The sequence below is a fragment of the Amblyomma mixtum genome, chromosome 5 (genome assembly GCF_055824585.1).
Source record: "Amblyomma mixtum isolate Tamu chromosome 5, ASM5582458v1, whole genome shotgun sequence".
Lineage (NCBI taxonomy): Eukaryota > Metazoa > Arthropoda > Arachnida > Ixodida > Ixodidae > Amblyomma > Amblyomma mixtum.
Genome location: NC_143016.1, coordinates 41,002,812 through 41,062,988, shown reverse-complemented (window position 1 = coordinate 41,062,988; position 60,177 = coordinate 41,002,812). Strand labels below are relative to the sequence as shown.

The following is a 60,177-nucleotide window of genomic DNA, read 5'->3' as shown; positions in this document are numbered from 1 at the left end:
CGGCTGCCAAAGCTTCTGCTTTCGTGGGTATTTATGTTTACAAATAATCTGACCTTGAGAGTAATCATCAGCGCCACCCACGTTCTTAATCGGCGGACGTAGCACGCCCTGAGTTACCGCTGATGTGACGTAGAACGTCGTCGAACGGCGAAGGTGGAAGCTGTGTGAGAACCCTCTTATATATATATATATATATATATTCGTCCGAAGTATACGCTTTGTATACGCTTTGTTAAAGGAAACATATTTATTCGACTGGAGTGAGTGAGTGAGTGAGTGAAAAACTTTATGAAGCTCTAGATTTGCTTTTCTTCTGCGGCTGTCAGATGGCTTCGTCCATCTGCTGGTACAAAGGTCGGCTGCCCTTAGTCCAGGGCTCCGCTGGAAGCTGCTGCCAGTTGTGCTCGCCGAATCAGACCTTGGTCGACTCGGCGATCGCTGGAGAGCACTCCCTCCCATTGCTCCGCACTCGGGTTTGTTATAACTGGTACCACGCTTATCCTCTGGCATGCCCAGGTTATATGGTACAGTGCGGGTGGTTCTTGGCACCAAGGCCATTTGTCAGTGTATTGTGTGGGATACATTTTGTTGAGTACGTGTAGGCTCGGGTACGAGCCCGTTTGTAGCTGCCTCCACGCGACAGAGTCTTCTCTGCTAAGGGAGTTGTGTGGTGATGGATACCGCTTTCTGCAGCCCTTGTAATAGTTTAGTATCGCCGAATAATCTTGGGGTACGGGTTCGTTCCCCTCGAGGTCGGCTACTTTGGATGCTCGGTAATAAGTGTACCCTCGAGCTATCCTGTCCGCCTCTTGGTTCCCTGTTACTCCCGCGTGTCCCGGCGTCCATACTATCGTATGCCTGATTGCTTCTTCGTTTTGTTGTTATTGTGTTATGTGGCCCCCAGAGCGGAGTATGCGGAGCGCTCTGTGCCCTATTCTGCCGCGTAGGTAGTTGCGCCATGCTGTTTGTGAATCTGTAAGGATTGTTAGAGACCGTTTAGATCGGTAGCCCTCCGCTGCCGCCAGAGCGACGGCCGCTTCTTCAGCCTCGACTATCGTACAGTGTTCTAGTGATGCGCTGGTGATCTCGCGTAGGGTCGAGTCAATCACTGTTGTTACCGCATTTCTGTTGCGCTGCCCCGCTGTTCTGGTGTATGTGGCTGCGTCCACGTATACCGTCGTTTCTTGGGATGCTAATGTATTTTGTAGGTATTCAGCCCTTGCCTCTCTGCGTGCTTTGTGCAGGTTAGGATTCATGTTCCTCGACGTTTCGATCGGAAGACCGATCGAAACGTCGAGTCGAATAAATATGTGTCCTTTAACGAAGCGTATACTGTAACGAAGCGTTTCCTGTAACGAAGCGTATATATATATATAGCACAATAAGGTAAACGTACTTGGTTGCTAGTTTAAAATAAGATGCGAAATTGAGAAACGCTTCGTTTGTTGGGAGTCGACGTTTCGGACAGAGCCTGTCCTTTTTCAAGACTGAAGTTACATGGTTCTTGCTTCTCTTCTTAAAGGGTCTTCATCTGTACAGGTGTTCGACACCTGAGCCAAAACAAGCCGACGCTGCAGAAGGAAGAACGGCTCAGGGAAGAGAAAAAAAGAAAAATTAACAAAAAATACACAAACGGGACAGGGAGTGGGGAGGGTAAATGTCGTCGCCCGCCACCCACGTATGCGGTCGCGGTTGAAAAAGACCAGTCCCTGGTCGAAACGTTGAATAAATCTGTTAAGTTTTTCAATGTGACTTCCCCAACTTATTATATATATATATATATATATATATATATATATATATATATATATATAAGCACACAAGGGAAGGGGAATGAGGTGCTCGTTAAAAACATGAGAGAAGCTAACAGTCACAGAAACCGAGGTACACAGGCGATTTCTTTTTAATTAATTTATTTTGTGTTGTAGATCAATTTAGAATATTACTGAATATATCATCGCTTAAAGCTAATTGATTAGAAAAGCAGAAGAAAAAACAACCGCATGCCGCCGATGGAAACCGAACCCACGACTTGATCCTGATTTCCCGCTTCAACATTCTTTATGTTCCTAGTGCCGATTTGGTTTGGTTTGGTTTGGGTTTAACGTCCCAAAGCGACTAAGGCTATGAGAGACGCCGTAGTGAAGGGCTCCGGAAATTTCGACCACCTGGGGTTCTTTAACGTGCACTGACATCGCACAGTACACGGGCCTCTAGAATTTCTCCTCCAAAGAAATTCTAGCCGCCGCGGCCGGGATCGAACCCGCGTCTTTTGGGTCAGCAGCCGAGCACCATAGCCACTGAGCCACCGCGGCGGCTTAGTGCCGATTTCATCTGCATCCTTGTTTTCCACAGAGCCCTTAGCGCGGGTTTCGTGCGGCTTTCGCGCGGCTTTCATTTGGACTTCGAAATGGAAGCCGCGCCAAACCAGAGTTGAAGGCAACATTTGCTCTTAACGTTGTTTTCTGATATACCACTGCTTCTGTTGCCCCTGGTTACCCCTTTTTGTCATTATCGTGTTTCATTCCCTTTTTTATTTTCTACTTCCATATTTAATGTTATTTTAACTGTTTTGTATCAACTTTCTGTTCCTTTCGTGTATTTGCCTTGTACCACGTCCTTTGTACCGTTATATTTCCGCAGATTCCTTTTTTGATATGCCCCCTCACCCAATTCTCTTCGGGGACTGTGCGGTACAAAAAATAAATAAATAAATAATTTTCTTTGCCAAATAACTCGTGTTTGTGCTAGGCAGTCTCTATAGGTCTTCGATCTGAATATGCGTGACTGTGAGCAAATTTGCTACTCTGCAACTTTATTTTTGTCTTGTTATTTCTGTGTGGAGGTCAGCGCTGGCAAGTCGGAGATCAGACACCAACAAGAATGTGGAAAGACATAATGCACCGTGAATTATTTATTCTCGCACTGTTCGCTGAGGGATTTCGTGCTTCGTATTCCGTCCTTGTCGCACGTACGCTGCATTTCGCTGGAGGAATGATGACTGGCTTGTTTGATCACAGACAAGGCCACAAATATTTCAGCTGCTTATTTCGGCTTGGTCAAAACTTTCTGCAAGCTAGAACGCATATTCCGCACCTTTGAATGAGGAGCTAACATAAACAAATACAACAGCGTCTCAGAAAAGGACATTCTGCACAAGACAGCAAGAACTATAATGCCCATAATAGGTGTATAACATGCTTCCTAGGACAGTACTGAAGAAACTTCAAAATCGCCAATTATGTCTCTTGAATTAGTGATTAATACGGCGAAAGGGCGAGTCGACAATTATCTTCACATCAATGGCATTGCAGGGCACTTAATCGGAAGCTGCGGTACGCGATTCAGAGGTTTCCATATCGAAAAATTGTACGCTTCAGGAATAGGGCGTTATAGAAATCGTTTTAGAGCGCAGCTCTTTGGCGTTCGTTCCTGGGTTTCGCGTCGGCGTCGGCGTCGGCGTCGGCGTCGGCGTTGTCGTCGGCCTCGTAACCAGCTCCGCCCCCCTTTCATCCCCCCAGCGCTATCGGCGTCAGCGGCATCAGTCAGTCGCTGCTATCTCTTCCCTCCTCCCTTTATCGTGTTGTCCGCTTGCTGCGCGCGCTTCTGCCCCCATCGTTTGCCGCTGGGTGTACACGCCGCCCCCCTCCCCCCTCTTCCTGCGAGTCTCCGGTTGTCAAAGCGCCGGCTCGAACTTAATTCCTTTCTTCGCTCCTCCTCCAATGCAACCCCTGTGCGGTGGCAATCAGAGAGCCAGATCGGTGGCGGCGGATCTGTATATGTGCACCGCCCGAGCCGAAATTGCGAATACGTGTGAAAAATAAAAAAAAAATTCTGTGATAGCGCATACATGTGTTGCTCGATTTCTTTGCCTCAATCTATCGAAAAGGTGAAACAGCTTATTTGCTGCGCTCAAATTTCGCATTAGGAAGTAACGTAATCGTCGGTAATTTTTTTTTTAGACGTCGTGCGCGTAGATAGCGTACTTGTGATTTCTGCGGAGGACTGGAATTCTGCGGAGCAAATTTTGTCGCCCGTTACTTTTGATGGGTAAAAATTTTTACGCCATGTTTATTCTTTCATTTCTTGGAAGAGTAAACTTTCTCGACGCTTCTGGTCTGCCTTTAGTGCTGGTAACGCATTGTACATTCATCAAAGGCAACCGAATCCAGCTTTCTTGGACATCGCTTTTAACTATGAGGCCGTTGTGAGATATTGCAATACATTGTTATGAACACATCGATGGGACCGGCCTAACCTTCCGGTACGTAGCAATAACTTGCTTTTGAACTTTGTCCTGTTGTAGTTAGAACTGCCACAGAAAACCAGTGCTGTGCGTTTTTGGCAATAATTGGGAAGCCACTGTGGGATATATGAACTTACTGGTGGGAATGATTCAATCTTACGATGCGTCGCAAAACCTTGCTTTTAAAGTTTGTCCTCCGCTCACACGGAGCAGTTATGACTGCCACAGAAAACCAATGGGGTGCGTTTCTGGCAATAAATATCAAAACTACAACGTCCCAAGAAGGGATCTGTGGGTGTATTGATTGTTATGCTGAATTTTTACGATATGCGAAAAAATTGCGTTCATATACGACGTTGGGCCCATATGCTATCCATCACATAGTACTGCGATCAACTTAACAGAGAATTTTGTGCCTGAGATGAAACAATTTTTCAGATAATTCTACTCTTAATACCTTCTTCGATAATTCACTCTCATCAGCAGAATAGGGAAGCAAATGTGCAAGTGTACACTGGCCGTCAGCGTTTATAAGGACGTCGATATCAACAGATATGCGCTTCACTTAAGTGCACTACAGCAATCTCTAGCTGTGACGTAGCCATTTCTCTGCACTAAACTTCATTTTTGCCATGCGTTTCACGAATCGTTGCTTCCTAAACAGGGCCGGCTAGACGAATCGTATAAGCTGATGACAATGACTTATCAAACAGTCTCTTACTGCTGTTTTTACGAGCCCTGTCAAGCTGCCTGGAACAGCTTTTTGCCTGTAAGCCTACCGGAACCTTTCTGGGAAAAATTTAAAAATGAAATGAACGTCACCCTTAAGCTTGACAGGCTTCACTTTGTTTGCCTACACTCAGGTTCTTGGCACTCAGGTGCTCTGAAAGTACGTTTCGGAGCAGATCACCTGGAAAGCAGGAGAACACCAGAGGTCTGTTAAGCCGTTCGCCGGCAGTCACCGCGTGATGGATTAAGCTCTCGTCGGCACCATAACGCATCTTCTGACACGCGCGAAAAATTGCGCGGCAACCGTGATAGCTTGCCATGCTCAATTAAGACCTCATAAAGCGAAAAAAACACTGCGAGAGCTCCCCCCCTTTTTTAATATAGTACAGGGTAGCTAACAAGAAATAGTTATGTTAGCTTCCCTGGCTTGTCCTAGCTTCCGCTATTCATGTCTCTATTCCTCGACCTTCTGTACTGTATAATATGAATACATCAACCTACTGCACGTAAGCTTAAACATACACAAGAAGGCGCTCCTGTAAGATCGATGCGTAACAAAAAATATATATCCTTCGTTACGATATAAGCGGGCCGCCAGCGGGCCGAGCCAAGCATGGCAAATCTTGATACAATGACAAGAACTGGTAAGGGACACCTCAATGCTTGGCAAATCGCCCAGAACATGCAGGAAAATCCGGAATAAGGTCCTCCTAGCATGCGACATCCCTGCTCGAAAGCTCAGTTGTTCAAGTCGCACGGGCACTCCTGTGGCCGGTCATGGTTCTAGAGGGTCCTGGTTCTAGAGCCTCAGTTCTATATCGTATACACAAGAACCGCACTGTCTCGCAGCAGTGGTTAACATTAACCACCTGCACGGGGAGTCTTCTCACTGCACTTGAAGTTGGCAAGTCTGACTTAGAAACAATCGTGGCACTCCTCGGTGCCGCCAGAGGAGTCGTCAGCGCACCTCGCAGCAGCGGGCCGTCCACTCCGGCCGAGGCCTCGTCTCGGGCCACTTCTTCGCTAACGGACGCGGTCGTCGCGTGTTGCGGAGAGCTTTGGGTCACGACATAAACCATCGCACTGTAGTGTTTTTCCTGAGAGGCATTAGGATCTGCTTCAAGTCCATGACCTGCGAGTAGGAAAAGGTGGTAGAGAAAATTTTTTATTTATTTATTTATTTACATGATACTGCAGACCTTTTTGGTCCAAGCAGGAAGGGCAAAAGCAAATTGTACAAGAAATGGTTACAGAGCATTGAACAAATAGCAGCTTACGTACGTACATATGTTTAAAATTCATGCATGCAGATATAAAAGCACTCCGAGATACATCTTCGTCAGATCTAAAATAGTCACAAATGCAAGTTTCAGAAGGGCATTTTCAGTGGTTAAAAGACATTGGTAATGGCCTATTTGAAGTAAGCAAGAGCAGCGAGCTCGGCGATCGTCCTCACAAGTCACGGGGCTGGTTCTTTTATCGGTGCTTATGAAAGAAACATGCGACGAAGGAGGAACGGGGCCAACCGGGTTGTTCGAGCCAACTGAAGCAGTTTCTTTTTTTTTTTTTGGCGCAGGGAGAGAACAACTTCTTTTCTTTAATACGCATTCACGGAAATAAGCTCTATTATGTTCTGTACCTTGTTGTTGTGGTGCCAGCGGTACTGCCTGCGTGAGAGGTGGTAGTAGCCGTCCAGCTCGACGCGGGCGGGCCTCCGGCGGATGCCCAGCACTCGCACGGACATGATGGCCAGCTCGTCGAAGGTCGAGTTGAACAGCTTCTTGTACTGGTAGCTGCAGATCTCCAGAGTGTTCTGCGAGGGCACCAGAAGCACATGCGAAGAGGAGAAACATCAGGTTGCATTGCTATGGGCATTAGTGCCGAGGACGGACTCACGTTGGCCGCACGGAACTTCAAGTAAACGTATTCACCCAGGAGCTGCGCGTCTGTAGAAACGAGCAGCAGAAAAGAAAACGAAATAAGAATGATTAGCTCGAGCGAGCATTGTGCGGTGTGCTCCACATGCTGGTAGATGCACGCAACAACGGCTCACCCTGAGTTTCGCCGTCATCCCAGTAGAGGTCACCCACAGCTTCGCCGGAGCCATTGAGAGCCACGAGGAGCTTCATTGGATTCCTGCGGCTAAAAAATTACAAGAGTGATTTTACGCTAAATAAAATCGAACGTTCCCGCAGTCAAAACATGACGAGCTATCCCGCAGATTCTTTCTACCTGCTCATAAATGAAAATGACTGAATCAACGCGAGAAAAATGGTTTCTTTAGAACTTGCCACACAGTTTCTCGGTTTTTTGTTTAACTCGTTTTGCATAGAGGTTGTTCCTTGATATATCGGAGATCTTTTATCTGTATCAAAGTAAATTGAACCCACTGTTATCGGATTTGCTTTCAGGTTGCGCTCAAGCTGTCATGGGCAGGGTTTGTGAGGAAAAGGTCAGCGTCAGGTGTTACGAAAGACATATAAAACACGAATTTAGAACAAAGAAATTACTGTGTAAACTCTGCAACCTCTCAGTATGCAGCATTAATTGCTTCTATAAACTTAATTCTATATTTCAAAACAAAAACACGCCATTCTGTTTGCAACAAAAAATAGTAAGTTGAAAGGGTATAGAAGTCAACGTTCGGTATCGATCATTTCGCAATTCTTGTACGTGCCAGTGTCCAAAGATGAGACAAAACAGAAGAAACGATATGCCCAGCAAGAACGCAACAAAAAGCTCCAAAGCAAGACACCTCAGCTTGCAAACCACATTAAAGCATACAGGCAACAACTTTGTCGACAAAGTTGGCAGCAGATATGCGAGGGCCTCAGAGGCAATCTGAGTACCGCCCGAGCATGGAATCTTTTAAAACATCTAATCGATCTTATTAAAAGTAAGCATCATACTATGAATCTCGTATGATGCTTACTATGAATGACTAACACACAACCATAAATACCACTCCCACACGAACTTAAGAATCTACATACCTCGCCAGGCACTCCTACTCTACCGGATTCGCCAAGCCCCCAAATATTGAGCTGAACAGGGACATAGCAATAGAAGAAATCCGAGCAGCACTTCATAAACTTCGGCACACAACGCCAGGCGAAGATCGGATAACAAATTCCACCCTCAGGAACCTAGATGGCCATTCCCTACAAGAACTCCCAACGATATCTTCAAAAACCAGGGAAGAAGACAAGGCTGGAGAATCTCAGACCTATCTCGCTCACTTTGTTCGTGGGGAAACTCATGGAGCACGTCGTGCAGACCCGCTTAAACAAATATATGGAAGATCATGATCTCTATCCCGATGCGATTATTGGTTTTCGCGCGCACCTATCTGCGTGCGACATAATGCTGCAGCTAAAGGATAAAAGTTCTGGACAAACAGACGAGGGATACCAGAGAGATAGCCGGACTCGACGTGGTGAAAGCCTTCTACAACGTCAGGCATGTGGCCATCCTGGAAAATCTGCAAGAATTGAATGTGGGAAGAAGAATGTACAGTTACATCCGTAATTTCCTCAGCGGGAGAAAGGCACACATCACGCTGAGAGAAAGCGCCTTAAAGGATATCGTGCTTGGCAGCAAGGGCACCCCGCAAGGGTCGGTGTTGTCTCCGATCCTTTTCAACATCGCCATGATAGGTCTCCCGAAGAGACTCGGGAAGATAGAAAACCTGTGCCGCAGCCTGTGCAATAGCCCGAAGAAAGCACTGGGACTGCCGACCTGCGCGTCCACAGAAAAAGTGATGAAGCTTGGAATCTCAAACACACTCGACGAACTCATTGAGGCGGCCTCCACGGCGCACCATCAAAGACACCTGACAACAAAAACGAGAAGGGGTATACTTGACAAGGTAGGCCTCACAAGCGAATTCGAACAAGTCCAAGATTCCGCCACTTCCCAAGAACATGAATCTGGTCCTCCGTGAAGGGAGAAGGGATCGAGTGGAAACTCTTCCAAAGAAGTACAGCGCACGGGCGGACGTGGTGTATACGGACGCAGCCGAGTACCGACATCGGAAGGCCATCACGGCGGTGGTGGCCGTTGAAGACAAGAGCCTAAAAGCGTGCTGTACCGTCAGGGGCGGTTCTATTGTCGCGGCAGAGGAGGTTGCGATAGCTAATGCGGCAGTTAAGAAAGCGATTGAAGTGATTATTAGTGACTCGAAGAGCGCTGTACACAACTTCAACAGAGGCAGAGTCTCTGCATAAGCGGTTAGGATTCTGAAGGCGAGAAAAGGGGTAGATCAGCCGATTTTGTTGGTCTGGACACCCGCACATCAAGCCCTATGAGGGAATGAAGGAGCACACGAGCTTGTCCAGACTCATTCGCTGGGCGAGCGCAAGCTCTCTTCCGAACGAACTGACAGCCCCAGAAAAGGATAGGATGCTCACCTACCATGAAATCGCGCAGTACTGCAGATTAACTACAACGGAATATCCGCAAGCGGATAGCAAACTTTGTAAAAAAGGAGGAGACAGCTTGGAGGAAACTCCAGGTCATTGTATTTTCAGACCCATGGATCTATAGCAAAATATATCCAGGGCCATTCAATGCTAGATGTAAGTACTGTGACGGATGTGCGACCATGATACACATGATCTGGACATGCCCACGTTTTAAAGACAACACACGCACACCAGATTCATGGGAGGCTGTGATGCACAACCCAGACCAAGAAGTCCAAGAAGACCCAGAAGTCTCCCAGCATCCCTACGGGGAGGCATATAATCTCTAAACCCCAAATTCGCATCCCCGCCAATCCTAACTCCCTAAAAGCTCTACCCAAAGAAATTCGTCGACGCATTCGACCACTCCCTCGTAACATGCACCCCGACCGAAACCGCGAGTGACGGGAAGCCAGGGCAGCGGCCCTTCATGAACGATACGGCGATGAAAGGAACGCCGTAAGGATAGATGCTGCATGCGACCAGCACGGAGCCACAGCGGTTGCGTACACCCCGCATATCCCTTCAATTATAAAAGAATTGCCCCATGGAACTAACCCAGAGGAAGCAGAAAAAATAGCTATAGCGCTTGCGCTCGGCAGCTCCATCATTGCTACCGATATACGCAGTGATTCAAAAACAGCACTCCTAAATTATACTAGGGGCAGATTCCATCCTGCCACCTACCAAATACCGATCCAGAACCTGCCCTCCTCCTGCAGCACTGAGCTCAGCTATGTGCCCGCGTACTCTGGAAACCCTGGCATTATTTAGTTCGAGGGTCTAGAAACCGCGCACAGGCGGACCTCATGGGATGTTTCTCAAAGGAGCGTACGTGTAGCTTCGCTTCGCTGAACTCATTGCGAATGCTCAGCGCCAAACGGCAAATATACCCCCCCCCCCCTCTCTACTCTCCCACTACCGACCCATCCCACCTTCCTGCCCTCTGTGCAATGCACAGAAGGCAAACCTGACCCATATCCTCCTGGCCGGTCCGGCTTCGCCTCCACCCGGCGGGCCGGTGCCACTCCAAACATGGGAGAACTGGGAGACATCACTAGGCTCCACGGATCAGGCAAGGCAGAAGATCGTCGCCAGACGCGCTGCCAGCGTCATAGACCTTTTAGGCATGAATGTTTGGGTATGTTGGGGTCGTGGGGACCCAGGGGTACTAGGAGGTCCGAATTCCTTTCCAAAATAAAGTTTTTTCTCTCTCTCTTTCTCTTTGAATTTACGAGCATCTCTAGTTTCCCTCCAGTGTAGCGCCTACTTAATTACCGTTACAGCTTTAACAGTAATTAAATAGGCACCACACTGGAGGGGGACAATAAAACAACAAGCAAAAGGTTACTGTACACTACTGGATTACACTCCGAGAACTCCACCAGAGTTTCGTTTAGGCAAAAAAAAAAATAATCTGTCGCTGAAGCTACAGGAAATTAAATGCCAGATGTCTTCTCCCGCTTACACCGTAACGCAACGAGGGGAATGTTACGTCATTTTTACGACGTACAATATATCGATAAGGGAAGCGCCGATGGCGGCATAGAGTGTTGTCAGTGCAGTGTGTACCTGACGGCGGTGGAGTTGGCCCAGGCCTGCGTGGGGATAATGAAGCCGCCGCGGACGTGCAGGTTGCATGGCCGGTCTGGGTCGAACATCGGTGAATAAACCGGAAGCCAGCGGCCGCTGTCGTAGTTAGAGAACTCTCGGCCCTAGGCGCAGCCATCGCAGGCGAAAAAAAAAAAATAAAATTGAAAGCAATATATTCAGAGAAAACATCGCAAGTTGTCGTTTCCACAAATTAAACTGCTGAGAATGAAGCGCGAGCGAAGCTCCTTACCGTGTGGTAGTCGTACCATACTCCTGCAGGGAAGTAGCCCTCCACGGACATAACTCCCTGGAAGAGAAAGATATTTATTCCAAAAATGGGAGAATGAAAGTACTGTGACGAATGTACGGGCTGCCGGCCCATTCGCAGCAAAAAATTCCAGTGGAACGCAACTGACTGTTCGATCGGGTTTACGGTGATCTCTTAAGAATGCTTTGATTTATGCAGTTGCATTTCTTGAATGTTCCTCGCTTGAAACGCGGGGGCCTGTGCGTTTTCCTCCAGAAAATTCTCAGTTCTAGGGGTGGCAGCTGCTGGCAGCGCGCAGATCTGCGAACGTGGGCGATGCGCCCACGCACCACGCGCACCAGCTGCTCTTCTTTGAATTCTAACGGCTGCCAGAGGACTGCGCAAGAATCTTGCGCTAAGCACCTGAGTGCCACAGTCCCGTTAGGCGCGCTATTCTTTTGTGGGCGCTTATTGGTGAGCATATTAGCGTCAGGGCAATACGTGGGCAGAAACTGAACATGTCGCAGTTACCGGTTCGAGAACGGGAGTCATCAAAAGAGCTTCGCCCCACATGAACTGCTGGTCAATATCATAGGCCTCCGTATCATTGGGAAACCTGCAGGAGAGACAGAGATAAAAAATAAAAACAGGTAAAAATAACATTTGCAGAAATAACATTTGCAGAAAGCCTTCTTGTTCCAACTTCCGAACCTGGGTTTGGAACAGGTTCGGAAGCTGGAACAAGCAGGCTTGCTTTCCAACGTCGATTGTAAGCAAAGTAGCAGAAGCTTTGTTGAGAAAACTGAAGAAAGAATGTAGTAAAGAAGGCAAGGAGATGAGGTCACCAAAGCCAAAAGTAGACCGGTTCTCATCCCGTGCACCTATAAGGTGGCGCACAATTTGAAGCATGTGGCAACAAAATACAAGGTACCTGTGGTTTTTACCGCCCCCAAGAAACTGGCTGCCGTGCGCGTTAAAACTGATCCCAACAAGGCAAAGAAAACTGAATGTAAGAAGAGACATGAAGCTCCGTTTGTTAAATGTGCCGTGGGAGTCGTCTACAAGATTCCTCTCACGTGCGGAAAGAAGTACATCGGCCAAACCGGCCGGTTTATTAACGACCGATTAGCAGAACACAATCGGGATTTTAAAAATGGCACAGGTTCACATCTTCCCCATCACTGTAAATCCTGCGATGAAGAAAGATTAAGTGTACAGCAAGGCTGAAAGAAACGAAGGTTTTAAGCAGAAGTAAGGACCATACAGCCCGTGAACTGTTAAAGGCTTTCTATATCAAAAGCAACTGTAGCGATTGTGTTAGTACCCCATTAATTGCCATATATAAGAATTAAACTGCTTTTTTGGATACACGGGGGTGAGACACTTGTGTGACTCGCCTAATCCTTTTTTTCAATTTTTGTACAATCCTCCCGCGCATCTGTGGTTCTTGCTATCCCTCTTGATTGTTTGCCTTATATTCATTCGCATTCGTGGTGAATAAATCAGTTGGAAGTTTCGCCTGTCCCGTCTAGCTTTCTGTGTTTTGTCTGTTTCGGCGCTGTAACCCTTTTCTGGAAACATGGCATGGCTATACAACGCGCAAAACACGATACAAATCACAGTGCTGCACATCAAAGATTTTGACGGGGAGCGTTTTAGAGGAGACTTAAAAAGCACAGTGGACGCCGAAAAGGTGGCTAAAAAAAATAATGAAAGGCCAATTCACACGACCAGCAATAATAGTAAGACAGGCAGTAGTAGACATAATCGTAATAAGACTGTGTCAAACAAAAAACTGTAAGCATGTGCAGTATCATGCTGCAAACACATATATGGAACGCAAAGAGTAAGGAGGCTGTACTACTGTAGACAGATTACGTTTTTATTTACCCTAAAGTAATGCAGTGACCCTACTGGCAGATTCATTACGTTATTGTTCTCGAGAAGTGCTTTGAGGGGAACATGCAAGCGTTTTTGTTGCTGGTGTCTGCTACGGCATTTCAGCTCCTTTCGAAGGCGACGTACTCGCGGTCAACTTTCTGTGGCTCTGGAGCCACGGCTAGGTAGGAGACAGGCTTTTGTCACCGTGCTGTGCCACTGCGCCAAATAATCCGGCCAGGAAACGAAGAGAGGGAGGACAATATTTTGTGTGCAAAAACACTCTTCGCCATGCCATGACCGCCCCTTTCTTTCCGGCCGCCCAATACCAAATTGCGACAGGCAACTGGCGAGGAGGAGTCTATCCTTTTCTGTTAACTTGTTGCCCTCGTCCCCATCATCTTCGAGACTTTATTCTCCCACGGGATTACACTTGCGCTTCGGTCCCCTAGCCTTCAGGAGACAAAGGCCCACTCCCGTTTACTGCCTAGCCTTGGCTTGAAAGACTAGCTAGTTGACCGCAAACTTCCTAGGGGTAGCGTATGAGAAGCGCCCTCACACGTGAAAGAGGGGCCTGGCCACCGTGGTGCCCTTGGTGTGGGCGTGGTGGAACAGGGTGTACAGGAAAGGCAGCAGCTCATAGCGGAGCTTCAGCGCATTGCGCACCACGGCTTGAAACTCCTCGCTGAATGCCGACGGGTCTTGAGCCTGCGTTTAACAAATGATGAAATAAGTCTGCGCCTCAGCGTCCGCAGTGAAGGGTCAGGCAGAGAGGAATGCATAGTATTTTTACTTAGAAAGCGCGAGCCTTACGACTGTACTGCAGTAGCTCCCAAACGTGTAGCTGAAAGAATCCTTCTATATAGCTCTAAAAAAATAGCAAATGGTGTCTTGCTTTCTCTCCCCAACTGCAACGAACGGTGTCAGGTGTTACATAAAGGTATATGGGGCTGAGAAGGCATAAAAAAAAATTGCCGACGATTACGTTACTTCCTAATGCGAAATTTGAGCGCAGCCCATGAGCTGTTTTAGCTTTTCGATAAATTGAGGCAAAGAATTCGAGCAAGACATGTATGTAGAATTATAGACAACGTGTTAATTTTCACACATATTCCTTCATCAAGAAACACTCCACTAACAATTCTTGATTGTCATGAAGGAAGCTTTGTAGTGGGAGAAATAGGTGGATATATGCTCGACTTGGTGCACCAATGCCTGGTTCTCAAAGGCGAGGTCTGCGAAAGTGTTTCGCGAGGCTGTCACAGCTGTGGAAGGCGTTACGAGCGAGAGGAACGGGATTTTCTCCCGAATAAGTGGTAACAAATTCCTGTATGTCTTTATATCTACATTAAAGTCCCCATTCACCCTAACACCCTGGCAGGTGGCAGTTAATGGATGGTTGATCGCGAGAGTTCGCTCACTGTTGTCAGCAACGTTACTAGAACAAACTCTTCTAGTAACGTTGGTTGTCAGGTTGTCAGCGCTGACGCATGCAGCCCACATTTCTCTATCACCCAACGTACCTGTGAGCGCGATTAAGACGTCCATTGACCCAGGGAGCCAGTTATGCGCACTTCCTTTCCTTAAAATGATCAGAGGGTAAAACGTTCTCGACGCCAATGCCAATGAACACAATGAACGCCGACGGCCTATGGCTTCAGCGCCGCGTTTTTGGCACAACGTTATCAATGCCTGCGCAGCCCACATCTCTCTCTCATTACCCCACGTACCTATAAGCGCCATTCAGGCGTCCGCTGACCCAGAGAGCCAGTTATGCGCACTTCCTTTCCTTAAAATGATCGGAGTGTAAAACGTCAACGCCAACGCGAATGAACACAACGAACGCCGACGGCCTATGGCTTCAGCGCCGCGTTTCTGGCACAACGTTGTCAATGCCAACGCATGTAGCGCACCTCTGTCACTACCGCCACATAGCTTAAAGCACGATTGAGGTGTCCACTGTTTCAAGAGGGCAGTTATGCGCCTGTTATGCGCCTTCCCTCTGGTTCAGGTGTCCACCGAGATGTGTGAGACAGATATGCCCATTTCCTTTCCTCAAAAACCAATTTACCAATTTTACCCTCTGCTTTCCAAGCTCCATTGGTTTCGCAGTGTCCACTGCTGGTTACAACGGACAACGGCGACGGCGCGAAACGGGTGCCAATGAGCTGCGCTCTAAAACGCACGGATGTCAGTATAAGGGGAATGAGGGCTTTGCTGAGAATAGTGGCTTCGGCCGCTTATCTGTTTTTTCAGCAGCGTCCGCTTCGGCGGATGCGGTTGTTGCTCCGACGCGCGTCTTTTCTTTTCTTTCGCTCTTTACTTTTGTCTTTTAACTCTCCTCTATCTGCACGTGGCAGCGGTGGTGGCTCGGCTGGAGACAGTTGGCAGGCCCGTGCAATTTCCTTTTCATCCTTCTCTCAGTCACAACAACAACAGAATAGTGCGGACTGACAGGGGTGTCAGACCTGAAGCCAGTCGCAAATGTGCAGAGCGGAGCAAGCTTTTCTTTTCACAGTTTCTCACAGTTTAAATATTTAGAAACCCATTCTAGTGTGTCCTAAGAAAAGATACAATAAAATAATGCAAATTTCTGAGAAAGACCTACACTGCTTTCAATGGCGTTGTAGTTTCGGACTAGAGGATAGAAGACACCCAGCTGCATCCAGCGCAAGCAGAGCTCTTCTTGGGCATCGTCGTAGAACCCACAGATGTCGGCGCCTACCTGTTGGAAAAGGCGGTTCGGCTTATTACGTAATCGTGACGGTGCAAGAAGCTCGAGATCGCATTTAATTAGTCCTGAGGGAGAGAACAGTCGGTAGGTTTATAAATGCACTGCGTTACTCATTGATCCCCCCATCATCGTCTTCACTGTGCATACAGAGAGGTATGTCGATGGCTGTAATTGCGGCAAACGAATGCATTTGATTCCACTTAACCTCGCAGCACGCGCTTGTTCGCGGGGATCAAGTATGATAACTCCGTTTCGCAGATATAGTATTCTTTTTCTGGACGTATGCGTAAACAAACGGATATGTACAGATAGGATTTCTGCCTCGGCCTATCTGCTGGAGCGATTTCACCCTCAATAAGCAGGATCTTGAAATCCCTATCAGAACATCCCGTTGATCTCGAAGTATTTTCGTGGCTACCGTACCACAGATGTCATATAAGCTTCGCATCGCGTGAAATCAAGATGCAGTCTTTTAAACAAGTGTAGTTTGTTGCCGAAACTTAGTGGTATGGTCTAAATGAGACTGAAGTGAAAGCATGATTCTTCATTTTTTTTTTAAGCACAAAACAAAGCAACCGAAGCAGGCCGAATCCGTCGTAAAGCGTGTAGCTTTCACTTCTACGTGCGCCGCCATGTTTTCCCCAACCCAAATGTGCAGCCAGGAAAGGGCGAGACTTATGGCCTATGAGACTGACGGTACTTTGTTTTAACTTCACTCGCGGAATAAACTTTACCTCAGGGTAAAGTTGTTAAAGAGGGACACTTCGGTTACGATGCGTATTAGCTAGAACTGAGCAGATGATATGGGACCACGAACAGTAGTATATAGTGGTACATGGAGCAAGCGTCGACTCACAGCGCAGGAGTTTACTCAAGGGCCCAGGGTAGTGGGTATATATGATATGGGGCGTGGCCCCCGCCCCGAGGGAGAAATTTTACATTGAAAAACCGTGCTGAACGGCATTTGTTCGACGAAAAAAGTCGAAGAAATACATGGTTCAATTGAGCCCTCCCCAACCGCGCCCTCTAAAAGTAATCCATAAATCCGGCCCTGCAAGGGCCGCACCGTATGCGAACTAGTAGTCGCGCACACTAATGCAATGAAGAAATCCACTGAACAACATTTATGCGCACGATGCAAAAAGTGCTGCACATCAGCGTCAAACGCAAATTGTACCTGCAAAAGAACCCTGGAGCCCGTATAAAGCGTAATAAACCATTAGGCCTCTGAGAACGTTAATAATAAGAAGGTGACCCTGTCGGCCCCTCACCAGCGGTATGCCGAATAGGCCGAACTCGAGCATGGCGACGACGGAGTGGGCCATGTCCGGCCAGCGGCTGGCGTTGTCGCCCAGCCAGTGGCCCACGAAGCGGCCGCTGCCCACGAACGTCGAGCGAGACATGACTAGGCTGCGCCGGCCACCGGACAGCGCTTTCAGGGCACTGCACGTCACAAGGAGAAAGGAAAACATTCGTGCATCATAATCATCATCATCAGCCTGACTACACACACTTCAGGGCAAAGGCCTCTCCCATGTCTCTCCAATTAACCCTGTCCTTTGTCAGTTGCCGCCACTCTATCCCTGCAAACTTCTTAATCTCATCCGCCCACCTAACTTTCTGCCGTCCCCTCCTACGTTTACTTTTTTTTGGAATCCACTCCGTTACCCTTAAGGACCAGCGGTTATCTTGCCTTCGCATTACATGCCCTGCCCAAGCCCACTTCTTCCTCTTGATTTCAACTAAGATATCATTAACCCGCGTTTGTTCCTCATCCACTCCGCCCTCTTCCGATCTCTTAACGTCACACCTATCATTTTCCTTTCCATAGCTCGCTGCGTTGTCCTTAACTTAAGTTGAACCCTCTTTGTTAGCCTCCACGTTTCTACCCCATAGGTGAGTACCGCTAGGATACAGCTGTTGTATACTTTTCTCTTCAGGGATATTGGTAAACTGCCATTCATGATCTGAGAGAACCTGCCATATGCGCTCCACCCCATTCCACCCCACGCAGGAAGACACGATCTCGCCAATGCTCTTCACTGCCTGCTTACAGGAGGTATCCCGGGGACTGGAATGGGAACAGTTGGGGATAAGAGTTAATGGAGAACACCTGAGTAATTTGCGATTCGCTGATGACATTGCCTTGCTAAGCCACTCAGGACAAGAACTCCAAAGCATGATCATTCAGTTAGACAGGCAGAGCAGAACGGTGGGGCTAAGAATTAACATGCAGAAAACCAAAGTAATGTTCAACAGCCTAGCAAGGGAACAGCAGTTCGCAATTGGTAGCGAGGTGCTGGAAGTAGTAAGAGAATATGTCAACTTAGGGCTGGTAGTGACCGCAGATCCGGATCATGAGAGGGAAATAACTAGAAGAATAAGACTGGGGTGGAGCGCATTCGTGCATCAGTTAACTTCTAATTTCTGTATCTTCCCTTGCTCTCTGTTTAGCGGCCATATTTTCTAACGATCCATTTCGTTTTCATTTCATTTAGTTCTCTGCCATTGGTCGCTGCTTTCTTTGACGTAGACACTGGGTGTTCACGTCAAGTTGAGGCAGGAACGCGCCCATGTCGCAAACTGTTACCATTAAGCTGCTTAATTCCTGACAGGCGTATAGCCCACAGTAAGTAATATCCGTATCAGTTTTTAAAATTTTGAAAACGCGATTAACCTCGGCACTGTGGCTCAAGAAATTTTGGCGATTTCGACTAGTTGCATGCACTGCAGAGGTTGCTTTGCGTCAAGCTTCTCGAAGGCGCATGTATTTTGCCGCGATGTAGTGCCTACAGCTAGTCTTGTATGTTTGTTTTCCTGTTCTGATCGCCAGGTGGTATAAAAACTCTACTGGTCTTGAATAAAACTTAGTTGACAGTCAGCGCTGTTGTGTCCCCTTCTTGTTCTGTGCCGTCTTTGCGCTGTAATAATGAATGTAGGTAACCAACTCGCCCAAAGTGTTGTACTATGGATGTAGTCAATATTTGTTGGGCTACATCACCGAGAGTAATCACGTTTTCGAAACTCTAAAAACTGATATTGATATTTCTTTCGGTGGGATACTCGCCTCTCAATAATTGAAGAGCCTACCAGTAATAGAAAGTTCACTATTCAGTATCAGTTAACCAGCCTGCTGCTAGCACATCTTCGCTGTATTCTATGTACTACACCACTGGCAATGTTGTGCCGAAAAAGGCGCTCTTCTAACTCAAAAAGCCTATTTTTAAAAAATTGTTTACAGTCATGGGTAGTATATGCATACGTAGAGATCAATGCGAAGAATGCAGTGAAAAAAATGTTTTTTTATTTCAGCCAAAATTGAGCTCTCCGAACTATACACTAGGGTGGGGACTGTATACTGGAGATTTCGAAAAGTTCAATTCCTAATCATAACGGAAGGAAAAATATTCTTTACAGGTGTGGCCACAGTGACCCGTGGTCTTGTTAATGAAATGAACACTCTGACACTGCAGCTGCCAAGTGACATTATTTCGAGTTGGGATCGAAATCGCTGCTATACTCCTGCTCTCATTTGAAGCAAACGTGGCTGCTTACCACCACGTCTGATGAAGACAGGGCGAAATAATCGAATAATAAAGGCTCACAACAACCGTACATGTGCACGAACCGCATAAGTACTCGCGCATGCTTAGCTACTATAGTCCGATAAAACTTAAGAACGAAACGGCAGATGACCCTTAAACGAACTAATTGCGTCGATCGATTTTCTCCCTTGATCAATTCTCCCCCTCTACCCATTGACCGATCCCCTTGGAACTGCTAGCGTGAAATCGCAGCGGGCGGCAGATGAATGGGGAATAACCACTGCTTAATCGATTAACTGCGGCGTCATGAATATATGGTCGACGCCATGGGCTGGAGGGCCTACTTTCAGAGGCATCTGCCGCTTCTTTCTCGAGTTGCATCCAATAATACTACTGACAATCCAAATAAGCGAGAAACCGACCATAACACGCAAAGTGGGTGTTTTGCGTAAAGTACGACCCCATTGGCCGCAGCCGTGGCCTCGTGTTTGAGCGCTCGCCTAGGCTTCGGGAGGTCAGGGGCTTGATTCCTGCGGCTTCCGGTCTACCCAGCCGGTCAGACGAATGGGAACAGGCGGTCGCCCGGTCATAGTACTCGTTTCTCCGGGGGTGCATCGCATGAGAAGGTAGCCTGTGCCTCAAAAGACCCGTCGAATGTGGGTAAGAAATGACTGGGAAGCAGTGGAACCCGCAGTCGAACTCAACTCAGCTTGCTTCGTGCAGACAGAAACCCAAGGAAGGCGAATGAGAAAAAAGGACCACAAGTAAACTTTTACCGCACGAGACGGAACGAATCACTGACTCGTCAACGCAACGGTTTGGTCCAAGATCCTTTTTCCAAGCATCTCTCCCCAGAAGAGCTGAGCACCAGGCCGGGGGAAATCTTGTACCCAGTGAAACCGGTGGGTACCCGGCGGCACTGGGTATCGAACCCAGTACCTCCCGAATGCGAGGCAGATGCTGTACCGAAGGTCACGCTTGGGTTGGCGTAGTGGTAAGGGCATCCGCTTCGCATGCGGCAGGTGCTGGGTTCCATCCCCAGTGCCGCCGGGTACCCACCGGTTTTCACTGGGTACAAGATTTCCCCCGGCCTGGTGCTCGGCTCTTCTGGGGTGAGGCGCCTGGGATAGGGGTATTGGACCAAAGCTCGTGGTTTGGACCCACACACACCAACGAGGAGTAGTTGACCAGTCCGCCACGCTCGCTCAGAACGCTTTCGAGCTCGAGGATGACTAAACCTAAATTGGTACAAGAGCAGTCTCTGGTGTAGGGGTCCAGCAGTTATAGGGACTTGCACTTGGGAAGTGGTCTGGCCCTCGCCTACTCCGTGTATGGCCGGGAGGGGGAAACTTTTTTGGCAGACCAAAAACTTCTTTAAGATGCAGAGATGGCGTAGAGGTAGAACATCCGCCTCGCATGGAAGAGGACCAGGGTTCGAATCTCGGTGCTGCGCAATTCTCCACCGGGTCTAAAAAAAAAAGCTCCGCATGTCGATGGAATTGCATAACCAGGCCTAGGGTGTTATGCAAATCGCCGTTTTACTGAATCTCAGTACACTCTACTAATGGGCGACTTCAATGCGAAGGCAGGCAAGAAGCAGACCGGAGAACAGGCGGTAGGCGACTATGGCATAGGCTCCAGGAATAGCAGGGGGGAGTTATTAGTAGAGTTCGCAGGGAGAAATTATTTACGGATCACGAATACCTTCTTCCGGAAACGAAAGAGCAGGAAGTGGACGTGGAAGAGCCTCAATGGTGAGACTAAACCTCGAGAATTTCTCGTTCTGTTTAAGCTACTTTCTACTGTCACAATAAAAAACGAAACTGAAGATGCGTAACTTTGCTTCCACCGTAATTTCAGGTACGCAATCCACACCCGGTGCATAGTAAGCTAAAACGTTTTTGCGAAAACAATTTTGCTAAAAAAAATTTTTCCACTATAGTTTCCGGACCCTTTAAACTATATACCGCACCCGGTGTACAGCGCGCACCCGGTACATAGATTCAAATTGAGCTATAGGCTATTATTTAGTGCAATTAAAATAAAATGCAGTACAGTCCGTAAAGCCCGAATATTTAGCTTTTAAATTTTTATACCCTGCGGACTGTACGGTAGAATTTACAGCACTCCTATATTCTCTCTTCGGTTCAAGTACGCTTGCAATGCACATTTTTTTTTGTCTTCGCCATGCGTTTTGTACCTTTGGAATGAAATCAACAAAGGTGACTGCCTCTCTCTTGGGCTAAAAACGACAAGTGAACAAAAATAAGGAGCGGGGGGAGGGGGGGGGGGGGTGGCTGGTCAGTTGGCAGCATACTTTACTGTGGCTTGGCTCATGGCTTTGCCATAGAGGTTGTGCACGTTGTAGTGGCGGTACTTGGTGCCCTTGAACCAATGTAGAGCGTCCATGCACAGTGTCCGCTCGAACAGACGCTGCCCTTTCGTCTCTGCGCACATATATAAGATGCATCGGGTAAAGAAGAAAACATAAAATGCAGATACGAAAACAAATTCTTGGGGGATCAATGCAATTGATGTGGAGAATAATGCATTAGCATATGGGCTCCGATTTCGTGCGCGCACTGACTCGTGGCACCCTCTTTGCCCAATGACGCAAATTAGCGCATGTGCCATGGATTTGTGCCGTCAGGAGAGGTTTTTATCACTTGATGTCACCCCGCTGCTCTCTGCGCATGCGCATCGCCTGCTGCCCATGGCGCCGCGTTGGGCTGGCCGCGGCCCCAAAGCCCAACGCGGTGCTAGCGTGCGTTACAAGTTCAAGTCACGGGCTTGAGCAACCTACTTGAGATGGTGGTGGTGGTGAGAAACTACTCAAAGAGGGTTTGGGGGTCAGAATACCCCTCCATATAGTTGGTATCCTTAGTCCGGCACACCGCATGACGAGGCCCCATCTCACCCCCGCTTTACTAGAGCCCCTTGGAACTCCAGTGTACAGCAGGTAGGAGGGCAGTTTCCCATGATTCTCGGGTGGGATGGGGGAAGGTGAGAATTCTGAATACGTGCCCATACCATGTGAAAGATATCGCAGATATCTCCACAGTGCGGGCAGCGCCCATCTATGTTCGGATCAAAGTGTTTGGCGATGGCAGGACAGAGGAGAGTTCCTGTCTGCAGGCGCCGCAGAGTTGGCTCCTCTGCCTTACTCACCCCCTTGGCAGGTGCCGGGTAGAGGCGGTGGCTGTCGCAGTAATGAATTAAGATTTCGCGGAACCGCAGAAGCGGTTTATGAGCTTCTGAGCCAGGGGAGCTAGGATGAGGATCCCGGTATGTGAGCGCTCGGGCGGCCGCATCAGCGGCCTCATTGCCTTGTAGACCCTGGTGGACAGGAGCCCAGATTACGTTTCTGCGAGTTGAATCGGTGGGAGCCAGTGTTAGAATTTGGAAGGCAAGAGGTGACATTTCTCCTGAAAGATAATGTTCACAGGCCCGGCGAGAGTCTGTGATAACCGTTTTCGATTTTGGTTCGGCGGCAGCGAGAGCTATTGCAACTTCCTCTGCCTGCGTTGAATTTGGGGCCCGAAAAGATAGCCCATCAACATTCATTTCCCGGTGGACTACGGCAGCCGTGTAGTATCCCGCGGGCCAACGGACCTGTGATGTCCACGTAGAAGACGCCCTGTTTAGATCCATATTTCCTCCCAAGCGTGCGAACCCGCGCTTGTCGTCTGCCGTCATGTGAAGCCATGTCCATGTTACACGGGAGAGGAGCGACCCAGAGCATATGGCGCCACAGCACCGGGATATTCTCAGTCCCCTCTGGTATGCATGTGTGTTGGATGTGTAAGCGGTTTAGCAGGCGGCGCCCAGGAACCGTCTTCGATAGCCGCGTCTATTGGTTCACGAGGTGGGCCTCCCGCCACTCCTGATAGGAGTTTACCACTCCCAACGCCTTCAGTTTGGCGTTGGAGGTAACCACCGGGAGGTCCAGTGCTTGCTTTGTTGCCTTCCTGATGATGGCGTCACTGCGCTCGTCTTGTTTGGTGGTGCGTAGGTACGGCACGGCGTAGAGGATCCGGCTGGTCACGAAGGCATGGGCGAGCCGCAGCGCGTCCCTGCCCCGCAGACCACCCCCCTTGTTGGAAACGCGGTGGATCATGCGCCCTACCTGTTCGTCTATGCGCTTGAGTTTCGCTATAGTAGAGTCCGGCCTAAGCTTGTTATTGATGAGCAGACCCAGGATCCGAAGCTCTTCCACATCTCTGATGGGGCCGCCCGACAGAGATATGTGTAGAGACGTGTTGTCCTTGTGATTTGTCCTGACGTGTAGAAGCTCTGAATTGGCGGGAACACATTGGAGACCACAGTCGGCAGCATTTGCATCGACTATGGAGGCGGCCTGCTGAAGGCGGTCCTCCATCTCCCCAAGGCTCCCCTCGGTGGTCCAGATTGTAATATCGTCTGCGTAGAGTGCGCGTTTTATGCCCTCCACCTGAGCCAGTCGGCCGGGCAGGTGCATCATGGCGATGTTGAAAAGGAGCGGTGATAACAACGCCCCCTGAGGTGTACCTCGTGTACCCATAGAGTACGGGCCGTATTCCTCGTCCTCGATCCGGAGGTGCTGGTGGTGAAAACTTTTATTTCATGAAATAGAGTTTGGGAGCCACACAGTGGCCCCGCTGCATGGTCGGCGTCCCTAGTTCGGGACACCGCATGACGAGGCCCCGTCTCTCACCCGTTTCACCAGAGCCCTTTGGGACTCAAGCGAGGAGCAGTTGAGGAGGGCAGTCTCCCATGCCTCTCGGGAAGGGGTAGGGGAAGGGGGGAGGTGGGGATTTTGAGTACATGCCCATGCCATCGGCCATACCATGCTGAATACGCCGGTTCTCGTCCGATCCGGAGGAGTGCCTGACGCGCAGAGAGGAAATCTCTGACATAGGCGAAGACCTTCGCCCCGCAGTTAGTGGTGTTTAAGTTAGTATGGTACCATGTTTAACATTGTCAAACGCCCCCTTATGATCGAGGGCGAGAATGGCCTTGTCGTTTTGTTGCATGGCTGTGGGTCGTATTATGTCCTTGTTTGGTTGGAGTAGGACATCCTGGGCAGACATGTGGGGGCGGAACCCGAACATAGTGTCTGCAAAGAGGCCTTTACCCTCCATCTATAGAGAGAGGCGGAGCTCCGTTTCTGTTTTTAGCTTTCTACTTTCACGAGGTGCACTCGCGGTGAACAAGCGTAAATAAAGGTAAACTTAGCGTAGGCATTGTGCGATATATGCTTTTTCATTTAAACTCTCGTAATAAGGACGTTAAGTGCCGTTATTTTAGTTTTCTTTTTTGAAGCGATAGCTTCACTACGCCAGCCACTTCGCCTCGTCGAGCGTGGTCGCACGTCGGCCATATGCCCGTGGCTGTAGCTGTGCGCCGGAGCCGCAGCAAGAGCCGTTGCCTAGCAACCGCCGCGTTGGACACCCGAACCGCACCGTACAGGAAGGGAGGAAGTGGGAGTGAAGGAAGAAAGAGAAAGAGGGGCCGTAGTGAAGAAAATGAAAATTGTATTTGAGGAAAGGAAATTAAGAAGTAACTGTCTCGCATATCTCGTGGACACCCGTCATCCATTTGTAGAGGAAGGGAGGAAGTGGGAGTGAAAGAAAAAAAAACAGAAAGAGGGGCAGTAATGAAGAAAATGAATTTGAGGAAAGGAAATTAATCAGTAACTGTCTCACATATTTCGGTGGACACCCGTCATCCTTTGATGACGTCAAAAATTACCCAAGTAAATCATCAGTAGCATTACATCGCTTAACCACAGCGCAGCTTAAGCGTAGTCATGGCCTGTAGCTCGCTAATTAATGACGCAGTAATTCTCTGCCATCTCGGTGGACACTCGACCCGCACCGTACAGGAAGGGAGGAAGTGGGAGTTAAAAAAGGAAGAGGGGCTGTAATGAAGAAAATGAAAATTGTATTTGAGGAAAGGAAATTATGCAGTAACTGTCTCGCGTATATCGATAAACACCTGTCATTCGTTAGCAGAGGAAGGGAGGAAGTGGGAGTGAAAGAAGCAACAGAAAGAGGGGCAGTAATTGAGAAAAATTCAGCGGGCACTTTGGCTCTCTAAAGTGCTGCAAGGCGAAAGCGTTTCCTGGCCACTGTTTGTTTTCATTTGCGTTTTTATTTTTTATTTTTCATATTTTGTTTTTATTTATTTATTTGCTCCTTTTCTTATTTATTGTTTTTATTTTATTTTCACATCTTATTTTTATTTCGTTTTTGTTTATTATATTATTTCATTTTTATTTTCATGACTTTACTCCTTTTATTTTATTTATGAAGCCCATGCATTCACTAGATGCGCCTTTATTCATGCTGGAACCTTGAGCCTTTTAAGCAGTGACGCCGAAAGGCGGACGAATCTGCCGACGCGTCTGTCGACACGGCTGCCGGCGTCTGTCGACACTTCTGCCGACGCGTCTGTCGACACTCCTGCCGGCGCGTCTGTCGACACGGCTGCCGACGCGTCTGCTAACGACAGTATGAGGCATTAAAGGCTTTCGCCTTAAAATGAATTTGAGGAAAGGAAATTACACAATAACTGTGAATACGCGTCCAGGTACGATGACAATGAAGGAACGCCCAGCGAAACGCAACGTACACTGACATCGCACAGCACACGGGCGCCTTTTGCGTTTCGCCTCCATCGAAACGCGGCCGCCGCGGTCGGGTTCGAACGCGGGTACTCCGGCTCGGTAGACGGGCGCCTTACCGGAAACTCAGCCACCGCGGCGGGTATAGAAGTAAAACTTTTTGTTGCTACGTGTTTTTGAGGCGAAAGCCTTTAATGCCTCATACTGTCGTTAGCAGACGCGTCGGCAGCTGTGTCGACAGACGCGTCGGCGGGAATGTCGACAGACGCGTCGGCAGCCGTGTCGGCAGGAATGTCGACAGACGCGTCGGTAGGAGTGTCGACAGACGCGTCGGCAGGAATGTCGACAGACGCGTCGGCAGGAATGTCGACAGACGCGTCGGCAGGAGTTTCGACAGACGCGTTGGCAGCCGTGTCGACAGACGCGTCGGCAGGAATGTCGACAGACGGATCGGCAGGAGTTTCGACAGACGCATCGGCAGCCGTGTCGACAGACGCGTCGGCAGATTTGTCCGCCTTTCGGTTTGGTTTGGTTTGGTTTATGGGGTTTAACGTCCCAAAGCAACTAAGGCTATGAGAGACGCCGTAGTGGAGGGCTCCGGAAATTTCGACCGCCTGGGGTTCTTTAACGTGCACTGCACATCGCACAGTACACGGGCCTCTAGAATTTCTCCAAAGAAATTCCAGCCGCCGCGGCCGCGATCGAACCCGGGTCTTTTGGGTCAGCAGCCGAGCACCATAACCACTGAGCCACCGCGGCGATTGAACCCGTGTCATTTGGGTCAGCAGCGGAGCACCATAACCACTGAGCCACCGCGGCGGCAGACTTTCGGCGTCACTGCTTAAAAAGAAACTGCGCCGAGGGTGGGAATCGAACCAGGGCCTTTGGCATTTGAAGAGGAGACGCTACCACTCCGCCACGCCACGAAGGCTCAAGGTTCCAGCATGAATAAAGGCGCATCTAGTGAATGCATAGGTTTCATAAATAAAATAAAAGGAATAAAGTCAGGAAAGGAAAATAAAAAGAAGAAAATAAGCAAAAATGAAAAGAAAATAATATAGGATATGAAAATAAAAGTAAAAAACAATAAAAACAAGAAAAGGAGCAAAAATAAAAAATAAGAAAAATAAAAAGCAAATAAAAACAAACAGTGCTCCAGGAAACGCTTTCGCCTTGCAGCACTTTAGAGAGCCAAAGTGCCCCCTGAATTTTTCGCCTCTTTGGATGCGGCATTTATCGTACACAATTAAATGACAGGTTTCTTGCTTCAGCTAACTGAATAATAGAACGGATCTCCGCTTGGGTTCCCGGTTAAAACAATAACGAAATAATAAAAAAGCATCGCTAAACTTATTCATCGCAGCACATTCCCTGACCTGCTTGCTGCTTTTTAACTGCTACCGACGGCCTATACGTTAGCAAGATGTTACGTAGTGTGTGCATGCACCTACTTGGTTTGTAAGGCGGCTGGTTGAGATTATCCTGGAGGCACCCGTTAACTGAACCGTTGGCGTAGTTGGACGGCTCATTGGCAGTCTGTGGGAAAAAGTGAGAACATCCTCTGGCGTCACTGCTCCGTCGACCACAGGTTCATAAATGTACCGCCTCAACTCGAATGAGTAAAACTAAAAAATCGTTTTCTCCTGCCATCTAGCACACCAAGGAAAGTTTATTATTACTTAATCAACTGTTTAGTTAAGGCTTATCGGTAACTTCTCAAGTATTCGAAACAGGCAGGCGCTGTAGATTGCGCTGGTACCGTCCGTGGCTGTACCAGCATCACTAATCAAGCGCCGCCAAGAGCAGGATTTCTGTGGTTAACATGCCGCAGGAATTTTGACTTTGGCACCCTTTGTTCACGACACCACAGAATTAAGAATAAATCTGCCGCTACGTAAATGACGCTGTTAGTGGACTGCTTACCGATCTCAGCGAGTTTCTTACTGAAACTTTCAACTTGCCCACGGCAGACAAAAAAGGACCGACGCTTCCAATTAAACCAGTTAAAGAATGCTTTTAAGTGCGCTAGAAAACGGTTAAAAGTAATGCTGCATTTCAAATGCTTCTAAAATGTAGCACTCTTCGTGTACATCCACTTTTGGAAATGCACGCGTACTACTTAAGTACATATCGGTTTCTGTATGTTTTTTACATATATGGCGCAAGAAAGGATAGAGCATAAGATATTCATTCCCACTGAACACCGTGGCTCACGTCAATGAGCACACGTGCCCGAGAGACACTGCATGTACTTACAATCCACAAGCCATCGAAAGGCACGATTCTGTGGAACTCCTTTAGCTGCTCCGCCCACCAGGCTTGAGTCACGGTGTTTCCGAAATCGGGAAACACGATGGTTCCAGGCCAACCCTGCCACAGTAACACGGAAGAAAAAAGGCTAACGCTATAGAAATAGATCGAAAGCAAAAGCGAAAATAAAATGCACAATAAGTTCGTCAGAAGACCGAATGAATCAATGTAGTTCACACTGACGTCGAAGCGAAGCCCGACATATGCGCGAGGAGACGTGTGACAGTGAACCGTCAATCAGAATACTAAACGCCGCACATACACTCACATGCTCCGCAGGCTCACAGAAGCATGACGTAGCTCGATGTGCTCTGGCATCCTCTCCTTGCATTTACCTTTCTTGTTCTCTTTTGCTGCCTCTCACTCTCTGTCTTAACCCGCAGTACGCGGGCGAAATACTGGAGCTCTCGGCTACTGAGCCAGAGGACCCCGGTTCGAACCCGACCGCGGCGGCCGCGTTTCGGTGGAGGCGAAACGCAGAAGGCCCCAGTGTGGTGTGTGATGTCAGTGCAAGTTAAAGATCCCCGGGTGGTCGTATTTTTTACAGAGCCCTCCAATACGGCACCTCTTCCTCTCTTTCTTCTTTCACTCCCACTTTCCTCCCTTCCCTCACGGCGGGGTTAAGTCTGCTGTTCTTGGTGCGAAAATTTTGTACATTTGCAAATGCTTCCCCAACTTGCACTCTACATGGTAAAGAATTATGCGGAAGAGAACTTTCTCGGCCCATTGTGGTCCCGTACGTCGTTAAACAGAACTAAACGAGAAAAATCATTTTATTTAAACACTCGTTCCGGCTCCTACGTAGCGTCTACCTCTTCCCGGACATCAAGGGTGTGCTGAGCCAGGAGTGGCCCCAAGAGTGGGCGCACATACCTACGCATGACTTCGAGACCAGAGTTGAAGACTATTTGCCTGCTTCTGATCGCGAAGTAAGATCTAGTTAGTGAGCAGGGTGCGTTGCTGGGCAAGTTGGTTTGACATCCTAAACATGCAGCGCTGACAGACGAGGGATGAAGGAGAGACGAGACACACAGGGCTCTTTAAGTCTCGTCTAGCTCTCCTTCGTCCCTCGTCTGTCAGCGCTGCATGCTCAGCCTGTTATGGATGTCGCCGTATCTCACCAGGCCTTGGATGGGCTGCGTGCCCCAGGTATCGTTGACGAACACTCCGAGCCGCTCGCCGCTCTCCAGTGGCTCGTACGAACCGGGTTCTCCTCGTGGCACCGCCACGCCTGGTTCCATGACGAGCACGACGCGCTGGCCGCGCCCGCGCAGATCTCGAGCCAAGTCCGGGAGCTTGGCGAAGTTGTTCTTGTCCAGGGTGAATAGCCGGTGCTTGAACAGAATGTCCCTGTCAACGTGAGCAGCATCCTGGAAATTGGGAGCGAGAAGACGTCGCATTGGCAACGGTACCGGCTCCTTACACATGGGCAGTGACATGAAACATGCTTCTTTATTTTATTTTTTGTTAAACAGTATGTTAAATAGTACAAGAAAGTATGAAACAACGACTGTCGGTGAAACAATGACAGTGTGGCCTAAAACCCTGTGGCAACTTTGAGAAGAGTTTCACTCCCGAGGAAGCCGAGCACACGCATGGGGATGTGATTGGGAGATCGGGGGCCTCCGCCGGGATTGGGATTCGAACACAGTATCTCCCAGGTACAAGGCAGCTGCTTACCACTGCATCATTCAGTCTGTCGCGTTGTTGAAATACAACGAGCTAAAATTCGCTTCGTGACGACGTCGTGCTTACACGATAGGTTACGAGTCTTCTGCACGTAAATCATTCATTAGCGTCTTTATTCGCTATTTCATCCCTGTCTTTTTTTTTGCAATACCCTTTTTTTGTCCAGTGTAGGGAGCGGAACTGCTTCTGATTAACCTCCTGGCCTGGCCCTAGACCCAAAACACACATTCTGTTTAAAGAAGAACCGCAACCAACTGAAATAGCGTCAACTAAGGAAAATCTATAGGTGTCTTGCAGTCACAATGAAATCACTTTAGATCGTTCCTCGGAAGAAAATCTAGAAGGCGCACGTGCAGATAAGTGCAGGTGCTAAAGAGCTGTGCCCACCTGCGGTATGTTCATGTCACGCATCTTCTTCTGCGTGTCGCGCACGTAGTCGGTCGTCCTGTAGCCCCAGCGGCCCAGGTGGAAGCCAAGTGCCCAGTACGGAGGCATCATCGGACGGCCCACCGCCTGCGAACAGTGCGCGCATATATTCCCCGCTCTTGTCTCGTGCCGTCCTCTCTCTGTCACCCCCGTTCCATATCTTTGTACAAACTGAAGCTAAACCATGTCATTCATAATGCTGCTTCGAAACGAAGAACTTTCAAAACACACATTCTGTTCCAAAACATTCAGTGGAGAAAATGAGACTAATTGTCAGTTACAAAGTGCAAGCTACTTGGTACGTGTGCAGAAGTAGATTTGTTGCTTTCAGGAGAACAAAAACGAATGCGAAAAAAGAACGCAAGACATGGAGAAGAAAAATACACTGCAGGCTGAAAGGCTAAGCAAATATAATTGGGATGAGCAAGCAGAGTGTCTGTCGCTAGACACCTGTTCGGCTGGACAACATGTGCAGACATGACTATAACGAAATAATTAAAGTAGCGACGTAGCTCATGCGCCTATTACAAGATAATGTGATGTAATACCTTAAAGGGATACTGAAGCAAAATCTGAGAATTGAACAAAAAGGCTGAATATAGATTCTCGGAATGTGATTACACCGAAATCTAGTCGTCACTGCGCATATTTTTCAGCGGATGGTTTTATTTTCGATGTTTCATGAGCGCGCGCCAAGCCCTCCCGGTCGGCGCGAGGTGGAAAGCGTGACGTCATGGCACCCTCCCGCGGCGACAAATATGGCGGCGCCCTTCGACGCATGAAACCTCGCTTCGGACTGCTTGCGTCGTTGTTACTGGCTTCTTCAGCGCGTTCACTGGCCATAAATGGGCCACCAGTCTTTCGCTTCATCTGCTGTTGCACATAAGAAAACTTAAGAGTAATAAATTTGCTTTATTTTTTATTTAGAGTGATGATTCTGCCCCCTTTAGGCTAAGAGGGGTGTCGGTTTGTTGACAACAATGCTTCCCCTCCTAACCACTAGATGGCGCCACTAGTGTGAACATCGTCGGGCTTCTGTTTTAAAAGCGAGAATGCTAGAAATGGCACAAGGTCCGGACAAAGTAGCTGCATTTAGCGGACGTAAGCGTGCATAATGTTATGGTATGTAGACAGCATCGATTAACATTTTGACGTATCTGTGTACGCCGTGAGCAGGCGACAGACATAGAAAAGCCGCGAGTAGCGATGGCAATCGTGCTTCTGCGGGAACGGTGGGCGCGCGGGTGTTATGACGTCTAGTCGCAGCTTCCACAGGCGGCCACCAGGTGCAACGATACGGCAATAAATCGCGAAAAAAAGCATGTTATCCGCCTTTTTCGCTAAAATGCTTGTCATATTTATCAATTTTAGCAGTCAAGCTTTTGTTTACATGCAAAAGAGCAGCTCCAAAAGTTTGGTTCAGTATCCCTTTAAATGATTGGTTATCTGGAGACGAAAGGCAGGGTAACTGTGGCACTTGTCGGACACCTCAACCATGCCTTGAGGGAAGGGAGAAAGAAAGAGAGAAAGATAGAGGAGAAAGAGAAAGAAGTAAGAAGAAATAGAGAAAGAGGTGCCATAGGGGAGGGCTCCGGAATAATTTCAGCCGCCTGGGGAGTTTTAACATGCACTGACATAACCCATAGCACACGGGCGCCTTTTGCGTTTCGCCTCCATCGAAACGCGGCCGCCGCAGTCGGGTTCGAACCCGGGTACTCCGGCTTAGTAGAAGAGGGATCAAACCACTGAGCCACAGCGGCGGGTAACAATACCTTACACAACCCTTAAGCGACGTGGCCGCCGCAAAAGCGTCGTCCCTGCACTATGAATAGCATTTGTTTGTGTCTTCCTACTGCGCACAAAATTCACCCCCAGCCTCCATCAACCGTACTGTATACTGTATCTACTTATCAAGCAACACGTACTAACCTGTTCCACTACCTATGAGCACGCCCACATCCCATGGGAGAGTGCCCTATCCGCTCCCCAGCTGCAGCCGGTGGATCGAGTCCGTTGGGAGGCGGCAGCCGAAGTATAGACGCTTAATAGCGCCGCATCATGGGGGCTGCCATCTTTGATCACGTGATCACGCCGCCATTACACGCCTCTCGACCGCTTGGCGCGCGCCTCGTCGAGACGGCTGCTGCGTCTGGTGGTTCGGTTTCGACAGGGAGTGTTTCGGCTAACACGGTTGTAAAGGAGTGGGAAGACGTCAGTGTGGTTTGTAAAAAGCTTCGAAGGACATGTCAGAACCCTGATTTGATCACTTAAGGCATGAAAACGTGATCGGGCTTCATGTCGCGGAGAGCCGCTGAGCTCTCCGCCTCATCGTGCCAACGTATGGATCGCCTGAATGCTTGTCTTTGCATCATTTGAAGGCTTTGCTTAATGTTTTTTTTTTCATTGCTATTATCTAAAACGGCAAGGTTCAATGCTCCTGCGGCAGCGCAGGCCGTTGTCGTATTGTGCACATGCATGCAGACATCGCTCTAAAACGCTCGCATTCACATCGCACGCATTTGTTTACAACCTGTTAACAGTGCTTAGGAAACTTAAAATATTTTCTGTATGTTTGTTAAACACAGAAAGGCGACAAAAATAAATAGACACACAAATGTTAACTAATCATGTACATACGCAGTACCATGCATCAAGCAGCCTTCACAAGCTGGCGTGCAATCGTTTAGAAGGATTCCGCGATATAATTGTTAAAGCACGCACATGGCAAGGCGTCCATACTACGCGAAGTTCACAATTATGTCAGGCTGGCATATAAAACTGTGGTATGCTCCATGCTCGATATGCGGATTTGAAAGTGCTCGAGGTGTCGTTGGTTGTAAGTAATCAGCTTCACTGTGAGCCGGAGTCACATTTAATCACTGTCTCGTATGGACCGCGAGGAAGTGACAACCACCCAACACAACAGCCGCAACGCAAATACTTTATTTCGATTATGGTCCACGAGAACCGCGCTACTTGGAGCGAAGTTCAACAGAAGCCCCAAAACGGCGTGTATAGTACATAGACTGACGGTAAGCGTTGTCCGCTCGCACGGCTGTGGACTGCAGAATATACAGTAGCGGTATGCAGAAGCGTAAGTCGTCTTTTTGTTTTCGGCCTCGGGCGCTTCTTTTACGAATGTCCCCACACCTTAACTTACAAGCAATGGGGTCTGGCACACAGCACAGCAAATGAAACCCCGAAGCGACGGTTTCGGTGGAACAACAGCTTGTTCATGCGGCTATGTTGTGCACTTACCCTCGCAGATTTTCCAACACAGAAACCAATTTCTTTCGATACTGGCTATCCAGCGCTGGCGAATGTGTTTGTTGCGTTCACTCGTTCGGAAAAGATGCATGGCGAACGGGCGCGAACAGGGGCAGTACTTCCTTGTGCAGTTCGGTTCCGTGAAACTCGCAAGCGATTTTATCCCTCACTTTTAACTCTCTGTCGTAGTCCTTGTAATCCACAACACAGCACGTATTTTCTCTGCCTTTTCACATCTTCGTAGGAAGAACACATTCGGCCGCCACCCGCGATATTTCCACTGCTGCGTCGAGGCTTACACGCCGGCGACTTACGAGGCCCGTAATGGCGCCGTGTTCTGAGCGCACAAGTGGCGTCACCTGGTCTCAAACGGAAGAACTTCGCGCTGTAAACGGTCTATACCCCTGAGCTGAGGGGCCCTACAAGGAACCCGCTGTTTTCACTTTCTTGTTCCCGCTCCTCAGCCTACCTGCGAAACGCACGCTGATATTAAAGGTGTTTTAGCACCGTGAAAAATGCTAATACGTTCGCCTCCCATGTACCTGGTTAAATCGTGCATGTCTGACAGATGTGCACAGCTCACCTCCGTGTATTGCATGACCACGTCTTCGGGAGTGGGGCCGAGAAAAAAGTAGAAGTCAAGGACGCCGCCGGTGGTCCGAAACGTCACTGCGGGGGTTGACTGAAGCTGAACCTCTATGAAAAAAAGTAACAGAGCGTGTGACTAAGACAAGACACTGTTGTTTCCAAAGCAGCACATGTCCAATCAAGCCCTTTTGTAAACGTGTATAATCGAGCCTTACCCATGGCGTTGCTGTTGAGCAGAAGCACAGCGTGCGCGTTGTTGTCCTTCTCGACACACAGGTACATCGGATGCGAACTGTACAAGTTCGAGTAGTCCTGCAAGGAATAGCAATGGGCATCGACGTCGCATGCACATCTGGACCACGCACACAGCATCTCCGGAACAGCTGCGGGTCCTCCGCAAAAAACATGGCTGTACTGCCCGACTCCCAACGAACGCAATAATGGCTGTAACTCTTGTACGTGTAGGCCAACTCTGCAGATAGCGTGGTAATTCCGGCAAATTCGGTGAGTGTCATGACTAAGTGAACACCTTGCCTCACTTCTTCAACAGGCGCGGGACTCTTGACGACCCAGGCATGCATGTTGTCTTTATCAAGATACATCAACAAACGGCTGACCATAACCACGTCCGCCTAGATCGGGCGCGAGGCGGTGATTCCCCTCCGCGCGCATCCGCCCGGTTTGCTCCCAGCGACACTCATATTGCACGCCGCACTGGTATTGAAAATTGGCGTAGCTGCTAAGCTTCTCTCGTGCAGGCCTGAGTGCATCTTCACCTTGTACAAAACTAAGCAGCCCCATCGGACTCAAGCCTACATTATCTAAACCCGAGCCTTCAATCTCGCCTTTTGACGCGCTCCATGGACCGGCTCATGTGAAGAGAAGACGGCGAATACTATGCGACCGCCCTCGACGGACAGCGGAAAGACAAGCGCACTTCACAACCGTTATCTGATGGAGCACAGGGATGGCGACCGTCAAGGCACGTTGCGTGTAATGTGCACGTTGTGTTGCTTAGGTCCGCAGGTTGGCGAGACAGGCTGTGGCTGCAGCGACCCCCGCTCTCTTTCGCGAGCTTAGTGCGTTCTGTCTCTACTGTTTCTTCCCTTGTTAATCGGTTTCCCTTTTCCCAACATACAGCAGCTAACCAGAACAGCTTCCCGTTATTAACATATTTGTCTTTTCCTTACCTCTTTCTTCATTGCGAAGACAAGGAGTGGGAAACGAGGGGCTCGTTATGGCATGCATGCGAAGGAAGCCAACAGTCTCCGAATCCAAGGAGCATAGAGGAATGGTTCAATCTCTCTTTTGTGTGCCTGTGTGGTGTTGATCAATAGGAAATTAACAGTATAATTATTTTATTGCTGAAAGATAACTAACTACAAAGTAGAAAAAAAAAAACACATTCCGCCGGTGGGTTGTTTTGTTTTCCACTTTTTAATCAATTATCTTTCAGCGATAAAATAATTACACTGCTATTTTCCGATTGATCAACACCACACACTGAAAAAAAGATTGAACCATTCCCTATGTTCCTTGGTTTCGGAGATTGTTGTCTGCCTTCATGTGTATGTCATAACCACGGCCGCTTGATGCAAAGCTTTTCGCTTTGTATCTAGCGGCCGTGTCATAACGAACCCCTCATTTCCCTCTCCAAGTCTGCTAAATAGCCTAACGAGGGCCTCGCGGCAGTCTTGATTCCATAGGCAGCATAAGAGGGATCTCGCAAAGCTTCCGCCCTCACCATTCGACCACGTTCCCACGTGGCACTCGCTGTAATACAGGCCGTACTACGACCGCCGCTATGAACGATGGTGGCGCTGGTGAACGCTCCCAAGGTTAGGTTACACTACACGTAAATACCCCGAGAGCAGAAGACTGGACAGCCGTCGCCATTCCTCAGTAGAGCACCGGACGCGAAATTCGGAAGTCGCGCGTTCGGATACCACCGGCGATATGTGGTGACTATTAGGGCGAAAGCCTTTAATGCCTCATGCTGTCGTTAGCAGACGCTGTTGGCAGCGGTGTCGATAGACGCGTCGGCAGATTTGTCCGCCTTTCGGCGTCACTGCTTAAAAAGAAACTGCGCCGGGGGTGGGAATCGAACCAGAGCCTTTGGCATTTGAAGCGGAGACACTACCACTCCGCCACGAAGGCTCAAGGTTCGAGCATGATTAAAGGCGCATCTAGTGAATGCATGGGTTCATAAATAAAATAAAAGGAATAAAGTGAAGGAAAGGAAAAAAAAATAAGAAAAAGAGGAAATAAAACAAAATATGAAGAATAATAAATAAATAAAAAGCAAACAGTGTGCCAGGAAACGCTTTCCCCTTGCAGCACTTTAGAGAGCCAAAGTGCCCCCTGAATTTTTTCTTCTGCTTTCTAGTCAATTATCTTTCAGTGATACAATAGTTACACTATTAATTTCACATTGATCAAAACCACAAACGCAAAAAAAAAGATTGAAACACTCCCTTCCTCACTGACGACATCACGGATGAAGCAAAAACAGACTGAGTAAAAAAGAACACGACAAAATGATTCCTAGACAGCTCTGCGCCGTGTCGAGAAGTGTTAAACAAATTAGTTCTCTGGGATGTCGTGGCTGAATGAAGATTTCAGACACCGATCAGAAAGTCCGAGTCTATTTTTTATTCCCATTGTGTGGAGATTTGTTGTTCCCACGCTCAGCCCAGTAACGATAAGTTATCATGGATTGACCTGCAGGCTGTGTTCAGCGAACTCTTTCATTCAGTCTTGGAAGAGTCATCTCTAACTCTCTTTGTTGATACCGCGATGTGAACAGATAACTTTTTTCCCTTTTTTTTGCCTATTGCTCGTCATGTAGCGCAAAGCATTAAATTATTTCAGTGTTGTATTTGTGTTAGAGCTGCTCAGGAAGCACGATGGAAACGCAGCTATAGGGATTGTAAGGCAAAAACATAGCTGATTTCTCTTTTTTTTTTTCTGGTCGGCGGCGACCTAAGCTAGGATGGGCAATATGTGTTCGACATTGTTTTGTAAGTCCAGTCACGACCGTAACATCAAGCCGCACGTTTTCGTGGCAAGAGAGTTCCAGCGACCATGCAACTCGCATAATTTCGCTCCAGTGCGGATAAGTAACTTTTCATGTTGGTAACAGCGCGAAGACGGGGCGACAGAAAAAACACATCACAAGCGCTGCTCGTGAACCAACAAGCCCAACTCACCACTCCACTCTGATAAGTTATTTTTCCTTGTGATTAGTGTTAGTGATCCGCTTACGCTGTTTGTTGCCCTGCCTATGGGGTTGAAGTTCAGAATGGCGCAAAAGACACACACACAGGAAAAAAGGGGATGACAGAAAGAAGGCGCTCTTTCTGTCGTCCCCTTTTTTCCTGTGTGTGTGTCTTTTGCGCCATTCTGAACTTCAATCATGAACCAACTAGCCCCAATGCAAGTTCTTCTGCAACGCCTATGGGGTCCTCGCCTACTTCCGTGTCCATCGGCGAGAAATAACAGTGTGGCGTGAACAGCGCTGAAGATCGCCTTTTTTATCAGCTTCTCTACTTCATGGCCGTCTTTTGACAACGAAGCGCCCTCACCCACGAACACGGTGGGCTGAATTTTTCTTCCCTACGCCAGCCAGGCATTGTGTCTGATTAAAATCCTTGCCTTTATTAGTTTCTCCCTCTTTCTCTATAGAGAACGGACGAAGTGATAAAACGACGCATCGGCTCATTGTTCTTGCTTTGTAGTGCACCGTAGCTCGGTGTCATATGACCACCACGTTTACGTGACTGAAACACCGGAAGTACCTCGGGGAATGCGTCCCTGTTGAAGATGGGCCACGTCCTCCAGCCGGTGTCGTGCTCGAAACGGTCGTGCACGTGCTCGCCCAGACCGTACACCCGGCGGCTGGGCAGGCGCGCCGAAAGCTGCAGGAACTGGTGCGAGAACACCAGGGCCCCAACGCCCGTGTCGAAGCTGCGACCGCGCGTGAGGACGAGAGTGACACTTAAATGGTGAGTGAGTGAGTGAGTGAGTGAGTGAGTGAGTGAGTGAGTGAGTGAGTGAGTGAGTGAGTGAGTGAGTGAGTGAGTGAGTGAGTGAGTGAGTGAGTGAGTGAGTGAGTGAGTGAGTGAGTGAGTGAGTGAGTGAGTGAGTGAGTGAGTGAGTGAGTGAGTGAGTGAGTGAGTGAGTGAGTGAGTGAGTGAGTGAGTGAGTGAGTGAGTGAGTGAGTGAGTGAGTGAGTGAGTGAGTGAGTGAGTGAGTGAGTGAGTGAGTGAGTGAGTGAGTGAGTGAGTGAGTGAGTGAGTGAGTGAGTGAGTGAGTGAGTGAGTGAGTGAGTGAGTGAGTGAGTGAGTGAGTGAGTGAGTGAGTGAGTGAGTGAGTGAGTGAGTGAGTGAGTGAGTGAGTGAGTGAGTGAGTGAGTGAGTGAGTGAGTGAGTGAGTGAGTGAGTGAGTGAGTGAGTGAGTGAGTGAGTGAGTGAGTGAGTGAGTGAGTGAGTGAGTGAGTGAGTGAGTGAGTGAGTGAGTGAGTGAGTGAGTGAGTGAGTGAGTGAGTGAGTGAGTGAGTGAGTGAGTGAGTGAGTGAGTGAGTGAGTGAGTGAGTGAGTGAGTGAGTGAGTGAGTGAGTGAGCGAGCGAGTGAGTGAGTGAGCGAGCGAGCGAGCGAGCGAGCGAACGAGCGAGCTAAGGTCAACATAGCCTAGGCACCTATTGACTAAAATTTTCATATGCAGAGTTTGACCGAAAAGTATGACAACATGTTGTTTATGAATATCAAATAGCTTTGGCGACGCTGAGAAAAATAACAAGGAGAAAGCTGATAATACCTCTTCCGCTTGTTTTTTTATTCCAAAACAGTTGTGCAGTTTGATTCAGGTCTGCAGTTCATTGCGATGTCAGTCTTGGAAATTTCAAATTAAAGTACACTCGTATATCCATGTATGGTGGCGGGTGAACCACTGACATCATACAGTTTCATCCCCAGAAGTTTTCAGACCTCGTACACAGGAGAAGTATCCACCTTTCGCCGCTTCTTATCTGCTTTAATGTGCCAGGGCCAGAGCAGCAATGAACTCAACCTTTGACGAACACAAATCTGTAGGCAGCCGTTACAATCATTTTTAATAGGTTGCGTAAAGAAGGTATTTCTCTATAAATTCGGCTTGAAGCTACCGATCTGCTCATTTTTGTCGACAGGAAGCAAAAAGACGTCAGCTGTATCTTTTCACGTTATTCAGTCCAGCAGTGTTGTACGGCTGGAAACCAAGCAAGTACTATTTGAAAAAATAAAAACTGTATGGCGCAAGAAACGGGGACACAGAAGGCACACAAAACACAGGACTGACGCCATTCGAAAGAGGAAAGGGCCCATTGTAGGAGAAATATGGTCAAGTAAAACTCTAGTTTTTATTTCATCATGAACCAACTTGCCCAAACTAGAGTTTTACTTTACTATTTGAAAGCGACAATTTCAACAACGAAGTCTATTTTTCATTTCTTCTTTCTTTCTTTTCTTTTTTTTATCCTCACCATCGTCCAAATATCACGACCCTTGTATTCCAAGCAGCCCGCCTGTTAAATAGGCATCGAAACTGGCAACACATGACGTCTTCAGGGCGCCGTTACCATGCCTGTGTATAGCAACTACGAAGTTTTGGTTGATGGATTGTGCCCAGCAGTTTTGCTAGATTGGTAACGTTGGTGCGCTCGTACGGAGGAAGTAACGGTGGCGTGAATGCAGATGCATGTTTAGGAGACTAAACGATTAGCGTCCGCTCACATGACGGTGCCAGTCTTGGTGCGTCGCACTTGAAAGCTGAAGGGGTCGCTGGCCAGGCTGTAGCTGGTGGCGTACATCTGGACATCACCTTCATGGGCGAGCGGTGAGCCGAGGTCCATCTCCACGGGGATCACAGGATCCGGAACCTCGTAGCGCTCCTCGGAGGCGTCGTATATCTGCCCGCGAAGCAATGTACACCGTTAAGTGAATCACTCAGGATTTGGTAATCACGACTGGCGTTCAATACGCTCCACTACGGCACCTCTTTTTCTCCCTATAGGCACTGAACCTCCACTGGACCTCCTGCGGACATCCTGAACATCCACAGGACGTCCAAGAGAGCTTCGGTGCCCATTGGGCTCTTTCTTCTTTCACTCCCACCTTCCTCCTTTCCCTTACGGCGCGGTTCGGGTTTCCACCAACATCTGAGACAATTACTGCGCCATTTCTTGTCCTCAGAAAACAATTTCTTCTTCTTTCATTCAATAAAACTTGCTTACTGGACTGCAACTTTTAATAATGTAATTTTTTTTAATGAAACGTCATTAGGCCTTATGGGAAAGACGGTATTCTTTAGTTCGTATGTGACCTCTTACAATTTCTTCCCCTATTTAAAAGTTCAGCAGGTGGAGATTATTGTCCTTTCTTGAAATTTAAACAGCCCCGCAACGGGTTTTATTAACGGAAATTATTGAATACGGGTTGCAGGAGTGCAACTCAGTGAAAATTTGTAAGTACAAAAGAAAAGTACATTGCCCGAGAGAAGTGCTCGGTTTGCTGGCCTTTTGAGAGGACAAGACCAACAAAAAGATACAAGCGATAGGAATAATGAGAAAATGAAACACATCCTTAGCCCAAGGCTTGTGGGAGCGAGAAATCAGCCGATGGCACCTTTGTTTCCTCGTGCACAGGCGACTGGCCGCAGCTCAAACGGCCCGTGACGTTGACCTACCGGCCAAACGACCGAGCACGGCAAAGAAATGCCGCACTAAAGTGGGGACAATGGAGAAGAAAAAAACTGTGAGAGGCACAGTTTTTCATCCGTACACACGCACTTATTTAACTCTCTCGCTGCCAGGGCAAGCGCCCGCAAAAGCCATTCTCTGTCGCTACCAACAAATGCAAGTTGCGACGAATCAGCTGAAAATATTTTCATGAAAAAGACGAAGCTGGCAGGGACGCGGGACGGACGCTAGGCTAGCGAATAATTTCACTGACGTCGGTCATCACGTCTTCGGCTGGCCTAGCTCCACCTAACAGCACCAAAGTCGTAGGGTCTTCGCGAATTGCGTAACATGCTCGTAGGGAATGAGAAACATTACATGTGAACAACCAAACACCGGATTTGAAATGAAATACCGCAATTATGGTTGATGGACACACGACCCGGGAGGCTGAAGAAATGAAAATCCGAAACTAATTGCCAGTGGTCAAGTGAAAAACTTCATTTCAATGCGAAAGTTTTAAAACCTTTATGATGATGATGAATTTTATGTCACAAGGGCACCTGTGGCCAAACAGCGCCATGGCACAAGGTATTTTTTTATTCAACTCAAGGTGGAGTCAAACACCCATTCCCCAAACATTTGACCCTAAATAAGCCGAGCACCACCGGACCAGGGGAAAGCTTGTACCCGTTGTATCACCGGTGGGTACCTGGCGGCACTGGAGATCGAACCCCGCACCTCCCGCATACGAGGCGGATGCTCAAACGACTAGGCCGCCGCTGCAGTACATTTAAAAACCTTTAGATCCTCTGCATCCGTACTCTTTTTGTCGCATACACTGCTTTCGCATTAAATATTTTATACGTGTACTTGTGATCTCAACAGAAAAATTAAAACGTTATCAAACTGACCTCGAAAAATGCAGATGGTAAAACAGCATGCTATGCATGTCTTTGCCAGAACTAACGAAGTTCTTCTTACTCGTATAGTGGATCCCTTGCGGCTTTCCAAAGAACATAAGGCCTCCAAAGGCGAGGACAAGGGTTGTTTTTCCTTAGACAGATTTACGGCTTTGTTAAAAACGTAAGTGCTCCATTATGGAGCTCTGCGCAGCAGTCTGCACGCCCAAACAAGCGGAGTTTATGCCATAGCTATAGCAAGGGAACCCGGACCCTGCATATGACCAGCATGGCTGATTATTCAAAACCGAACGAACAGCAGGTTGTCCCAGTTCGCATAGCCCGCAGTCACTTGAAATTATATGAATGTATACACAGGACATTAACCAGCGCAGATTGTAGTGGGTTCAGCGTGTGCTCTTCCCTCATGTCGACTGTGCATGTTAGAGCTAACCCAATAACTAATCAACACTGGCAGTCCCACGAAGGAGATGTGTGTAGTAAATTTTTGCTGAAGAACACAAGAAATTCTTAAAAATGTGATGGCATAAAAACAAATCATATAGCCGAAAATCTGGGATGCTCGAACAAGCGAACTTTGCAGCCATAGGCAGCTGTTCTGGCGCTGCGCTATAGTGACGACGGGTTTCGCCTATTCTGTACGGGTCAGAATTTGTAGATGGCCACTAAGCCAAAATATACGTTTAAATCTTCAATCGCTACAAGCGAAACCACCGGGAGTGCGAAGCGCAAGGTGTTCGCAGCGTGTAAAGTTATCCTGGCGGCTTTACAGATTCCTGGGCATCATCGTGATTTCGTTCACAGGGAGTAAGTCGCTAAGTGAGGTGCTGTGCACTTGAAACCACAAGAATGTCGCAATGGAGTGTTCAGACATCGAAGTGTGCTGAAAGATGTAAGGTGCACGTACCTTGACCCTGAGGCGATAGGGCGTCTGCATCTGGACGCGCACCTTGAGGTGCGCGATGTCGTCACCGTACCGGGAGGGAGAGGGAATTCGCTGCAGCGGGAGCTCGTATCCCGCAAACAGGGGCTCCTCGGGCCCCGATATCCGGTAGCCCGAGTTGAGCGGCAGTATGCACTTGGGCACTGGGTCTCTGCGACGAACGAAAGATACACCCTATGCAACAAATGAATTTGGGCCGATGACCCAAAGGATTCGCACCGGGCAGGCGTTATTGACGTATAGCTTCTCAGTCTATTCATCATGCCTGACCGCCATGGTCATCGAGGCTAACTAACTACGTTGTCAGTTCCCACTGGGGTGTTTCAACCAACGCAGACAAAGCGCGCCCACAAAAGCTCAGTTGCGAATACAGTGAAAAACAAAAATGCGTCAGCATGCAATGAAATGCGTGTGGCATAAAGAAAAGGGCAGATGAAAAATTATCGAAGCGTTTCCTTATCGGCGAGCATGCCCGCTGTATACAGGGTGTTTCACCTAAGACTTTAAAGAATTTTTAAAAGTAGGCTTTTTGTGCTAGAACAACGCTTTTTTCGCTATAGCATTTTCAGCGGTGTAATTCATCAAAATACAGCTAAGGCGTGCTAGCTAGCAGATTGGTGAACTAATGCTGAATAGGTAACTTTTTAACTAGTAACGTTAGGCTATCTAATTACTGAGAGGCATGTAGCCTACTGTAAGTAATATTCATATCAGTTTTTAAATATTCTAAAACGCGGTTATCGGCGCTGTGGCCGAACAAATTCTGGCTACACCGCTCCAAATTACATGCGCTTTCGAGAAGCTTGAAGATAAGGCAACCTCTCCAGTGCACGTAACTTGTCGAAATAGCCAAAATTTGTCGGGCCACGGCACAGCGGGTAACCGCGTTTTCTAATTCTGGGAACTTATATGTATGTTATTTACGGTCGGCTACACGCCTCTAATTATTTAACGAACCTAAGAGTTATAGTTAAAATTAACTATTCAATATTAGTTAAGCAAACTGCTAGTTAGCGCGTCTTAGCTGAATTTTGATGTGCCACACAGACGACAATGCTATGCCGAAAAAGGTGCTCTCGTAAATCAAAAAGCCTGTTTTTAAAAAAAATGTGTAAAATCTTAGGTGAAACACCTTGTATATTGCTCCACACAAGTGCATGTGAAACGTCTCATGATGAATAATAGGCAGTGCACCCCCCTTACGCCTTGGGTCAGAGCTCCAAGAAAGCAGAACCATTAGAGAAGTATCATGGGGGAAAATTTAAATGAAAGCTTCATCAGATAGACTTTGCAGCCCAACGCAACTCTCAGGTTATGGTGCCACTACTACAGCGTATCCGGCTTCGTTCAGGAGCCTCAGAGTTGGTTCATATGCATTGAAACCGAATATCGCGTGCGATCTGTCAAACACAAAATGCTTTTAGCTCCCATTCTCGGCAGCCTGTGTCGAGCATGGTCCCGACATCGCGGGCAAAGTTCGCGCTGAAACGAGCGGTCTCCAAACCTGAAATAATCGATCGAGTTCTGCCCAATAGAAACAACTCTCCTGACGCACCGGATGGGATTCGAACCAACCCAAATGGAAGAGGAATTAAAGAACTTAATTGAAAACACTTTGAATGCAATCAACTGAATTAAATACGCTTCAGTCAATACAAATTAATTTAATTGATTAACGAAATAAATGAACTCAATTGAACTGAATGCAAGAACAGGCCCGTTATACGATTAATGTATCCGTAAGGTACACACTTCGAAGTGACTGCACCACACATCACGCCGCTAAAGGTATAATCGCTGCATATTTCGTCCAGTGAAACAAACAATATACTGCAGCTATTTTTCGTAAGAAAGCTCCCGATGCACTGTTAGTGTTCCAACGACGTTCCGTGCTCTAACGGCGATCCACCTTTCGTTTAAGCGGACCTGTAGTGTTCCCTGGCAGCGGGGCCGTTGTCGACGGCGTTGCCGACGTTGGTGACGGCCCAACAGCATCCCCGCTCCTCGCAGGTGCGCACGTCCACGTCACGGTTCTCCGGGTAGCAGTCGAACCGGTTGTACTCGAGCACCGGGGCCTGCGGACAACGCAACGTTGACATTTGTCTAGATGCGCCGATCATCCAGTGTCACCGCTCAAGTATTAATTTCGAAACTGCATTTTACTTAGCCCCGAGGTGCGCATGCTCTGCTTAACGCAATAAAGCTTCTATGCGCCAAAATGCTGCCCATACGGTGCCCTGAGTAGTTAGTTTCAGAGCATGTTCGCTATGCTGTATTACCACCCAAACGGGGAAGTATTTCCAGCCGTAGCGAAAAAACTGCGCGCAATGGAGCTCACACATAGGAACAGAAGAACAACCTCCTGACTGTGTGTCCAGTTGCGTTGTGAGCAGTTTTTTCCGTTACGCATTTGTACGAACTCGCAGGCTAGTGATTCTGCTATTTCCAGCCGGTCATTACGGAGGAATAGATTGTAACAGGATACGGAGTGCTTAATCCACGACATCGCACGGCGAGAGAGCAGTCGACAAGCAGTTGGCACTTCACAATCGGGACAAAAGCGAACGACCGATAAACTTGAGCTCTTTACAGGCCTTAATTATCAGAGCTATTTGACCTCCCAATCCAGAAAGGCTACGGCTGATGCCGTCCTTTGCGAAAACAAAACGTTGCAGTCGTTGCCCGGCCGCCCTCGGTGCCTAGTGTATGCGCTGGTGCGTCACCTAAGGTTTGGTGTATTGGTTTATTGGGGTTTAACGTCCCAAAGCAACTCAGGCTACGAGGGACGCCGTAGTGAAGGGCTCCGGAAATTTCGACCACCTGGGGATCTTTAACGTGCACTGACATCGCACAGTACACGGGCCTCTAGAATTTCGCCGCCATCGAAATTCAGCCGTCGCGGCCGGGATCGAACCCGCGTCTTTCGGGTCACCAGCCGAGCGCCATAACCACTGAGCCACCACGGCGAGGGCGTCACCTAAGGGTGAGCAGATGAGTGGACAGAGTACTAACGGTCAGCAACACAGCGCACGCGCCATAATATATTCTGTTGCCAGGACGATCTGCCATATGCTATTTCCCAGGAAAGAGTCACATGAAGCAGCCATATTTTTATATGATATTTTGTTGGACTCTAAGGTTCACCTCTTTTTTTCCTCAGCTATCCCTTACTCGCTGTTTTCCTCGTTACTACACCGGCTTCGCTTTCAGATATTTTTCTTACTTTCTCTAACAAGACAACGCGGTTTGTTCGCACACTGTCCTCGTGCTCAAGGTATATGGACCAGCCATGAGAACGGCCTCTCCTGCTGAGCGCCGGTTGCGGGATCGAATCCCGACTACAGCGGCCGCATTTCGGTGGAGGTATACACAACACGTTAAAAAATAGCAATCGATTCACCATGGCCGACGTGCGCCGAGAACTCACATCGGGGCACTGTGGCTTCCACGCCGGTGTCTGAAACGGCGTGTCGTCCAGCGTAGAAATGCCGCCCGACGTGGTCTCCGACGCGGCAGAGGCAGAGTGTGCCGCGAACAGGGCTCGCCACAGCGGGCCCAGGTGCTGCCTGAAGACGAAGTAGTAGAGCGGCACGAAGATGGCCGTGAGCACGAACAGCACGATGACCACGGCCAGCAGGCAGCGCAGTCGCGTTGACAGCGCCGAGAAGTCGTCATCGCAGCAGCGTTTCCGATGCTGCTGCTTCAGCGTCGTGGCCCCTCCGCCGGCGAGGGCCGACTCCGCGCTGGTCCCGTCCTCGGCGCTCGAAGACGAAGCCTCATCCTCGTCCTGCGAACGCGTCCCATGCTTACAGACAAAAGAGGAGCGAGCAGTCTTTCGTAGAGGCAGCAGACGTCTGCCTGATAATGAACAGTCTTCGTCAGAAGTTTAGAGTCCACCGAGACCATGGCAGGAACGGGGCGCTGTTATCGGTGGCCCTCACCGCTACGCTGGGCAGGGAGACATGTTTCTTTTCACTCTCACGAGACCTCACTATCAAGAAGGGTCTGCTAGCAAGAGGGACAAGCCTTCTGGTCCAGACCTGCCTCTCGGCAGCGCTCACACTTCAATCACGGTAGCAGTGGACTCCAACTTTTGAAGCAGACTGCACTTGGCAGCATACTCTAGATGGGGATGGATCGTACAACACGCTGATACACGCTCACACAAAAGTCACACTCGAGCATACACGCGCATTGGATTGTTCACGTGAAGGTGATCAGTGCGGTCTCTAGGTGCGTCTAAAGTGTCTTCGCGGACAGCAACGCTCAGGCAGCACTACGTTTACAATCATAATTTCATGTCCGTCACTTTCTTAACACTAATTAACTAGAATAAAACGGCGATGCTGTTGAGGCAAGTTTGATCCTTCCTGCTCAAGTTCCAAAGGCGAAAGATTACGGGATGCGACACAATGTGAGATGAGAGTATATTACAATAAACCACCAACCACTAACCAGAGAGCATAGACAAGATATACAAAAAGCCTACAGCGGATTCAAAATGCCCTAAAGTACAGGAAGCGCGCAGAACAGCGACAGCAGCATCTACAGGAATGTACAACAACATTTAACTCGCAGAGCTGCGTCCTTGGGTCTCACAACGGTTAGTCTCAAGCGCTCAAGGAGAAAAAAGAAAAATTGCAGGGGACACGATATCGTATTGTGTTAATTCTCATATACGCAGAAGGTCATTCTCTACTTTGCGCCCATAGGCCCCTCGTAGTCCTCGTACCCCTCCTGGCGCCACTTCCCTGCGATGGCAGGTGTTCCCAGCGGCGGGCCTTGTGTGCCCAAGGTTGCTCTTCTCGAGCTAACAATCATTAGCTGCCACCTGCCACGGTGGGCAGTTTGCTCGCTACCCGGTGGGCAGGTTGTGATGACGACGCAAGGTCACTTGACGTAGGTGGCCCAACTGCTTCCTAGGTTGCTCTCAGAGCCCTGGTTGTTGTTGTTTTTTTCTCGCAACGCCGACAACGCCGGCGCCGGATTTTCTGGGGAACGCTCAACGATTTCATCATTAACGCTTTCGCGTTAATGATTATTTGTGAGGTTAATCAGCTGTGTTAATTGCGGAGGCACAGGTGAAAATGTCCAGCAGACTGCAGGCGTGGCCACTGACCACTGGCATATGTGACACGGCATAGCTACAAATCCCGAAATTAATTAATACAGCCCACCCTGCTGAAAAAAAGTTATATGATGCAATAACCTCATAGAGGCTTCATCATAGAATATCATTCAATTTGTATAATATAGCATACAATTTGTATGATATTTTATGACATCTCTATGACGACTGTACGATTTTACAGAAATGTATGACATTTGTAACAGAATTTTCTATGATTTGTATGATAAGTCTATGATATTTGTATGACAAACTGTATGAGTTTATTGCATCATAGAACTTTTTTCAGCATGGCAGCCACGCAGTGTTGATGAAAAAGTCGAAAAATTTCGTAGCCTTGAATTCCACAAGCCAAAGCTGAGACAAACTTACTTGAGCTTTTAGAGAAGTCCCAAAGCAACATCTCGAAGGGCATGCGTACAAAACGCCATTTACCAGGGCACTGAGGCTTTTCAGGAGAGTTTAGCTATGGAATGCTGCGTCTGTTTAAAACCAGAATCAATCAGAATTCAATCGCAGTTGGTCGTAATTGTTTGCTGATTTATTTTTTATACCTCTGCAACGACCTTCGCGATAATGGTCATGGCGTAATCATGAGTTCTCAGATTAAACTCGCAGCGCGAAGGAAGGTGGCAGAAAGTGCCTCCTTAAATGAATATAGATAAAGCTGGCAGCGAAAAACAGCCAGTGGCAAACATTGCTTCGTTAACGAATACAGCAGCTACCTGCGTGCTTTACATTCGAAAGGCGCACGTAGGAAGTGCGCAAGCCTTGGTTTCGAAATCGCATCGCCACGTCGGAGACTGCACGTGCTGAAAGTCGTTTCTAGAAGAAGGCTGTCGCCAGAGCTGTTTAGCGCTTTCCTGCATATCTACTCAAGAGGTGTGCCGCCCGAGAAAATAAATTGTGGAATCCATGCCTTGGACCAAAAATGCAAAAAAAAAAAATCCTTTAGCCATGACACGATCGCTGCAACATGTTGCAGTTGCGCGTCTCTTGCCACAGTTGTCGCTCGCGATCGAGTCGTTATACAGATCTGTTTTAGCGACATTTGGAAATGGTGTCACTGCGCGCTCGTCCATGGCTGCCTACGACCCTCAATCGAGTACTTCTACAGGTTGGGTGAGAATAATGGTTGTTTTCTGACAAATAAGCTTCGAGAGCTTCAAACCATTGCCTATCATTTTATCGTTAGCTTATTTTTCTGTGATTTTATACGACCAACAACGGGTGCCCAAATATTCAAGGCAAGCTTATTAAAAACTTACCGTCGCCACGAGAATCTCATCTTTGTATTTGTGTTACTTAGTAATGCGGGCAGCAATTGCATCTAGCATTGTCTTCTTATCCGCTCCTTTTTTTTCCACGCCGTTGAGTAAGAGTCGTCTGCTGCGTGTGCTGCTGCGCGGTTCCACCTCAAAAGCCCGGCCATCAGCTCACCCACATAACCTCTGTGTTATCAATATTCCTGCATCGATGATATCTCCTACGCCTACGAGTTTTCGTCGCTGCTTTCGCGCTCTGTTTGTCAGATACGACACTCGTGTTGCGGGAGTAACGAGAAACGCCGCTGTTGGACTTCGTCCACGGTGAAGTGCGCGAAACCAGGACGGGACAAGGAAGAAACACGACGACACGAGCGCTGACTTCCAGCTATTTATTTCTCGGTGCTGCCACGTATATCTACACATACAGGAAGCCCCAGCAAGAAATAGAAACGAACAATCTGAATGAGTGACGCACACGTGCAAGTGCTCAGCTCTCTGCTGATTGCTAACCAGCCGAAAGCGCTTTTCTTGACAGTGTGAGTGATGCTACGCTCACACACCTGTATCCCGCACGTTCAATAATTATTGCCTCGATAATTTCTCTAACCCGCTGGTCATTGTGACGGTCGGTAATCTGAAAACATTTCTGGTGGTCATTTTTGCATGCTTTTTTCTCTTGGTTGGCGCACGGGTTTCTCATTATGTAAAGCATCGACAGTTTGAGAGGCGCCGAAAACACCATTTCAACGCCAACTCGTTTGCATACCTTCTTTAGGTTGTGGGAGGTCCGGTGAATGTAACGGATTGCAGATGTTCTGCGATCATGCGGTCCTCTTGTATCATACTTCTTGTCAGACTGCCGCACTTTTTTTATTTTTTTTTTTTTTTAGTATTCCTTCAGCCACACACACCACTAGCGGCTCAGGGTACCCGAAATGAGACAGTCGTTTAATCTGTGATGCCAAGCATTCTTGAAGCGTGTGCTACCATGATTTTTTTTTAGCACAGTTGTGAGACCGTACTTGATGATGCTTCCCTTCACCAGCTTAGAATGGGCTGGCTATCGGGCGTCACTATCGGGAGCGCGCACTTTTGGCGACCTCGCCACCTCGTGTGGCAACATGCGTGCGTTCCTGTGACCCGAGACTGCGCCTGGTTTTCCAAACCGCTTAATGCTACCACGCTAGGGAAGCCGGCGGTATATCCCGCGTCCACTCGCGTGGGTGTGGCTGCGGTGGCGGGAGGTCGTCGTTTTCGCGCTCCGGCCCTCCATCCGCGATTAGGAGCGGTCGTGAGCGTCCTCCCCGCGAAGCCTTCGCCGAGCGCGCAAAGGCTGACTGACACACTTTCCAGAACGCGCGCACGTGCGTTTATCTACGTGCATTCGTTACAACTTTGAAGGGGGATAAAGCTTCGCGCCATTGGCCTGCATAATGAGAGCTCGATTCTCTTCTCTTTTTTAAACCAAACGAAAAAAAAAAAGGCGCTTAGATCGGCATTTTTTAAACAGCGCCTAAATCCTGCCTATGACTTGGATGACGCCTTCCGATGTTCCTTCGCGCCGAGGCCGCTTGTTACGATACGTGGTGCTTTACGTCTCCAAGTGCGGAGGTTCCTGGATTAATTCTGGCTACTTGATTTTGATTCCCTGCTGTTCTTTAACGTGAACTGGAATCGCACCTTACGAGGGCGCTCTTGAATTTCGTGAACAAATTGTGCTCTTTTATGTGCACAGTGTACAATTGAGACCAAACTATGCATCACTGAGAGCCAAATAAAAAAGAGCACGTCATGAACAGCGATCGAACCCGTGATTGGCGGTTCATTGCCAAGTAATCCGCGAGGAGGCCTTTGCTTTCCTCGGCTCTTTCCGGTATTTGCACGTGCTCTTCAGTCGCGATACGTGCAACTTTGACAACAAGTCATCAGGCTGCACGATTTCGTTTCTGGAAGCATTGCACTGGTGGAACCCCTGAAGCTCTAAAGCTCTGTATCGTGAGTAGGACCCTCGTCCTCATCTCGCAAGACCCCTTGCCGCTCTTAAAGCGCACCAATGGGGCTGCACTGTCCAGCACAAAAACAAACCGCGGGACCTGAAGACATTCGACCGAGGCTGCATGTACTTATGGCCCCACCATTCCTCATTTACAGGGCTATAGGTCACAGAAGGGCCTCAGCGTTGAAAATAACTGCAGCTGTATTCTTCAATTCACGGTTACTCGCCGTGGTGGCTATGGCGTTCCGCGTCTGACCGAAAGGTCGCGGGATCTGCGGCCACATTCCGATGGAAGCGAAATATCATAACCCCGGTGTTCTGCGCGACATCAGTGTACGTTAAAGACCCCCGGGTGGTCGAAATGCGTCCAGAACCCTTCACTAAGGTGCCCTTCTTAGCCCATGTGTAGCTTAGATACGTTAAGCATGACATCCATACCATACCATACCATGGTTTTCTGCCTTTCTAAGCTATTTCCTTCCCATGTTCTATGCTATATTATTGTAGTTTCTGTGACGGTTCGTGCACTTTTTCTATTCTGCTTGCGCTTTCGCTGCCCTAAAACCCGAAGCTTCAGGAATGTCTTTCTTGATATGTCGATGTACAGTCTGTCAGAGCATGTTTAATGTTTTCTTCACTGCTATACAAATATCGTTTCCCTGCTGATGCTTACTTATATTTTTTGCCTCTTTCGAAAGCCTGGTCTAGCCTCAGAAAGGAGGGCACTGCCCTTTCAATTACCGTGAAGCTTTTCCTTCCGGCTTTGTACTCTAGGAATAATTCTCTTGTTTCCTTTTTTTTTCCGTCTCCAGTTTTGAGTCTCGGTTTCGCAAACTGTCTTTTTGACATTCGTGGTGGCTCCTTTTCCCCTGTTCTTGTTTGTGCAGCCTGTCGCAAGGCACTTATCGCGTTTAACGTGACAGCGTCAAGACTCCCGTTCAGCGGAAAACAATGCGTCGGCCCGGCGGAGTTGTTGCGTCGAGAAACCTACGTCCTGTGCGTCGTCATGCGTGGATGTCATGATTGAAAATAATTGAAAACAGGACTTGTAATGCGAGTTAAAGGCCGGCGCTTGTCTCAAACGACCAAACTTTATAAAGTATAGTTGACTTCGCCTAAAGAAAAATTCTCATAAATTTTAGTCGTGATTCGAACCCACGACCCTTGGGTCGCCGACCATTCATGCTACCGACTAGGCGGTGTAGGCACGTTAAGAAAGAGAAGAGGACATTTTAATGGCCACAGGAGAGGTGTACTCAGTAGTTCACCTGACATGCTATACTCCAGATGAGGTTGTGAAGGGAGAGGGTGAAGAAGAGAGAAAAGGTGGAACGTAAATCAAGCATACACAACAGACGCGCACTCACAAACACAGAGGATCTTCAAACCCGTGCCCCTTAGACAAGCTAGTAGGGTTTTTGTCCCACGCGCAACCGATGCCGCATCGTACCAGGGTCGAAGGACATGTACAGGCGCAGGGCTCCGTCCTGGCAGAGTTTCAAAGTACTCAGAAGTTAGCAATGCCTTGTGGCGTGTATTAAAACTCTTGCAGCAGCAGGCCAAGTGTTCAAGATCTTCGCGAACACCACATGTCGGGCACAGACGGCTGCCTGACGTACCAATTTTATGAAGGAAATATATAGTGTAACAGACGTCCAATCGTATTCAGTGCAGGCAATTACAGTCACACACATCTATATTGGGTAGCATGCAAAAGTCACATGTGAGGTCAATACGGAGTAGGGGTCTGTTTTGTCGCTGCGCGTTACACCACAGAGCGTTGCGTCTGCCAGGATTCAGCAGTGTGGAGGAGTTCAAAGACAATGCGGAAACTGTGCTGTGGTAATTGTGATAAATGTGCGAAAGTGAACAAAGAACAGTGGCAGTGGCAAAGAAAAGAGATACCGCTGCAGAGAGCCATTAATGTCATCGCGTTGTTCCCCTAAACTTTTCACTCTACCTGAAGACTGGCTGCTCACCTCCGCTAGTCCGTTTTAGTCTCCCCTCAAAAGGTACATAGCTATGTGCTCTTCGTGCTTCAAAAGACGACCTAGACATATTCCTTTACGACTTCGTTTGTTTTCTTTCCATGAACACCTAGAGCCAATCTGCAAACCATTCTCTGAAGTATTTGTAGCGCACCTGGTTTTAGGGATAGAACACTAAATTCAAGCACAGATTTTTGCGGTATGCGCCACCGATCGATCGCCAGACACAACAGCGATAGCATATTGACCAGAAGGTCTAAATTATGCTGAAGGCTGAGTATACCAAGGTAGAATCTCGGAACAGCTAGGCGTGATGAGTAGCGGCGTTTGTTCTTCAGTGTTACGGCGCAACACGTACGAAGCAGAGGCATATAAAACAAAACCTAGTGGGACAGCTAACTGCGCGCTGTGTTAAGTAGCACCTTCCCGCACATGTTCTTCACGTAACAAACACGCGGACAGACATTACTTCTTGTTTTATTCAAATGGTTGATTGGTGAATTCAAAACTGAGCCCATTCATATATAATCTGTGTAGGTAAGTCTGGGAAAAAGACGTTTCGGCTCCGCTACTCAGAAAAAAATAAAGTTTACAAGTGACGTTTATACTCTGTAGATCAGCTTTAGGGCGACCCGAGGTTGGTCGCAGGGCAATCTCTCGCAAAATTTTCTCAGCGAAGCAAATCATGACTAAAGGCTAGCCGCATATATATTGGTATCATCGTTATCCTACCAAGAGTGTTTTAATTTGTCATTCGTTTACCTATACCTCTTTTTCTCTTCAAAGCAAGCATTCACCATGTCCTCACAACCGGCACAGCAACCGCTCAGACGCGTTACAAGTAGAATTAAGGCCAAGTTATCTGTCAAGCAATCTTACTCCTTTAAGCCAACTAGCCCAAGCAAGAGTTTTAGTTGAGCATATTTCTTCTACATTGGACACGTACCGATCCCACTGTTTTGTACGTGTGTCAGCTCGATTGCCCTCTCAACCTGCCAGTATCGAGTGGCGCTGATCCTGTCGTTTGTGTTCTACTTCTGTCCTCCTTCGTCGCGCCATTTTCGTTACATCTTCCAAGCATAAACCAACTAGCCCAAGCAAGAGTTTTGCTCGTTCCCTTTACCCTACTCTATTTTTTTTTTTCACAGGAATGCTTCACGACCATCTGATGCATAGTTACACTCTTCACTCCATCACAGTTGGTAATGTTTGCCTGTTTTTCGTAAATAATAGCTACCATAGTGTTTTCCACGTCCTGCACCCTCGAACCTTGGAACAAGTAAACTTAAGCAGGGAGTACATAGGTAAGTAAATCACTAGCCAGCGGATAGTTATATGCTTATCGGGGTTTGCAACCACACCCCGTTGTCATCAGAAACAGCGGCAGGCGCAGTCCGCCTTTAGTCGCTTGCACGACGCGTGAGCGATTGCCGCTGCTCAGCCGTTGCCTGACGAAAGGCACGCGACCCGAGAAAGGGCCTCAGTGGGAACGCTACTTGCACTGAGCGACCCAGTTCGTCCTTGACTTCGTTAGCCGAACCCGTGCTTTGAGTCACTATAGGGGCGCACTTGCGCTTACAGAGCCCTCGTTCTGACTCCTGCAGAAAAAGTGAAAGAGGCTTAAGAAGCTGAAGCACACGGGTGAGCTACAGAGCAATTAGGAAGCCAATTCCAGGCAGCAAGCGGTTTCCTCATTTTGTCGGTCATCCAGTCATCAGCTTGCTGCCAGGCAAGTCGGCGCTATTGACTGAAAAACCTGGCTCATGCATGCTCGACATTAAAATTGTACTGTTTTCTTTTTGTAAAAGAAATTATTAATGCGAAAGCATTTCCAGGCTATGTCGGCGCGGTCGTGTCACCAAAACGTGTCCGCAAAATGTGTCCGCAGCAGTTGTGACGTTCTCAGGAGAGAGCATCAAACGAGGGGTTGTGGTCGAAAGAGGATGATCTGAGAATTCTGCGCAAAAAAAATATGCCCATAAGACGATTAGTTAATTAATTATAGCCAAAAATGACAAAAAGACGTCGAAATAGCGCGAACGTCGATAAAGTGAGTGGATGGGAAAATAGCCGTGGACGACAAAATAGTGGGATAAATGAAAATAAAGTTTGAAATGAATTCAAATGTATTTGATGAGTGATAATTAATCGAACAAAAGGTTTCATTGACATAGATTAATTAGTCAATTAATTATCAGCAAAAACCATTGTATAGGCTGGACCGGGATATAGTAAGTGGACGGAAAAGCAACCACGGCGCCAAATTTGAAAAACCAAAATTGTTGATTGAGATAAAAGAAGGTATAATCAGACTAAATAAATTTATCTTTAATTAAGGCATAAGATAATTACGCCAATTCAGTACTTAAATTAATTAATAAGCAAATACCAAATGATAAAGAGAGGCGACGAGTGGCGAGGAGGCGTCAATGCTTTCCCATTCTCCCAATGCGGGTCGCCGCAGTGATCTCTTTTTTTTTTAACTCGCACGCTGTCCTGCCTTGTTAATCTTCTTCGTTATTAAAACTTGCTCTTTCTCCATGGGCTAATCAGTGGTACTTCTTAATTAAGCAGGAGGTGCATACGCATGTGTTTCGCAACTTCGGAGACTTACTCAGCAATACTACCCCACCCACTACTTCACTACGGCGTCTCATATAGCCTGAGTCGCTTTGGGATGTTGAACCCCCTAAACCAAATCAAACTAAACCAAACTTATTCAGCAACACGACCCCACCCGCTCATGAGTTACTGCGCCTGGTGTCGCAGCGATGTTACTACCACACGGAACAACGCTGCAGCGAAAAAGAACGAGAACATAGTTGAAGGGCCCTTAGACGCATGACTTGCACATTGCCGCAGTCCTATCAAGCACTCGAAGTGCAATGGCGCTTGATCTGTGACGGCTTCCCCCTCACAGAATGAAGTATATAGTGCAACGCGAGAGCAATAAATCCCCAACTTCCGGCACTGACTATTGGCGTCATCTCTTCGTTCCAGCGTTGCTACGCGGTTGCTCCAGCAGATCAGCAGGATGACGCATGCAGTCGTCGCCGAAAGCTCAGGAAGTGAACCGAGGCAGGCACAAAACCGCGGTCACGGCAGAACAGCCACAATGAGGCATGTGCAGCAGCTCCACTCCGTCAAAGTTGAACGAGGGAGAGCCAGCACACGGCGGGCCTGACAGCTGCGCGAAGCGAGCGGCGCAGCATGCGGGCGACAGCCTGTGCGAGCACGTACAGTGCGTTTGCAGACGCGGGCATGGGTGTGCGGGGGCTTGCGCACCCAGACCGCAGATGCACCTCCCAAGCCCCAAGCCGAACCACGTGGAAACAGTACCTCGTTGGAACCTCCAACGATGTTATGCCCGGTTATGCACAATTACACGTCTCTTTCTTTCGTTTCCTTTTTAGGAAACAGACATTTTATATATCTTTTTAAGTGTGTGGAGTAAGCTGTGGCTGCCCACTATCCATTTACATGCACTGAACCGAGAATGTGCGTCTACTGAGCGCAGTCTCACCATCCACGAGAAGCTAAGGGTTCACTGTTTCGTTTCTGCAAGTCGACGCGACCCTTTAAAATGCGATAGGTGGTTTTTCCCTCAAAACTCGCACTCCTTCGCTGTGCCCCTAAAGGAGCATAGAGTGACAGCTCATTACTTCGTGTAATCCATCCTTCCGCGGCATCAAGCACGAGGTAGGACACCGCTGCGCAGGCACAACTCTTGTGCGGGAAAGCCAGCTTGAAGATTTCAATGGGTCCGCCATGAGAGCCGGGATAATCGCGCTGGGCGCTTCCGACTGAAACGATTCGAAATTGCGGCTTTTCACTCGCTTAAGACGCAGCAAGCTTTTCCTTTTAGCTTACTTCGATGACGTGCCAACCCTCGATCAAAGAATCATCAAGCTGAAATAAAGCCTGACGGCCGCGTGGTCCCTCCCCCAAGACAACGAAAAACGTCATGAGAGGGATCTACTCTCTAAGCGTCTCTTGTTGACGCGACGTGGTAAGACTCCTGTCATTCGAAACAATGCACGGTATGAACGCACTAATAGCATTGCTACGCGGGGCATCTACGATAAATTTTTCCTCATTTTTTGTAGTATAGTGAAGCGCCTCATCTGCAACCGCGAAAGAACCGCAGTACAACGCGATAAAAGCTGGCTCTATGTTCAGTAGGGTAAGAGTTCGGGCTAGTTGGTGGTCCATAACACATAAATAACAGCGCAAACCAGCAAGACACACGACGAAGAACGGGGACACACAAGCGCTGCGCTTGTGTGTCCCCGTTCTTCGCCGTGTGTCTTGCTGGTTTGCGCTGTTATTTTTATGTTATGGCTCTATGTCGCAAGCTGAGAAGCGAACGCAGAAGCCTGCAAATACTATTCAACTTCCGCGCCGCGCGCGAGTTCATCGAAATGCGTCTATTGTTTGGATGACAGAAATACAAACGCGTCAGCTAAAACACGTTGAGGGAACAGATAAATCTCACGAACACTCCTCCTTGCGCTATCAGGTTTCGTCAAAACTCCAGTATTGATGCGAACCTCTTGTTTGCCGCTGTTCCACTGAACGTACGCCAAATCTATAAATTCCCACGTTGGCTCGGCTTAACCTTGTGCATTTACAGGTAATGCTGACACTTAGACATTGTCTTTTATTATTTAGGGCACACTCTAAGTGGACGCACAACTGTCTTAGCGGCTGGCAGCGCGATCAATCAACGCCAATGAGGAACAAGGCCACTGATAACGAGAGGCAGGGGTCTGCGTCACCACTGAGCATTGCTCCTGGAGGAAGTAAAACTCCTTCCTCCGGGAGTTCCTGTACACGCACGACTTCGCTTGAAACTGGCCGCGAGATCTGCAGAGATTTTTCTTATGCTAGTGCAGGGACCTTTTTTTTTTGTTTTGTTGATAGCACTTATAGGCCAACACCTCGAAATATTAGGCTCACTTGCTCCGTCGTAAAATATTTTGGAAAAAGGCATTTGAGCGTTGTAAATAAAAAAAATGCTAGAAATCACTGCGGCGACCCGCATTGGGAGAATGCGAAATCATTGACGCCTCTTCCACACTCGTCGCGTCTCCTCTCTTCACTGATTATTTTTTTTTAATCTTACATCACTTAACACTTTTTTTAACCTGGTTTACTCTTTTTTAACCCCTTTTTTTTCGTTTTATACTCTTTCGACGTCCAAGACTGTTCTGACGTCCTTCACTACACTGACTTTCATGTTTTTAATCGCCCCTAATTACTCCACATCAACCAAAGCTTTTTTGTTTCATTAATTAACGTTAATTAATCACTTTTTAATTTATTTCAAACCTTCATCTGGTTTGGTTGCGTATTTTCCCACAATTTCAACGTCCGCGACTGTTTTGACGTCGAACGGACTTTTTCGCCTCTAATTAATTAATTACTCCATATGAACCAAATTTGACGCCCATCGACATTTTATCATCCTCTATCACATCCGGTCATTCTTTTACTCCTAACTCTTCCTCGAACGACGTAAGGGCTGCCGACACGTTTTGCGTCCACTTTCTGCGGACACGAAACCACGAACATAGCCAAGTAATCCTTTCGCATCAAAAAAAGTTCACGGGGGCCTCGAAGCATACAGTATGAAAAAGGGGTGAGCACTTTGCCGGTTGTACGGTATAGGAAATTCCGTCCACGCACCCGATACTAATTTCCCCCTCTGGAGTTGCGCTGGACAGCTCCCATGCACCCTATTCCGCTGCACGAGTAGGAGCGGAGACGAAAGAAGACGACTCACCTCGCTGCAGCGATCATCGCGTCCCCTGGACAGCCGTCGTGGTCGCCAGGCGCGGTACTCAGTCGACTTGGACGAGGAGCACGAGCAGGGGCTGCATTGGCACGCGCACAGGGGCGTCGCAGCCCGCATGGGCGACCCGCAGAGCCGGCGCCGCAAAACGACGACGTCGACGCACGCTGGGGCGAAGAGAGCGTGTGCAGCTCGCCAGCCAGCGCAGCGGCGCGCCAGCAGCACGCACACTGCCTTCGCGCGCGGACACGGCAGCGGCAGGATGCGCGCCGCGCGAGCGTGCGGCGGCGGCCCAGCTGGGGAGAGGTGCGTCAGCAGCAGTTGCGTCACGCGTGAGAGAAAGAGAGGAAAGGAAGAGTCTAACCTCGCACCATTTTCTGTCCGCTGTATCGCGGTGAAGCGAGAGTGAGGCACACGGGGAAAAGAACATGGTAGTAGGACGAGAGACGAACATTTGACTGACTGACTGACTGACTGACTGACTGACTGACTGACTGACTGACTGACTGACTGACTGACTGACTGACTGACTGACTGACTGACTGACTGTGACTGACTGACTGACTGACTGACTGACTGACTGACTGACTGACTGACTGACTGACTGACTGACTGACTGACTGACTGACTGACAACTGTGTGGCGGCCGCCGCGGTGGCTCAGTGGTTATGGTGTTCGGCTGCTGACCCGAAAGACGCGGGTTCGATCCCGGCCGCGGCGGTTGAATTTCTTTGGAGGAGAAATTCTGGAGGCCCGTGTACTGTGCGATGTCAGTGCACGTTAAAGAACCCCGGGTGGTCGAAATTTCCGGAGCCCTTCACTACGGCGTCTCTCATAGCCTGAGTCGCTTTGGGACGTTAAACCCCAATAAACCAAACCAAACCAAACCAAGCTGTGTGGCGTGGCACGCACTCGCGGTAGACTGGACAAAGCAAGGAGCAGCGCTGAGGAAGGAAGACCCACGCGAGCAGGCGGTGAGTCACGCCTCTTAAACGTAGAAAAACCGTGATGAATGACTGTATGCCTCGCCAAAAAACCAATATGGAGCCGCTTCGTGTTCATCGCGTAGAGCTTTATACGTGACATTGAGCGCTCACGTGTGCTG

At 48.4% G+C, this 60,177-nt stretch overlaps 1 protein-coding gene and 1 pseudogene across 10 annotated transcripts; both read right to left on the bottom strand.

Moving 5' to 3' along the window:
- Nucleotides 1–3,666: 3,666 nt before the first annotated feature.
- On the bottom strand, nucleotides 3,667–59,319 carry LOC149341873 (lysosomal alpha-glucosidase-like). Of its 10 annotated transcripts, none has more exons than XM_089544122.1 (23): nucleotides 59,064–59,319; nucleotides 46,299–46,685; nucleotides 44,825–44,973; nucleotides 42,863–43,049; nucleotides 40,089–40,264; nucleotides 38,117–38,285; nucleotides 34,535–34,631; nucleotides 34,315–34,427; nucleotides 30,426–30,551; nucleotides 29,471–29,719; nucleotides 28,296–28,409; nucleotides 27,491–27,575; nucleotides 21,753–21,882; nucleotides 17,162–17,333; nucleotides 15,765–15,881; nucleotides 13,716–13,864; nucleotides 11,810–11,894; nucleotides 11,282–11,338; nucleotides 11,011–11,153; nucleotides 7,029–7,117; nucleotides 6,907–6,921; nucleotides 6,615–6,788; nucleotides 3,667–6,107 (listed from the first exon to the last, which is right to left on the bottom strand). In XM_089544122.1, exons 1-23 carry the CDS (start codon nucleotides 59,190–59,192, stop codon nucleotides 5,722–5,724), a joined length of 3,498 nt encoding a protein of 1,165 aa, XP_089400248.1. In that variant the 5' UTR covers nucleotides 59,193–59,319; the 3' UTR covers nucleotides 3,667–5,721. The 10 variants fall into 10 exon arrangements, 9 of the variants coding, with proteins under 9 accessions (XP_089400248.1, XP_089400249.1, XP_089400251.1 ...); XM_089544123.1 differs by having other exon boundaries at nucleotides 46,326–46,685; XM_089544127.1 differs by having other exon boundaries at nucleotides 5,888–6,107; nucleotides 6,872–6,921.
- LOC149341874 (uncharacterized) lies at nucleotides 22,316–23,975 on the bottom strand (annotated as a pseudogene).
- Nucleotides 59,320–60,177: the final 858 nt, after the last annotated feature.

Coding starts and splice junctions, on each gene's coding strand:
- LOC149341873 (XM_089544122.1), bottom strand. CDS start 59,192: ATGCGGGCTGCGACGCCCCTGTGCGCGTGCCAATGCAGCCCCTGCTCG. Junction 46,686..59,063: donor GCGATGATCGCTGCAGCGAG/GTGAGTCGTCTT, acceptor ACGCGTTCGCAG/GACGAGGATGAGGCTTCGTC. Junction 27,576..28,295: donor CTTTCGATGGCTTGTGGATT/GTAAGTACATGC, acceptor TTTTTCCCACAG/ACTGCCAATGAGCCGTCCAA.